The sequence below is a fragment of the Ixodes scapularis genome, unplaced genomic scaffold, assembly GCF_016920785.2.
Source record: "Ixodes scapularis isolate PalLabHiFi unplaced genomic scaffold, ASM1692078v2 PGA_scaffold12__126_contigs__length_90152505, whole genome shotgun sequence".
NCBI lineage: Eukaryota > Metazoa > Arthropoda > Arachnida > Ixodida > Ixodidae > Ixodes > Ixodes scapularis.
In genome coordinates this window covers 8,232,812-8,304,034 of record NW_024609838.1, presented here as the reverse complement: position 1 = coordinate 8,304,034, position 71,223 = coordinate 8,232,812, and the positions used below count along the sequence as shown (strand labels likewise).

Below are 71,223 nucleotides of genomic sequence, written 5' to 3'. Positions count from 1 at the left end.
GTTTTGCGGTGTTGGCGAAATGAAATGTGCGTACCATCTACAAGAAATCGTCAAAAGTTATTTAAAGAAAAATGATGGTCGAAAAAACAAGAAGAAAGTATGCGGAAATGAAGTGTTCCTCGACTGCCCGACAGATGGCGCCAGTGTGTTCTGTCGTCATAAGATGCTTTAAGCGGTTTTAAGGCAGCCGGTTGGTATGCAGTCACGAATGTGTTAACCAGCCTGTAGACGCCAACTCGTCCAAGGACAATGGCTAAAGCACCGAGTCAATCGGTCTGGTAGAAGCAGTCGACCACGCCCTGCTAGCCTGTACTCTTTTTGCCTATCCTTGACACAACACCCCGTCCACATCGATCAGCCAGGTTGGTGCGCCAGTTAATTTCTAAGCCGAGAGCTCTAGCAGACCTCCGCTCTCTGGGAATCTCGCCATAGATTACGTCGGGTTTGAAGATCTATCGCTATCAGGACGCGACAATCAAAAGACGACTCAAGTTTCGCAAGCACACGTATCTCGTCTCAAGGTCGCAGGAGTGCGTCAGCGGTTGCCCGGTATAGAGCCTATTCACATGACGTCAGACCGCCTTTTAATGTCGAGTCACTACACACAAGCATGGCCGCCGAAGGCCATAGCGGTTTGCCGATAGGCGAGTTTGCTTTGCCTTCTTTTATTTTTCACCAAGCTCACAAATAAAAGTTCCGCTTTATCGCTCGGCGGCCATGTTTGTGGGTGATGACTCAGCAAGTGAACAGACCCTATACTACGAGTGTGCACATCATGCGAAACGCCAGTTCGTCCGCTTCTTGCGCAGGTGTGGTGGTGACGTCAGAGCGCCGAGCTCCGATTGGCTCCGATTGGAAGCCCACCGACCGTCCTTCCAATCGGAGCCAATCAGAGCTCGGCGTTCTGCCGTCGCCGCAACCCGTACGCAAGAAGCAGACGAACTTGGGCTCCTATCTCACGAGCGTTTATACTCCGTTTCACTTCAAAGTCCGACCAGAACCGGTGTCGCGATCGAGTGGAGACAACCATTGCCGTGGTAGTCATTGTCGTCTTTGGACGTTTGCCGTCATCGATAAAAGCGATCGCCCACACCGAACGCTCCGTGATCGTGCACTTTTTTCTGTGCGCCATCGATTTAGCCGGCGATATCCAACGCGCAAAGGCGATGACGCGTTTGGCGTTTTTGAGGAGTTTTCGTAGACCGCGTTTCCACCTCATTGAAGCCCTCCGCAGAAAGAAGCCGCTGCTGCGCCTGCGCACCGATGGCCTTGGCTGTATAAAGTTACGGGTATCGTAGCGGGTTGCGGAGACGGCGGGTATCGTAGCGGGTGCGACGGCGGAAACGATCTTCGAAAACTCCCTATTGGCTCCGTCCGGTCTTGGAGTTAGCTGCGGTCGTACTCGAGGTTTGAAACCAAGTCTAGACAACGACTAACCGGTGTACTCTGGTTCTTTCGGCTATACTTCGTTCATTCTGGGTCAGTCAAGCCGCGAGACCCATGCTTTATCAGTTAGGGCCTCCTCCACCCTCCGGTTGTTGTTGAAAACTTTTACTGGAATCCCGCTAGACATACACTATATCTTGGCATGAACGCGTTCCAAGGTTTGAAAATACGTATATATAAGTGGTGAAGGCTTACAAAATATTTCCGTTAATATGCCGGGTGTTTTTTTGCTTTGTCTTTTTAATTCGAGCAGATTTATTACAAAAAATCGGTAAAAGATGGACTTATACGGTTTGTGCAGGTGAGTTATACGGCCAGGAAGACATTACGTGGGTGGAAAATTTTTGCGATAAGTCGGCTAATTAATCAAAATTCGTTAATTGACTTTTTAATTAGTGAACATAGACATATGGTTCCAATTAGAAACTTGGAGAGCGTTATCGAAAACCACTAAATCAACTATTTTTAGAACGACTTCACGTAGTTTCAAATATCTCCAATATATTTTGTTTTAATAACGTGAAGCGTTTTTTTGGCTGGTTGCTCCCGATTTTGTGAAGCCGCACTTCGGAACCTACGTACGAATTCAGTTCCTCCTCCAAATTTAGCGGGGAACTTGAATTGGTGTATAAGTCGCGTGACATCAGGTCACATGACGTCAATAACCCCTCCAAATTTAGCGGAAAAATTGACGCCACGTGACCTGTTGTCACGTGATGCTAGGACGTTTTACGTATGCAACACAATCGCCCAGTAATTTGCCATAGAACTTTTTTTTCTTCCCCTTTTTCCCGCTCTTACGACTCTGTCTCGTAATTCGATTCTCATCCCTTTACATATGTCGTCAGTGTCGTCTGGCGTAAAATGACCTATTCACTGCAAGAGGCCCCCCGGTTCCGTAGACTTGACTAAGTTTCACTTGTTTCTTTTTCTCTTCTTTTTTTTTTAATAAAACGATGTATTTGTAATGAAGTTATAACTAGTAGAACGGATATTTTGTACCGAAAGCAATTGCGAAACAAATTGCCTTGCTAGTTGAAACGGATGCCACGCTACTGCAAGTGTCTATTGTTTCAGCGTTAACACTTCCACTTGCAATGCGTATGTCTTAAGTATCCAGTGGTTTACACCTGAGGGGGGTCGTTTCGGCAAACATCGAGAAAAGACGGTTAAAGAGCGTTGTTCCGGTCTCGTGCCTAGGTTATCGCGGACAATGGGTTTCTGCTGTGCCTGCAAACCGGTAACGCTTCGAACTGTACGTCTATTTAAAGATGGGAAAGGGACGTAACAGATAACTGTTTACTTTGCTACGGAGAAGGGCGCAGCTTTGGACGGCAATGCTCGGCGTTAACTTGTTTTGTACAATGCTGTCAAAGATATACTTGCACGAGCGCTTGCCTGCGTTTACGCGCGCGGATGATCCCTACACTGAACTCATTTTTGGTAAACGTGCTTATGGATGGTTGAAAATTATGGCTGTACTGCACGCGTACAGAAAGCTTTCACCTTTACTATCCACCATTCTAATGTTTACAAGTCCCCAGCCCAGCGCGCAATCTCCTCAACCTACAGTAAAAAAAAAAATAAAAAAAAGGAGGAAAAAGGGAGGGACGGCGCCTTTTCCTCCCTCCTATTGACGCGCCCCCAAGCGGACTCGAGAAGAAGGGAGTAACGAGACGGTTTTCTCCTTCCCCAGGCAGACGGGAGAAAAGTTCCGCCCGCCGGCCTCATCTTCTTTCGGTTTCGTTTGTCGAGCACGTCGCGGGCGTTATTCAATAAATGCTGTTGAGTTGACTGAGTTTCGGCGGCAGCGAAGGCCGCCTGTAATTCCGTCTACCCAGCCCCAAACGTAGAGAACGTTTCGGTTGAATTGACGTTTTTATGACTAAAGGCCCGTTCACACATTTGCGTTCGGAGCGACCACTATGCTTACGAACGAATGCAACCGCTGCGACTTCAACGACAACTGTACTCAACGTGTACACACACATGCAACCACATGAATCAACAGCCAATGAGAAACGAGCTTCAGCTCTTGCTCCTAGCCAATAGTAAGCAACCCAGTTACGCTTACAAACATGGCGGACGGTTTCCTGCCCGACGCGAGGTCCTCACCGGAGCAGCCGGAGGTTTCGGCTACATCGTACAGTCACGAAGATCTGCTGTGCGCTTACAATAGCTGTGTAAAGGCTGGTTCAGACATCTGAAACGAACCCGTTATCCACGGCTGCGTCCGTTGTGACCGGAACGACCTCTCTGCGCCGCGCGTCGCGCACACTCCTACAACCACTGCAACAAGCGCAGTGCGTCGGCAGCACAGCGACCACCTCTCCGCCGCCGTCAGCTGTTTCTGCGGTGCCTCCAAAAAGAAGGGGACGCGCTGCCACTCACTTACGTAACGGAAAATAGACAGACCGTCTTGTATGACTACAAACTTTATTTCTTTATTTTTTAGGATACGCTTGCAGGGTAGTGCATTAAAAAAAAGAAAAAGAAGATGCAGTACGACGTCTTGCACGAGCGCGACTTTAATATACCACTTTGCCAACAGTACAAATCTCGCCACACGCCTTTTCTACGATTATAAAAGACGATGTAATCTTAGCAGCGATATAGCAACGTAGAAATATAATTTCGTGACCATACAGACGTTGCGAGCGAGATGTTTCGGACGTTTAAGATTGCTAACACTAATCATTTCTCGGAAGATGAAAACTCATGAAAATTCGCATCCTTTATGCGGTACGCACAAGTAATACCTTGAACTTGAGCGCACGCATGAAATGCGCCAAATAAGAAATCCGGGCGATGTTCGAGGACACAAATGCTAAGAAAGCACCATTGTAGTCGCAGTAAACAAACACGACGGCCCGGGCGTTTCTGCTGTCTTGAGAGTGCCGCCACGAGATCGCCGCACGAGTAGGTGGATCTTCCCTTCTAGTACGTGCTGGGTTATCATAACGACACACGACGAAAAGTCACAGTCCAGGATAGCGCTTTTACGCGGGACGATGAGCTTCCACCACGCCGTCCACATCGACGATCACCACCGACGCCATGTTTGCAGATAGGAGGCCGGCACGACCGGCATGCAACGCGCGCGACCGAGCCCTCCCCGACCTGTGATTGGTCTGTCGTTGCGGTCGTTCCCGAACGTAACGAAAAAGTTCAGCCCGGCTCATCTCGTTGCGTTGCGAACGAACACGAACGAAACGACCGTTTGGCGCTTCGTATCTATGGTAACTCGTCGTTCAAGCCGGTTGCATTCGTTCGTAAGCGTATAGGGGTCGCTCACGTGCAAACGAAGCCGTTAAAAACAGCGAAGTTCCGGAGCAGTGCCAGCAGCGCTACGCACAGCGGGCTAAGATGCATGCCTCCGGATTGCGGAGCGACGTGTCGACGTTGAAACGTTATGAAAATCGCAGGAACTGCGTCGAAGACAGGCAGGTTTTGCTGCCGGATGCCTGCGTGTCTTCTCTCTGAGCTCGGTTCTGTTTTCTGGTGCCGAGTGCCAACTGGCAATCAAAGGTGTTTCTGTATTTCTCCGTGTCGGCAACATAGCAGCAACATCGCGATGGCAGTGTTGTGCGTTGTGAACAGAAGACGAATTATAGCCGATGTGACCGTGTATTCGCGTATCACTGGTGTAACAACAAGATGAGATGACGTAAACTGACGGGCATTGATGCCGCTGGTCGGGCCGTGATCGGAGGAGGTCGGGTGTCGCAGGTTGACATTGCGCTTTACATTAAAGGGTTTAAGACTGCATGAGGGATTATGGTGCAATCGATCGACCTGCGGATAGTCATGTTGGAACGCTGGTCTACACCCTAGCTCCTATCGTACAGTGGCCAATGTGACTGTGCTCTTCGATGTCCTGTTGTCTCCACCCCGAGCGCGAGTGCGCTCTGGGGAAAGGACTGAACAGCATGGAAATATGATGGAAAGTACGTATATTTACAGTTTGCAATTTTAGCATTAAAGGGAAACTCCGCTTCATTTTTTTTGTTTTGGAAAAAAACAATGCAGTCCTCTTAGGTATCGCCTAGGAAGACCACACGACAATTATTACGACCTAGTTCTGTCTAAATGTTTCTTAAATGGTCCGGCAAACTTTGCATCGCGCCAAGTTGCCGAAATCGGCTGACTCGAGCGGGCGAATTGAGGCGCAACCAACAGCGCAGTCAAGCCTACGGCGTGGCCGTAGCCAACATTGAGCTAAACGTCATCACCATTGCCACTTTTTGTTTGTTTTTTCTGCGGATGTCGTGAACCTTTGTCGAACCTCGATTTTGATGTCGAACATTGAGGTTCGACTGGTTCGCCGAGTTTTCGACCTTTCACTAAAGTTCTAAGGTTTTCGACTTGTGTCCAGTGTTGACCGACTTCTACTCTACTACTTCAAATTTTTGAAAACAACGAATTTAGAAAGTAGCGTATTTTATATTTCATAAAATGGGGGGGGGGGGGGGGGGGGGGGGGGGGGCTACCAATGTGTACACCGTATAAAAGCCAAAATATGAGTTTTCAATGCTTTCGTTAGTTAGTAATGTGAACCAGTGATGTCAATACACCCAACAAACATTGCACGTTTCCTCCGCCAAGTAAAATCAACAAGTTTTTTTTTTTCTGTTTTTTGCGCATGCGGACAAACGTTTAACTTCAGTCGAACCTTCGTCGAACATTACCTTGAAAGGTCGAAAAAGTCGACCTTGGTCGAACTCGTACCTGAGCAAGTTCTCCGAGTGAGCGTGACCGGTAACGTCAGCAACGTTCCATCTTGCCGCTCAGTGGTGTCCACGGCCGGGGCGCTCCCCATGGGAGCACGGCCGGCCTTCCCCGCCATCTCCTGCGTCACAAGTCACAACCGCCGTCGTCGTCTCACCATTTGTAATTATTGTCCCTCAAAGGTTTGTTCACACTACGGACGCTACGTTCGCAGGCTACGTTCGCAGGCGAGGTAGGTTCGCACGGCACCGACTCTCTTTTTTTCCCTCTAACTTCTAGTTTCAGTCCACTGTGCTTGAATCGAATAACGGCGCGGCACTTGTTCGTGGCAAGTGTCTTGCGCCTTCCCAGAGCAATGATCGTCGGTTCTTGGAAGAAACGCGTAGGGTACCTTTTCGCAAGGGGCCTAGCTCTGATACTATACCGCACTCAACAGAACCGGAACACGGTGATAGGTACGGTTCAAGGTTCGATTCGAAGAGATCAGGACTACAAAGGGACATAAACGGCGTGGACGAGGATATGCCTGGTTCCAACCACCGTTTTTCTTGCTGCCGGTCGTCGCCTCCCGACATCCTCGTCTGTTCTTACCGTGCCCCAACCTTATCCTCGCAACCGCTTCTGTGATAGCGCTCCGGTTTATCGGCAATCCCTTCGTATCAGTCCCAAGTTATTGCATTCAGTTTAGGGGCGTCCAAACCGATTGTTTGCTCTTTCCTCGAATGTACCTGTGACGAGGAATAAAGATTACTCCCATATCGGTGTACAAATTTGCTTCCGGATAAAATGCGCCACTCCTTCAGAGTTGGCAGACTGTGAGTCAGTGAAGCGTAAGTCGCCGCTCTAACAAGACGGTTTCTGTTCAGAGGTTTCGCCGCCGTTCGCCGCTCCCACGTCCGCAAGTTAAAGGCAGGCCATTATTTTTCTTTCATCATCTAATTTCGTTCTTTTTTATCTTTTCACGATGAGTGCTTCAATTCCAGTACAAACCACTTAAAAATTGGGTCATTTCAAGGTCGTTCTGAAGTACTTCAGTGTGGCGTGCGCAAAGGACGCCATAAAAATGGCCAGTCTATCAATTGTGTAAAGTATCTATAGAATATCATATCAGTTATAGACTTGCCAGCTTGTAGTCAATTAAAACTTATTGTTGGCCTAGTTGGTTCATGATGCAGTACAGAGGTTTTTTGCGCGACACAGGGGACATTACAAGCGAGTAGACACGGACAAGCGCAAACTTTCAACTACTTTATTCGTGCGCAATCGACCACGAACATCCAGAAAGAGCATGCGCAGCACGCTACACAGACGAAAAAAAAAACGAAAATAGATAGTAAAGTCATCCACCAAGACACCAAGACAAGTCTTGGTGGATGACTTTACTATCTATTTTCGTTTTTTTTTTTCGTCTGTGTAGCGTGCTGCGCATGCTCTTTCTGGATGTTCGTGGTCGATTGCGCACGAATAAAGTAGTTGAAAGTTTGCGCTTGTCCGTGCCTACTCGCTTGTAATTGTCCCCTGTGACGCGCAAAAAACCTCTGTATTGCCAGCTTGTGTTTGGTTTTCTGCGCACGCTACTTTGAAGTATTTTTAGATGCGCCGTAGGAGGGCGTAATCTTTGAAGGGGTCTATCGGAACTACTTTACCAGCCAAATTTGCCGCACGTAGTTTACTACGGCAGAATGTTTTCTGCCTCAAGACGAGGCTGGACCCGTCGTTTTCGGTCCCCCGAGAAGTCAGGGGTTTCGTATAGAGAGGCATCTGTCTGCAGTTGCGCAGTGTAATGCCCCTATAGCTGCTTAAGGGTATTCAACGTTAAAGGGGCCCTGAAACGATTTTTAGAGCGCAGCTATTGGGGGCCCGTTCCAGGCTTGAGCGCCGTCGGCGTCGCCGTCGGCGTAACCAAGGTCACCCGAAGGTCACGTGACCCCCAAGGTCACGTGACACCCAAAGTCACGTGACCCCCCGAGGTCACGTGACTCCCGCCCCCCCCCCCCCCCGAAGTCGCCTGACACCCCCGAGGTCACGTGACCCCCCCCGCCGAGGTAATGTGACCTCCCCGATGACGTCATCCGCATCCGCATCGTCATCAGTGACGTCACGGGCATCTGCATCTTCATCGTCATCATCACGAATAACATCAGTGACGTCACTGATGACGTCACCGACATCCGCATCGTCATCGTCATCATCGCTGATGACGTCATCGGAGTCCGCATCGTCATCGTCACTGATGTCATCAGTGACGTCACTGATGACATCATCGGCATCGTCACGTGACCCCCAAGGTCACGTGACCCCCCAGTACCCTTCCCTCCTCTTCCTCAAGAGCTGCGTTCTAATTCGGTGTTACAGGGAGTTGTAAACGGCTTTCACTTTTTTTTACTTTCGCTACATACTACTCAGAATCACTCCCTAACGTTAATAACCGAATAAACTTGCCTTAGTTTTATCTTTCTAAGCAATGACAGTCGGAAAATAAATTCGAGAAATATAGGCACCGTTCATCCCCTCAACTCGGAGCCAGAACAAGCGGCCAAGGGGCCTGGTGCCCATCCCATGCTGCCATCGTTAATCATAGCGACGCGCTGGGGTTGGGAAAGTAGAAAACGTGTGCTGGGAGCTCCGCGTATTGTTAGAGTTCGAGGCTATTCTCAATGGTTGGACACGAGCCACTGCCCGAGTGTCCGCCGAGGCATCGATTGTTACGAGTCGAAGTCGAGTGCTCCGCAGATCTCGCGTTCAATTCATAAACCGAACTCGACTGTCGTCAGGCGGGTGGTTTCGATCCCCGTTACGTCATTGAGTTTTGCAAAGGCGAAGCTGAAAGATATCGTCCCCTTTTATCCTCGCAATTTCACCGCGACAAAGGAGCTTCTGAATCAGTGGTGGCCTCATGCGAGTATACTTGGGCCAGTCTAGGACCAGTACGCCTCTGCGAAGTCATGATCATTCCAACCCGATATGGTTTTATGACCCCTTTCATGTATGTATTTGTATATACAGTTTTTCTTTACTTTACAACTTTTTTTTTTTTTAAAGTTATGAAAGCTACATCTACGCGGTTTGTGCAGGTGAGTTTTAAGGCCAGAGGGACATAGTATGGGGGTTAATCCTCGCGATCAGTCGGCTAATAATTTGTCGAATAACTTTTTAATCAGTTAAATCAGACATATGGTTCTAATTAGGAACTCGCTAAGCATAATCGAAAACCACTATATTAACTTTTTTTTTGTATAAAGATATAAGATATGGCAGCATTTTACGGCGTTTTGAAAGACTGCCAATTTGGACGGGTTTCTGGGTTTCGGTCTTTTATCCGAAGGCATCTTTGCGCACGCGGTACTGCTTCCCGGGTGATAGCGGCGCGAAGACACCCCCTCTCTTCCCTCGTAGGATGGAGGGAAGCAGAGCGCACGTGTTTTGCGTGTCTCAGCCACGGTAAAGCAGAACCACGAGCGCAGAGATGCGCTCCGATAAGAAACCGAAACCCAGAAACTCGTCCAAATTTATGTTTGTTTTTTTCAGAACGCCGTAAAATGCTGCCCCTGTCTTATATCTTCCTAAAAAGAGTTGATTTAGTGGTTTTCGGTTATGCTTAGCAATTTATAATTGGAACCATACGTCTATTTTCACTAAATAAAAAGTTATTTAACAAAATTTGCTTAATTAGCGACTAATCGTTACGATTAGCCCCCTATACTATGTCCCCCTGGCCGTATAACTCACCGGCACAAACCACAGAAGTGTAGCTTTCACGCCTTTTTTTAAAACATATCTGTAAAGCTTAACAAAAAGACCCGTACATGTATGTATATAGACCGTTTTACTGAAAAAGGCAAGAGAGAGAAGGTGAAAGGGCTGCCGGCGCTTTCCTCCTGACTAGGTATAGTTAGGAACGAGCGAGAGACTCTGGGATGAACGCCTTGGACGCGTGTGTTTCACCAAGTTCTGTTGTTTCATTCGCGGTTTAGTCTGTTTGATCTTACTTCCAGATGTAATTAAAGCTAACGGAATAAATGACCACAATCCCCTGGTCATCGGTACATGATTGTTTTTAATAGGCTGGAGGAATAACAACCAAAAACGCTGAATATTATCGAAGGACATCTGCATAACTTACGGTATCTGACAAGGCAACTGCGGCTGATAAATTTTCCATCTCCATCGCTTTCCAAATGACCAACACCTCTGGCGGCAGTCTGGTTGCGTCCGTAAACAGAAGAGACTTACCCCGATGTTATCCTCTCGAGTGGGCTCGAAACATTTCGTGACTGGAGCGCGCACCGAACTTACCGTTACGAAAAGTTTGGAGCTGAAACAGCGATTCTCGCGAGAAAGCTTGCACCCACCTTGCGAGCGTCCATGCATACCCTCTCAAGGTGGGGGCAAGTTTTCTTGTGAGAATCGCTGTTTCAGCTCGCAGCTTTTCGTAACTTAATTTATCTTAATGCTGATATCAGGGTTGGACAGATATACTAAGAAAGGAATTTGGAAATACAAATATTGGGATACATGGACGAAGACAGCTAAAATGCTTATGCTGAAATACATCCGTACAAAAATATAGCGATGCGTATCAGAAGGGTGTTTGATACGTAGAAAAGTATTCGAAAATACAAATACAGGAATATATATTGCGGGGGCACTAATACTCGCATATATTTTTCTTTAAGAAAGCTTTGCGTGATGTGAACACATGTATTACCGGCAAAAATTACTTTTTTAAAAAAAGAGAAGTCAAAGAACTTCTTGTACATATTTTATGTTTTAATATAAAAGCAATACAATTAAAACAAAAGTAACCCGAAGGAAAAATCCATCAACGTAACCCTGTTTGGCAGTCAATGTTTTCTAGTGGACCGCTGACTGTGCCTGACTGTACGTCAAGCATGTCTGATTGGCCAACAAGTTACTCTGACCGACAGTCAAACTCCAGTCAGACCCCACTTGTCGGCTTTCTGATGGTTTCCTGGTGGCAGTCGGCCGCCGCGAAATGCCATCAGGATGTCTTGGTGGTGATTCTGACTGTACATCGATTGTCTCTGACTGTACGTCAGAAAGCTTTGACGTGCAGACAGACGTACGGTCAAAGGACGTAAAGTTCGTTCGGATACCACTATTTCGTCAAATCTATGAATACGGAAAGTAATGTATGCACGAGAAAACGATTTTGGGACGTGAGCCCATAAAACCGCTGACGTTAGAGATATGACACGCAACCGATCGACAACCTTGATCTGAAGCCCGCCGAAGCGCCGAACGCGCCGAACACGACACTTCGCACTTCGCTTCGCCCATAGAGGCTTCGCCGAGCTTTCATGAACGATCGCTCTCGACTCGTTTTGTTTGCCCGCTCGCTTTGCCCGCTCGCTCCAACCTGTCGATCCTGCCCGGGCTCTACAATGTATTATGTTTTAGTAGAATTTCTACTCGACAAGACCCAGCCTGTTGGGGTCAATATCACAAGAGCGAATGACATTTTAGCGAACGGCGACATTTGAGCGAATGGTCGTTTTAGCGAATACCGGGGGCGCGCGTTAACCCATCCGTCGCGCTGCGCTTTACGCCGCTTCGCGGCGACAGTCTGCGGCAACTCATTACAAAAATATGAACTCACTTGGCCCACCCGAAAACGCCGCTTCGCGGCGTCCGACTATTCGCTAAAGTGTCGTTCGATGAAACGTGGGCGTTCGCTAAAACGTCATTCGATCAAGTGAGTGCCTCCCTGGGCCGGTGATGCACGAACAAAAGGATCGTTCTACGACGCGAAAGTACTCTACATTGCAGGTGAGTAGAACTGTAGTACGGCGAGTGATGTACGAGTGCTTTGCATAACATGCTGACGGCTGAACTGCATTTGCAGCCAAAGCATTTCGTATAATACGAATGGTTAAATCGAGTTTCTGTAACGAAATCATCTGTAAATAATATGTAAATAAATGTGTTTTTAAGAAAAAAAAAAAAAAAAAAAGGCGGCGTAGCATAGCGGTTAGGGCGTCCGGTTTGTATGCTTGTGGTCGCGGGTTCGATGCGCGGTGGTGCTGCTTTTTTTTTTCTTTTTTTTTTCGAACATTCTGTTTTATCGTGGCATTTGGCGACATTTATGAGTGCGTATAGCTTTACTCTTATATAAATGCTGCCCTTGTTGATGAAATTCCCTTGGCAGTGGCAGTCAGACGTCATCTGATGGACCATCCGATGGCGTCTGATGGTCCATCACGTTCCACCAACGCTGCTGACTGGCAGTCAGTGTCCCAAATTACGTAGCTTGATGGAATTTTCAATAGGGAAAGGTACGGCTCGACTACATTTGATGAGAAGTAGTTTTGAAATATCTGGTTGGTCAGCCGCTGCCGATTTGGGCAAACAGTCATTTTAGGGAACGAGATTAAGCGTCCTACAGGTGTCAATTCTGGCTCATATTAAAGCCAACGAAGATCGCTTTTACAATGAGTCTTAAACCATGCAAATATTTTTTTCCGTTTTTTTATGTGCGTGAAGACCTCACTTGGAGGCGGTAATGGTAGACTTCGTTGACAGGTTGTGGACTTCTAAGGCGAAAAAGAGTCATCCAGTGAAAACAAAAACTCATGCTGACCGTGAGGAAAAGATAGGAACTGAATTGGACGTTCTCGAGCCCGAAATTATTTTCGCGTGGCATTGCCGTTTTCCTTTTAACGTGCTGTGCACTGAGCAAGTCTTGTAGAAGGATGATGTGCTGGGCTAATTGATAAGCATGATACATCGTTGAAGTCAACAAGCAACGTGAGGAAACTTTTCTTCTACACTTTCCTCATGTTGCTCGATGACTTATAACCAGACTTGTACACGTTACTGAAAAAAGTTAATCGATTACAATTACTTCATGATAAAAAGTAACCGATTACAATTACAGCCTCAAAAAAGTAATCGAAAAATTGGTCTAAAGTAATCGATTACTTCCCACGTTACTTTTTATTCAACTTTTTTTTTATTATTATGGTAGCATAATTTATGGGGTCTCGCGCTCAGTTGTTCCGAAGAAAAAAAAAGAAAGCCTTGACTGTTTTTGCTTAGAGCTGAGTGAGTAACGCCAACACTTCCCTCTTGAGAAAAAAAAATAAAATAAAAAGAGCGCTGTTTCAATACATTACCCACAGGAGGCTGGATGCGGTCATTTTTCATACCCAGGCTTAGTCTCCGGTGTACCAAAAAATAAATGTACCCAGGAAACGAAGCATAGTGAAGTGGCCTACTAATCCTCGAAATCCCGTGCTTATGGGTCTTGAGAAAAAAAAAAAAAAGACCGCTGCCCCGAGCTGAGTGCCTCCAGCACATCTAACCTCCCCCCCCCCCCCCCCCCCCCCACAAAAAAAAAAAAAAAAAAAAAAATGCAGTAAAGTTGTAATGGGTAATGTTGTGCTCGATTACACAAAAAAGTAATTCAGTTACGAGGATCGTTACTCATTAAAAGCAGTAATTGAAGCGTTACAAAATGACACTAAAATGTAATCGATTACAAGTAATCCATTACTGGTAACGCGTTACGTACAAGTATGCTTATAACTATGTATAGGCGAGTCTTCAAGTAGGTTGGAGACACTTTCCGTCCAGAATGCAGTGCAGTTATCCTTTAAATATATTACACGCCTTCGAAGCAATATCTCACGAACCCCTAAACGAAAACGAACCCAGCATCCTCTAGTCTTATGTTGGTACCTTTTCTGCTAATACTTCACAGCGCACAACAGACAACACATCATCAAAACAGGTCCACACAAAGAAACAACACTCACGCAGCGCTGTGGATCTGTTTTGATGGTATGTTGTCTGTTCTGTGCTGTGAAGTATTAGCATGATTAACCAACTCGCCCCAGCTGAAGTATTGACCTTTTCTGCAGCCACTTCAGACGTCGCCTTTAAACGAAAATATGATTTTTTATCTGATGTTCTGAAGAAACAAACTTCACGCTCGCCCTAGTAAATGGGGCTGGGAGTGTAGTGCACAGTTATAAAACCCGTACCCACAGTGCCTTCAACGTTTTGCTTCTACAAGGAATAGTTGCCCAACTCAAGTACCCCGGAAGACATGTTATGTTTGTAAAATAGGAAAAAGAGTCATCAATGTCGGGGCCATGATGTCCTAAACAAACCTTGGTCTGCGTGATAACAAAGTCTCAAGGTCCCGTTTACTGTACCTTCCACCCCTCTGAAGCACAAAAGAAAGGAAACAACTTCTTAAGCTTTGGCTTGGGGGTCTTTGATATCTCGAACATTGTATTGAGATACATTGGCCCGGGATTGTATCGCGACGCAAGGGATACACCAAAAATGCGTCCCGATACCTAATTACAGATACCATTGAAGCATTTTATAAAGTATTTCTGAAATACTATCGCGATGCTGCCTAACCCTTGCTGATATATTGCAGTGGTAACATTGACTCGATTTTCTCATCTACAACGCTGACTGGAATGCTCATTTCCGCCGCCGGGTGTGACTGGAAATTGTCGAGAAGTTGTTCTACCGCTCCCGCGGAATATCCGAGGGCAGTGGACTTACGTTGACCGTCATAACGCGTCTGGGTTCTTATTTAGCATATTAGTACACAACGTAACTGAAAAAAAATACCTGAAGGTCTTTTGCTGAAACATGCTCATATATCGATTTCGAATCGCTGAATCATAGAATAACTTGCTCCGGCAATGGGCCCATATCGACTTTGCGTTTTCAGACCTAGACAAAGGACTTGCTCGGCCGATACGGGATCCTCCATTAAAATTTTCATAAACATCTGCAAGCCGGAGGGAGCTTAATTCATGACGCCGGCGAAAAGCTTGCTCGAGCGTCTGCTTGTCTTGGTTTTTAATGGTTGCCATTCCAAACAAGCCAATACTGCTGACTGTAGCTTCATTTTGTCCCCGACTTCTACGGCGGAAGCAATTAATTACGGCACACAAAAAATAGCATAACAGCGACTAAAGCCTCCAACATGGGTTCTGGCGGGTTCCGGCGGCATGCGGCGGGTTCCGGCGGCATGCGGCGGGTTCCGGCGGCATGCGGCGGGTTCCGGCGGCATCCGGCGGCATCCGGCGGCATCCGGCGGCATCCGGCGGCATCCGGCGGGTTCCGGCGGGTTCCGGCGAGATTTCTGAACCGCGAGTATCGCTGCATCGTGATCTCGTGCAAGAACCGTATACACCAGTGTCCGAAATCCTAGCCCTAAGCGATGCAAATAGAGAACAATAATCTCGAACGTTCTTCTGAAGAGAGGGGCGGCCCATAAAACGAGATTTTTACTTTTTACAGCCCTCTTTGCGTTGGTGTTGTTCTTGGAGCTTCGTGCCTATGCCTTTCTGACGTTCTTAACTGCAATATGTGCGAAGTTTTCTAAAAACAAACAAACAAACAACCGAGTCTTGCAGAAAGTACAGCCTTCCTGCAGTGTCATGGCGTCAGCATAAATAAAAATGGCGGCGCCCATGGAACAGACCCGACACTGGTCTATAATAGGTTAGAGGGGAAACTTTGTTGCCTAAATCAGCTGCATGCCTGCTGCCCAGGATGAGTTGGTGCGTGTTGGTAGAGCAAACGCGCTCCATTGGTGCGCTGGGTGGCTTCTCGTAACATGGCCTCGTCAGCTTGGTGGTTCCGATAACATTCCCTCGGGACTTTTGAATTCTTTAGGGCATAAGCTGTCAGGGGCTCGCCATTACAGTCGTCCTCTGTCAAAGGAAAAAAAAAACGTTTATCATCACCTTCGTTATGACAGCTGCGGCTTCGCCATTTTGGGTTGTGGTGGATAGGTGAGATTCCACTTTTAGCATTCTTCCTTCGTTTTGAGATCATGTCGTACCCAACTCTCAATCATTTCGATCAGGCGAAAAATATGGCTCGCGTTTTGCATAGGTGAGATCAAGCGCGAAACCCAGCGACCTTCATTATGTGCAAATTATTGTGCATGTGAAAGCATTGTGCATTGTGCGAGGAACCTTTTAGATGTGCTACTGGATGGGGGCATGCCCCGAAACACTAAATTGGGCTACATGTTTCCATTTGCTTTGCCACCAATAACACAAACTTTACAAACGCCCCTTGTACTGATTACGCCCAACTATAATTAGTACATGCAAGTGGTGCATTAAAACAACTAAAAATAATTTTCCGTCTTTTTTATCTTTAAGGATGCGTGCTATTCAGCGTTCCGTAGGTTCAGACTTTCGGTTCGTTCATTTCCATCTCAAGACTGGAGACACTTTTAATATGCAAAAGGAAATTGTCAGCTAGAATGATAGGCACAAAACAGAGACATGGGGAAACAAACATTCTGACCGTTTCGTTTTGCATTATCCACCAACTAGCTTAACTGCAGCCTGTCACTTTAGGTATGTCGAAAGTCAAACGTTAACGGTAGCCTGCCAGATATTTGAGATAGTAAAAAAAAAAAAAAAATGATGCCGCAATCGCTGCCGTCGCTACGCTGCTTCTTGACGAAGATGCGTTGGAATTTACAGCAGTGGTTCGTTGTCTTCGGAGAGCCAGTTTGTTCTCCCGGACGTCGGCAGTTTCGGATGCAGCCTCCGCCGCTTTTAGGGATTGCGCGTCGTTGGAAGCGTGCGAGAAGGTTCTATCCCTCTTACGTAAGAGGAAAAGTGGAACTAACGAACAAACCAAGCGAAAGAAAACGGCGGGAGCTGAACCGCGGCATCACGAAACCGGTCTACGGTCCGGTCCAGTCCAAGCCAAGTCAAACCAAAGACGGACGCATGCACTAACGCAATAAATGGTAAAGCAGCTAACGGCACAAAGTGTCGTGCATCAGTGCTAACTGAAACTCGCACTTAGTTGCTAAATGTTAGGAAGATGCGGCTCGTCACAGAACATCTTCTGTGCGGCCGCATGTGGCTCTTGGCATGGCCTGAATTCGCCAGATCCAGCTCTAGAGTAGGTGTTACTCTAGAGCTTGTTGATAAGGGCATACCGAGCACAACAAAGTAAGCACGTACAAGCGAAAGTCCGTTTTTTTTTTAATTGACCGGTTTACCATTAAGACTATTTACTATATTGAGTTGTAGAAAGTGTTCGCCCGGTGAACCAACCTAACCTGCAACATGTGGTGTCAGTCATTAACCTGCTTAAGTAATATGCACAGACTTACCGACGCCGTGTTCCCTCCAACTGTATCGCGCAGTGGTTGCTCAGGAGGAAAATGCGCAAAGATGATGAACATGTCTACTGCGCAGACTCCACCTTATCGCTTTGTCTATAAATAAACCCCTATCATTTGGCGGCAGACAGCGACCCTCACGACCCGGGTCGTTGCTACGGTTGATCCACAGTGTTTTATCACATCGGTCACTTCCGAGTGGTGACTTTCGGGCGTTGAGAGAACACCGCGAAGAATCGGTGATTGCCGGTTGGTGCTGCTGCCCGCGCCGCGTACTAAATAACTGAGACGCGTGCCATTCGTCGTTCTGCCTTTACTTGTTTCCTTGTTTTAAGTTTTTCTCTCTCTCTCTGTGTGTGTGTGCGCGTGTGTGTGTGTGCGTGTGTTTTTTGGGGTGCGGGGGGTGGCTTTGTCGTACTTGTGATTGCCTCTCTGTACTGACATACATCTGTGTGCAAAAAATTTGGATATTCCACCGGCAGTTGTTGGCAGTGCGCATGTCCAGAAACCACATTGAGACGAACTGTTTGCGCATGCTCGGGAGCCGACATCCGCGCCACCACTGCAGCGGGAAGTCAGAACCATCGTCTGTCTACATGTACGCAGGCAGAACAGCCGCATGATGGGGCCGACGTGGCTGGTCCCCTTTCTGGGCCTCCTTCTCCTCCTGGCACCGAACGCGAACGGCTACGGCACGGGCGCTCCGGACAGCCGCTGCGACAGCATGCTTCCGGGACACGGGAGCTCCGCGCCGCAAGAGAGCGCTGCCCCTTTCAACGCCTCCAGGGAGCTCCAGCCGGACAATACCGTCAAAGGTACGGGAAGCTTCTTCAGCATGATGGAGAAAACAGCTCAGAAAAACTGACTACGAAGACGAACAATAGGATACATGGTTTTGCGCAAAAAAGACGGACACAAGAGAGAAACAAACACGAGTGCTCGTGTTTGTTTCTCTCTCTTGTGTCCGTCTTTTTTGCGCAAAACCATGTATCCAAACGTTCACCAACTCGCCCAACAACAAACTATTTTATTGAAGATGAACAAACACGACTGTACAATGCTGCATTGTCCTGCCGTGTTTGTTCTTCGTTGTCCGCGTTTTTCTGGGCTGTTTTCTCCATCGTGTATAACGTCAACAAACTGGTCGAGTTCACCACCTTATTACTCTCATAGAGTAATCTAGTGAACGTAAAGACTCAACACTCCCATAGTCCCCAGCGTTCCAGATAGTGAAAGGACACGGCAGTATATAGTTTCGGTTCCATATTTTCAGCTTGTGCTGGCTTCGGATGAGAGCTTTTCTTTAATGTTTGAAGATCCTCACCCGTTTACTTTTCAGTTATTTTGCAGTCACCCTTTGAGGCTAATGATGGCTTTTTAGCGCAGTCAAGTTTCTTTGTTAGAAAATAACGACGGCAACAAGTGATCCAAAAATGAAAGACCTTTACAAATCCCTGTAATGCGAAATTAGAACGCAGCTGTTAAGGACGGGAGGGTACAGAGGGGAGGGTATGCCCTTCCTCCTCCTCTCCTCCCCCTGCGTACCCTCCCACCCTCCTCTTTCGTACCCTTCCCTTCTCCTCCTCCATACCCAACGCTCCTACCACAGTTTCCCCGCTAAATCTCAACAAGAATTCAGTCTCCCCGCTAAATTTATCGGGGAAAGTGACTCCACATGACGTCGTCACGTCACCTAGGAACAGATTCAGTTTCTCCGCTAGATTCAGCGAGAAAATTGACATCATGTGACCTCAACAGCAATTCGATTCCCCCTAAATTTAACAGGAAATTCAGTTGGTGTTCAGGTCATGTGACATCCAGTTTCCCGCTAAATTTAGAGCGGTTACGCCGACCTCGTGAAACCCGCAAGTGGGCGCCTAAGAGCCGCGCTCTGAAGTAGTTTATCGTAGGCAAAGTCTTGTACAAGCAGACAAGCGGCATTTTGTGTAACTACAAATACCCGCATGCAGAAGCAGGAGAAAGCTTGCACATTTTTCACGTGATAATTTAAGGATGTGGTAATAATCGAATCTTATTTTTTTTTTCTTTTATCGGTATATGCATGAACGCGGAAAGCCAGTGTCCGGCGCTTGGCCCTCGCTTTCGACGAGAGCAGCGGAGGCAAAGGCAGCTAACTCTCGTCGTTTCATCTCCCCCAGTTTCTCTGCGCATAATAAAAAAAATTATGTCACCACGAGTGAACTCCGCTGCCGGCCAACGGTTCCACCGTGCTCGCCCAACGCGTCGGCCCTGCGCCATCTGCGTCTCCTTCTGCAAACGGTGCACCAAGCGCCCGTCGCACCGGTGCAAAACACGGCGAAACGCTGGGCAATCATGCATCGCGCAAGCGCGCTTATCATCGATAGGCCTGTTTCTCTTGGCCAGGGGGCGCTGCAGCGTTCACGAGACGTGACTACAAAAGAGGCGCCTTCGCTAGCGTCCGCGAGACGCGGCCACTTAATACTGACGAGAAGCGACGTCCTAGCGTCCCCTATGTACCTTCCACGGGCGTAAACTAGCGTTCGTCAGCTTTCCTCGGCGTCTGCTCATGGTTCACGCGCACTAACAGGGCGTTTGAAAGGACGCAACGCTACGCACAGTGGAAACGCGACCTAAAAATATCAGATGTTTGTCGCCAGGGGCGCTGCTCTAAACTAAGAGCTACGGGTCTATAGAGTAATGTAAATTTACTCTGTGCTACAGCTCCAATGCCCGTATCTTCACACCACCTCTTATTGCGTTGTAGTCATTTGGCAAGTGCGCGCACATTGTACGTGCAAATCCCGATATACGGGAGCAATATATCTCTCTCTTCACAGCAACTCGAGCAACCAGCAAGTGAAGCAACCTTACCGCTGTAAAAACAAAAACACCAATGTACATACTTACATTCCTGAGTCTTACATAGCAATTTACATATCAACAGCGACGTCAAAATGCCACATAACTCGAGACGCGCCCGAGTGCCCCAACGTGCACTGCCTGGAGCACGTCTTCGACTGGCGTGTTTAGCGTCCTATCCTGCCCTTACATCAAAAAGTGGTCTCGAAGTGGCAGCAAATGACGCCACAGAAGCCGGAGTGTCATGATGTCGCATGTCGCGATCCTGGCGGTTGGTGGTAGAAAGGCCAACGAAAAGGAGCGAAAGCGAGCGTCGCTGTCGTCACGGCGTCCCAACTTTCGGTTGCCGAAGCTTCCGGGGACTGCCGCACCGACCTGCTGCAGAACAGGCGTCTGCAAACCTCCACCACCGCTGCTGGGACGCCGCCAGGATCGCGACCGGCGACAGAGTGACACCTCAATGACGTCATCAGGCGGAAATCGAGGAACCATTTTTTTTGGACGAGGTAAACACAACCGGTCGGAGGCGCGTTCCAGGCACCAAAACGACCAAAACCTCCAGCGCTGAAGTTTTGAACGTATCGTGGCGCCCTCCGGTGGCGGGCGATAGAGTGTCTGAGTAGTGCAAGTTCCGCGGCCCCGTGCGATAACAAACCTGGTCGGGCGGCTGTTTCTCTCTGCACGCAGCTGTTATTTCTTCGTTCGCGTGGTCATGACGCAAAATATGTGACTCGTAGTCGTCACACCGCACAACGTTACCTCGGGGTACCTGAGCTCGCCGCAAGCTAGTACTTTTTCCTTCGTCCAAGCATGTCGAAACCGGGAGCAACAAGCGCGGCCTCCATGCGGTCAAAACGTCGCCATCGATGGTACTTTCGCGTCGTCAACTGTCAAGAACAGGAATAACCCCGGAGTAAACTTCTACAGATTCCTATAAAAACCGTACGAATTCGAGCGGAGGGAACGATACTATAGCCGCTCTGGGCATTGAGTAAGCGAGACATGTTTTTAGGCCCTCCGGATTCTGCTAAGCATGGCCACTCGATCAAGCGGCCACGGCACGTATCGAAACGAGTGTCATGCGAGTTTTACGAACAGGAACACGCTATGCTGCCCTACTAGTGGAGCTATCCGATTGACCATACAGATTTTGCAAAGCTGCAGCTTGGGCCAGTTGGTTAAACCTATTGCTGACTTCCCAGAGCGCAGATACACTCTAAAAAAAGGGTATATAATACACCGTTTGTCCCATATAAGACACCCCAAAACGTCAGTGCGACGTACAGCGCTCTAACGTCGATCTGACGGTACAAATTTTTGGGAGAGGCTTGATAGCCGTGTGGTACAACTTATTAAAATAGTTAATGTACGTGTTACTGAGTACAAAAAAAAAAAAAAAGGATAGTCGTTTTTTTTTTTTTTTGCCCTACTGCAAAATTTTAGTGTTTTCTTTCTGAGGTCTTTCATACGTACTATAGCTATTTAATCAGTTATATCGCACCGTTATGAAGCCACTCGTAAAACTTGGGATCGTCTGTTTGACTATAGTGCTCAATTTGTTGAACTGAAGTTTTGGGGTGTATTACATACAACAAAAAATTGTCACGTGATACCCTTTTTTTTAGAGAGTATAACACACACACTACAATTTGAACAAACACACAGCGCGGTGTGTGTGTTGGGTTTGTTCAAATTCTAGTGTACGAGATCAGCAGTAAAAGCGCCGTCTCCTGCGGCGAGAGCTTTCTTTAGAAAAGACGAGCGTGCACGCGCACGAACGCACTACAGAGGGCACGAATCGTGTGCTCAATGCGGATCTTATGTAGCGTCAAGCTTGCAGCGCAAATGCGCAAGAAAAACTCAAGAGCTCGAATAGCAGCGTGCAGTATAAGAAGGATCTGTTCGGCCGACATGCGGCCGGTCGCCGCTCGATCCCTTCCGTCTGCTTTCGCGAATTTCTAAGGTTGATCATCAGCTGGTCGCGTTGGCCGTACGGAGGGACGGAACGTCGGGAGTTTTTGGTTTCTAGGTGCGTTAACGTATATCGTAATGCTCCCCTCAAGCTCGTCATCATAAAAAAAAAAAAAAAAAACTCTCTTTTTGCGAGTGACAGCACGTCCACACCAAATTTCCGGCTTCTTGTAGACGTAGCTTGCATCGCCGAGTTTCTTCCCTTTGCGAAATGTCGAAAAACGAAAGAAGCTTTCCACGTTAAAAATTCACTCGATTCGGTGCCGTGAAAAAATCGCTAGGGGGGAATTCATGCCACCGGCTGACGTGTTCACGGGGAACAAATTCAAATGCGCAAGTTTATACTGCCCAATATTGATAAACAAATCGTAGGGGGGCGCTACAAGCCCGTTTTCCCGCAGCTCCTCCTGGGCAAAGCAGGAGGCCTTCACCCCGACCAAACGGTGGTTTCCATGGGGCTGGGGCTGTGACACTACGACATGACTAATGATGCAACGTGAAATAATTTAAATGGTTTCAATATTTCTACAAATAATATAACACTAAGTTTAATTTATTAACAAGAAAACTCGAAATGTAATTTTTTTTTTCACAGCACCGATGTCTAGCAGGATTATTTTAATTGAACTTCAAGACCCCCTCAGGGAGGGTATTACAGAAGGTTTAAACACTCGCGTTTGTACATAGTAAAGAAAACAAGAACAAAGGGGAATAAAATGACACTAGAAAGTATACATGTTTAAACTGAAATCAAAAGAGAGCAAAAGACTGTGAAGGCACTTTTGCTTTCTTTCCCTTCTTTCCTTTTTTTTTTTTTTTTTTTGACCATGAGGCAGCGGTGGGCATATCTTCGCTTCGTTTCTTTTTCAAATCAAGAGGATCAGATATGGAAACGATTCTGTGGGGAAGGATGAAAGGTCATTCCATTCCTTCGCTGCGCGTGAGAAAATAAAGCAGACGAGGTCACCGTTTTAGTTTTGATGCGCATCACGTGAAGTGGATGACCGGTACGATAAGGAGTTCATGCAGATGGCATGATGTACGGTTAACTTGGCTGCAAAGCGTAATAAAAATTGTGAAAGAGTGTGAGTGTGAAATATTTTTGGCAAAGTGTTAGGCAACCTAGTTGAGCACGTTCCTTTAACATGGTGACCTTATTTTATATGAATAGCTAGAAAAAAATGAACCTGACGGCATGATTTTGAATTGCTTCTAATTGATGACTGAGGTAATTTTTGAATGGGTTTTATTTTGGAATTTATAGCGGCAGCGTGCTCTAGCTTTGCGAAGATCAGCGTTTTATAGGCGGAAAAACTTAAGTTTAAGGGTGCAAGTTTGAGGTGGCGTTTTAGTTGTCCGAGTGATCGCGGTGGTTAAACTCTGAGATGACATGGTTAACATTTGGTGCCCAAGATAGGTTGCTAGAGAAGTGCACAGCTAGGTATTTATAAGGTTTGATTGAATTATGGTCGTATTGATAGTATAGTTGTGGGTTAGAGCACCGATGAAAAAAACGAAACTACTGTACACTTACATATGTTTAATGTCATTTGCCACAAACCGCACCAGGTTTGAACACTATACTAACATCACTTTGGAGTGACACCCGGTCACATAGATAAGTAATATACGATACACAACACAATCTTAGGCAAGTAAGCGCATGTTGCAGGAAGCAGGAGGGGGAAGGTCACACACTTCATGGACGACTTATCTCGGCCGCGAAGGGCCCCAAGTGTTCACTCCTTACGTTTACCATATTATTCTATGCCCACACTTCTCGTACACTATACGAAAGGCACGGTGTTCACACAGGAGGAAATAAGTATCTACGGACATTCCTTGGCCATGATCGGGTAATTTTTGCCTCATACGTGCACTCTTAGAAAAGTGGGTGTAGTCTTACACCTTTTGTCTGGTATCATACACCCCAAAACTTAAGTTCGACGCATAACTGACGTCTAACTGACGTCTAACTGACGTCTAACTGACGTCCCCAACTTTCACGAGGGGCTTGATAACGGTACGATAAAACTCAATAAACAGCTAAACTACGTATCAAAGACTATAGAAAGAAACACTGAAGTTTCGCAATAAACTCTCCTCCCCCTCCCTCCCTCCCCCCCCCCCCCCCCAAAAGAAAACAACAACAACAAAAAAACTTTTTTTTTGCGTACTTTTTTTTACTTATTTGAGCCTGTCTTGCGTCACTCTTTTTTTGCGCAGTGATACTAGCGGGGGCGAATCCGTTCAAGGGATTTTTCATCCAAGCTCGACGGGCGGACGACCAGGAAGCCCTCGTTCCTGGCAAGTTCACCGTCAGCGATGCATCTGTCATCCAGACCCGGGACTGCGAAGACAAGGAAAGCGTAAGTCCAAGCCAACAGGTACAACTGTGCACGTTATAGACCCTTTCTTCAAGGGCGCCGCCATCTTGAATTGTCGTCACTTCCAGTATGGGCGAAAACATTGTTTTGCCGTCGCCACGCCAATAGAACGCATTTAGGAGAAAAGCGTAACCGTCACTCATTCTCCTTTTATCTCCCTCTATTTTTTTACTACTTGAAGGTTGAAACGTATTAATATTTTTCCGTCGCCCATACTGGATATGCCTACTTGGCGGTCGGGGGCGAGAGTAAGCGGAAAAGGTGTATACAGAGCGATACCGCGTCTTGCCATGGATGACGTGGGTTGCAAGATGGCGAGAGAGCGATGCGTGGCGGCGGTGGGGCGCGTATGCCCGGAGGTTACGCGAGTTTTCACGCACGGATGTCGCTGGAATTGGAGGGTTAACAAAGCAGGACAGGACCCTCCTATCAAAGTCTACTACCTATGGTATACCTGGTTTTGTCCTGTCTACTCACCTTCTTTCCAGTGTTCGCTCTGTTAAAAGGGAAAGACATGGAGGTCTTTTTGGGAGGAGCCTGTGCGGCTTGTCTTAACCTGCCACAGTCAATAACATTTGGCGCAGTAAAAACAAACGTTATAATTGTGCTCTGGACACATGGGGGCATAAACGCCAACGCGCGCCGCAAGGGCGTTCTGGCGTTGCACACGAAATGAGCTCAACTGATGAGAGGTCGCTGTTGTTGCAGAGCGCAGTCACTCACCAGGATAAATCGGACAAGTCCGAAATCGTCGTCTTCTGGACACCGCCGTCGGACTGGGACGGGGAAGTCGTATTCCGGTAAGATAAAAACCCACCGAGCCTATTTGGTAAATGGCGTTACCGTTCAATCCACCTTATGACGCAGTTTTTCTTTTCTTTTATGGAGGCAGGAGCTGCAGTGCTCATTGAACTTGTACGGAGCACTTGCACTACGTGCCGTCTCGAGAAAGCGCTATCCTTGGGCGCAGTACTTTGTTTCACGTTACGTGGACCGCAGCCGACGCTAATGGAGCAAATCGAGCAAATCAAGCAGCAGCCAAGTGTATCGTCGCAGCACTCGTTGCCATTGTGCGATTGCTGTCACCAACCAAAACAATCGTGCGCAAAAAAGAAAAAAAAAAGACACGAAATAACGACGCATTCGCTGTATTCGGGGATATAGCAAACGCACAAAGACGATGAGCATCGTGACGACGCATTTCTGGATCCACTTGATTGTCCATCCATAGCCTCCTATATGTATAGACCAGTGTCTGCTCTGTTCCATGGGCGCCGCCATTTTCGTTTATGCTGACGTCATGACACAGAAGGGGGGGGCTGCGTTTTTTGAAAGGCTCAGTTTCTTTTAGAAACCTTTGCCCATATCGTATACTTCGTTTCAACCTAGGCCCGAGCGCGGCCGATGTTACGAGCCGAAGGGCCAATCAAACAGCGTAAAAGGCACAACGTCATGGTGTGCTCTCTGCAGTTGATAGGAATAGCCGGTATTCGCCGTCCATCTTTGCGTGCTCCTCTGCCGGCTAGTCCTATCAAGCGCAGGGAGCACGCCATGACGTTGCGCTTTTTGCGCTGTTTGATTGGCCCTTCGGCTCATAACATCGTCCGCGCTCGGACATAAGGTGAAACGAAGTATAGTGAAAGAAGGTAAGAAATGCACAGTCACGAAGCTCCAAGAACGGCACCGACGCCAAGAGCGTTGTAAGAAGCAAAAATATTGTTTTATGCGAGCCCCCCCTCTTTACAAGAGCCTGCGTTTGAGATTATTATCTCCCATTTTTATCGCTGGGGGCTAGGATATCGGACACTGGTCTATACTGACAAAGCCTGGCAGATCGTGACGAGAAGCGGCCGCTGAAATGGAAAAGGTGGAGCGGCAGAGAACGGATGAGAGGAGAGCCACGTGACTGGCGCCCCGCTGCGGCGAGGTGCCGAAACACACTTCTCCCGAGCGAACAAGTGTGTTTTGGGTCCTCGCCGCTGCAAAAGCTGTGCGCTGTCGTCCAGGTTCACCCAAGAAATGGCTCTTTAATGCTCTGTGCTACGAGACCCTCGGACTCCAAATCTGCGACCGGGGAAATTTATGGCTCAGTCGTCAAACTGTTAGGCTTTTTGAGTATAGAGGAGGCTATGGTCTATCTGATCGTGGCGTCGATTGCGGTCGGACTTGAATGAAACAGAATATGGACTCGTGAGACACAAAGCTGAGGCCCAAGTAAACGGAGCCGGCCGATTGGAATTTGGCGACATGATGCCGCGCTCCGATTGAGGCTCCAACTTTGTGTAGTATGACGAGTCTAGAACTGATCCATGACGTGGTGCTCAGTGGAACGGCCCGAACAGGGAAGGCCGCTCGATGGATGGATGGATGGATGAATCCGGCTGAGCCCTTTGGATCGGGCGGTAGCTTACGCCACCTAGCCATTTTGTTTTACCATTTAAGCTTAGAATATTTAAATGTGAAATAACTCACCCAAGCGCCTCGCTCAAGGTCGAAATCGCGGCTCGACCGCTGGCCACGCCTTTTCGTCAGTCACCGGTCGATGCGTCGCACTGCGAGGGGGCGGCGGCAAGCAAGGATGGTCCGGCAGGAAATATTGCTGCGTTGTGCCCGGTGCAGTTCGTGTGCTGAGACCTCTGGACAGGACTGTTTGGTGTCGTCCGATTCCTTCAAAGACGGTGTCGTTTTCTCGAATTAATTTGACTAAAGTTGGCGGAAAACTATACTTAATTTCACTTTGAGTCCAGACGCCAGCCGACGCTACGAGCTGAACCAATCAAAAACAGAAAAGGCCTTGTGACTTGCACTTTTACCGCTGCTTGATTGGCCCCACTAGCTCGTGGCGTCGGCTGCTTCTGGGCTTAAGCTGAAACGAAGCATAAGATAGAATATGTTCCCAACTCCCTGAAACGAATGTTTAATGTCTTCTGTAAAACAAATTTAAACGATCGCCTTTTAACTACTGCATTGCACGTGTTACAGAACTTTGAGATTAAGGTCTCTGGTGATTCTTTTTACCGCGTTCGAGTATTACGCCCTCAGTAGGGCATTCGGTAGAGAACAACTAGAGTAGTTTCGCGGCATTAATTAATTTATTATTGAGAAAAAAATGTTCGATATTAATGACTTCCCGTTGGACCTTTTCCGAGAGAGTTTGCACCCCAGTAGCTGCTGCTTCGATTATCCAAGGCGACTTATGAGCACACACTTAGGTCACGTACTCAACACGAGTCCTCCGTGAGCGTTGGGTACGAACTCAAGTTCGAATGTACTGGGCCCGGGAGCTACGTGAAGTCGAATATAATCGCACGCTCCGCGTAGGAAGGAATTCCCAAACATGGCGGCCGTCAGTGTTGGTCTATCGTGTCCCCTTAATGTCTACCGGTTTTCTTGTCGTTACAGGGCAACGGTAGTGCAGAGCTATACGACATACTGGGACCGCATATTCTCGTCTCCGCTGCACGTTTCCGGTGGCGGTCAAGGTCCCTCATCTCAAGAACCTGTAAGTGACCCTGTGTGTGCTAATGGCGATGCTGCGTTAGCTTAAATCTTGCCAACCGTAAAGGGAACTTAAAAGCCGGTTCACACAGTACCGTTTGCTTACGTTGCGTAAAAATTACGGAAGCTTGCGTCTGCTTGCGTCGCGAGTCACTTGGACATTCGTGCTCCGTATGAAGCGAGGGCAACCAGTTCAGGGAGTACCCTTGCCTGGGACACACGGAACACCAATGTTCCAGTGACATATGACATGGCGTAAGAAAACGTACCTGTGTGAGTGGACCGTTAGGCTTTCTTCCCCGAGACTGCGCCATTTTGGGGGAAAAAAAAAACATGTTTACTTTGTGTCTTCTATTACAAATGTTTGAGCCCTTCAAAGCCTGCGAGGTTAGTATGACGTGGCTCCTTAGCCGTGAGAAATAAAACTTAATTTTAAACGTGGTACTTGAGCCAAAAAGGACACTCGACTCCCGTAATTTAGTTTAACAGACAGGGAAATGTACCTCGTGAATATTATGAAAACAATACCAGACATGCTGCTATAGCGATATGTCGTTTAACAATATGCGCCACCAAACAAGAAATTACATTTGTTTGTTAATGCAGATTGTTCGAAATAAAATGCTTAAAAAAAGGTTCTCAGTTACGTATGCAATACTAAAGTAATAGTTAAAATATATTATATTTGATAAAACAGTAAGGGGCTCTTACTCCCAAATTGAATATCCCTGACAAAATCTCAGAGCGGTAAATTTTTACGCGCGTGAAAATTCACTTTATTCATGATATGTCCGATTTCAGTCAGGTAAGATCGAACAAGGTGTGACTTTTCGACATTCCTACCTGGCTCGATATTGGCGTAAACGAGCTTGGCTCTGGGCGCAGGAGACGGCGATGCCCTCCGGGAGCCGCTACTCCGGCTGCGGAAGCTCTTTCGGCTGCTACGGCATTCCTCAGGGCTGCCAGAAGAAGGGCTCTTGCTCCCTGCTGCTCACGCACAAGGCCGACAGGGACGGAGTCCTCTACGAGCTCGCTGCTCCTTCCACGGGCGCCGACATGTGGATCGCAGCCGGGCTGTCCGACTCCAAGGCTATGGTGAGCTGTTTGCGCTGATCTATCAAAGGACGGTGCTTTCATGGAGTCAGGAACGCGTCTCCGACATGCGTGTTTACCGATTTCAAAAAAGGTGTCCCTCGCTTTCGCCGAATGACGTCAAAGAGAGTGTCATGTTGTCGTCAGCCGTGACCCTGCCATTGTAATAGCGATGTCATGATTATGAGATGCTCTTCTAATTGTAAGAACTTGTGTAAACTTAGAATTTGTTGCATGCGTCTTAAACGGTAAATGTTTATTACGAAAATGGTTAGGTCCAAGGAAGAATTTTATTGTATGCTCTGTTTTTCTAAGAGTAAAAATGACACTCATACAAAAAAGTGAAAGCCGTTTACAACTCCATGTGACGCCGAATTGGAGCGCAGCTCTTGAGGAGGAGGAGGGAAGGGTACTGAGGAGGAGGAGGGAAGGGTACTCCTCCCCTCATTCTTTAATATGCTCCGGAGGGGGTCACTTGACCTCGGGGAAGGGGGGGGGGGGGGGAGGGGGCGTCACGTGACCTCGGGGAGGGGGGCCACGTGATCTCGGGGGCCACGTGATCTCGGGGGTCACGTGATCTCGGGGGTCACGTGACCTCGGGGGGTCACGAGACCTCGAGGGATCACGTGACCTTTGGGGTCACGAGACGTTGGGGGTCACGAGACCTGGGGGGTCACGTGACCTTGGGAGGGGTCACGTGACCTCCGAGATCACGTGACCTTGGGTGACCTTGAGACGGGTAACGTACTTTTGGGGGGGTCACGTGTCCTGGGGGTCACATGACCTTGGGGTGACCTTGGTTACGCCGACGGCGACGCCGACGGCGCTCAAGCCGGAAACGGGCGCCTAAGAGCTGCGCTCTAAAAAGCGTAGCACAATTTTATGGGTATCAACATGGAACTTTTTTTATGCATGGGCGATGAACATACCAGTCGAAGACGCGTTTTAAGCACCCTTTCTGACACGCGCTTTCGGCCCATCTTTTGAAGTTATGCAACTTCAAACAATCTTTATCTTTGAGTCATCTTTTGGGATTTATGTAATCTATTGTCACTCATTAATGATGCAGTTTTCTTGTTTGATTACAGGAACATGCTCACGTCGTAGAGTGCCTCCTGAAGGGTGGTCAGACCAGCATCCGAGAGTCCTGGAACGGAGACGGTTACAAGAACTCTCTCGTAAAAAGGGTGAGCAATCAATTCGGTCGTCATTGAAACAGCGATGGTTGAGTCGGACGACAAATCTTGTGTCATTTCTCTTGCCAGACTTCGGGCGTGGACTACAGAAAAAGGGAACATGCGGACGGAATGTTAACGTGCTCCTGGCATCGCAGTCACCTCACGAATATTGGGACACAGACATTTAACACCCTGAAAAACAAGTACCACCTCTTACTAGCCTCTGGTCCGCTTAAAGCTGGCACGGATGGTGAGTGAAGTTATAACTCGAGAAAGCTTTGGGTGACTGGAACACGTCTCCGATGACCCGAAGTGCCAACAAATGACGTCACAGAAGCCGGAACCTTCTGTTGTCTGTTGTCGGATCTCACGTCCACAGCGACCTGCCACATCCACTTCGAATGATGTGGCACCCCAAGGGTCGCGACAGGCAACAGCATGCACGACACTCTTATGACGTCATCAGGCTGAAATCGAGAGAGACCACATTTATGATGCTGCAGTAAACAAAGATGGCGGAGACGCGCTCCAGGAACCATACAGATGTGGCGTACTCCCGGGATGATTGCAGTTTTTTCTTTTCAATAAATCGTGTTTTGAAATTTGTTTTTAGAAAAGAGCCAACATAAACACCGAGGGGGCACAGACAGTCCCGTCAACCTGCAGCAAAGCGAGGTGTCTGTGAGCGCATCCGACTCCGATCTTTTCATCAAGCTTCATGGTGCGACACTTTGTTTTCTTTTCTTTTCTTGAGCTCTGCTAAAGTTCTAGCGTCAATTTTTGCATGTAACACTAGCATTGATTGCGCTCGACAGTCACTACAATGAGCAGATCTCATTCAGTGTGGTTGAACATCATTAGATTTGGGGCTCTGCAACGTATTTAACGACGGCTATTGTGTTAAATACTTTACCAGTCTATTTGCTGTATTGGAATCTCGATGTTACCATTTCAAAAGTTATTCTTGCAGTCTTTTTTTAACTTTTCTAGAACGTTCTGTTTTTCATACGCAGATAGAGCTGAAATGTAGGCAGGTGATTACCAGTTGGAGATAAAATTAAAGTTATGTCATTTCGTTTTCTTTATTAGGTTCATTGATGATAACTGCATGGATCCTGTTTGTCAGCGTTGGAATTCTGCTTGCCCGCCACTACAAAAATGTCTGGGAATCTACAATGATCTGTGGCGTTAAGCCCTGGTTTGCCGTAAGTAGAACTCTCAAGGCTGCATGAACCTTTCTCGTCTTGCTTTGTATATAGGGTGTTTTCACTGACGTAATTTTGTCCCCCATTTTGTTGTTGTGAGCTGTTTGGCGTCTGCCAAAGGCGAGCATTCTAAGTATCTACATGACTCCTTAAATGCGTAGAGCACAAGACCTTATAAGTCTTACCACGCTTAAATCTCCTCAACCGGTTGCGATCTAATCCTCCATATTAGTAAATTTGTTTGAAGAAACAAACTAACAAAACGGCGGATTAACGTCATGTGAAACACTCTATACCCGAGCGAGGATAGCTTAGCATACGCTAGACGTAGAGATTACGTCTAGCGTATGCTAGATGTTCGCAAATGCTGGGCAGGTTACATATATGTTGACCGTAACGTACTTGCTTTCCGCCGATTGCTTTCAGTTTCACAGAGGCCTGATGATGCTCTCTGTTGCTATGATGATTGCTGCGCTCGTACTCATTTTCTACAGACTCGGGGGATGGAGTCCGGTAAGTTTTCTTTCGATTTTTCTTTTTTTTGTTCTTATACACTGACCTCATTAATAATTCTAATTTGAGGCCTTATACTTGACAATAATGTATTAAAGCACTCAAATATGCTCTTCACCATATTCTTCTACATTCCAGAATGAAAACCCACACTCGATTCTCGGAATAGTCGCCTCTGTCTTAGGCTTGACACAGGTAAGCATGTCAGAGAACTATCGCGTGTATACATGGGCGTACCAGCCGGGGGAATCCGTTTGCCCCCCCCCCCCCCCCCCCCACACTTCCTGGAACAGCCGCCACTGCGCAGGGCAAACACTGGCCGGCGGCGCGCAAGGGATACCAAGGGCACCGCTCCCCTGCCCCAGGGGGGGGGGGGGGGGGGGGAGTTGGTGGGGAAGGGGGAGGGAGGTCGGGTTTGCCCCCCCCCCTACTCAAAAACAAGTTGGTACGCCACTGCGTGTATACACTGTACTGATCTTTTTGTGTTCAATTGTTTTTAACGAGAGCAAAAATTAAGTGTGTTTAAAGGTTCTGTAGGTACAAACTCTAGTGTGTAGCCTGTTTATAAGGTTTTCCACATCTAGCAGTACTTTGTTTCGATTCGTGTTTAACGTTGGTGGTTTTACACATTTTAACAGTTTTGTTCCCGAAGTCAGAATGCACTAAAGAAGCTTGCTTTTACTCAAATGTTCGCTGAACGAAACTTTAATTTAACGCGAAATACCTTAGATTAGTCTAGTTTCGGTGGTACACATGACTTTTTTTACCTTCAGCCCATCATGGCTCTCTTCCGCTGCCATCCCCATCAAGATCACCGATACATCTTCAACTGGCTGCACTGGTTCAATGGCAACGCCGGTCAAATTATAGCAGGTTAGTGTTAAAAGGATACTGAACCAAGGAATTTAGTGTCCATAATAAGTGGCGCACGTTCTTTCCACGAGCCAGCAGCCGCCGGTGTGCGCGAGCACACGCAACAAAAATGACGTCACAGACCTCCATTCGTGGTTGGGATGACAGTGAAATGTATGGGCTTCGGACCAAACGAGAATAAAGACAAGTTTTTCATCTACACAGTGCTGCCTGGTGTAAAAAGTAAGCGATGAATTGGTCTAACAAGCAAGATGAAAAGCCTATCTTTATTCTCCTTTAGTCCGAAGCCCATGCATTTCACTGTCATCTCAACCGCGAATGGAGGTCTGTGACGTCATTTTTGTTGAGTGTGCTCGCGCACACCGGCGGCTGCTGGCTGGTGGAAAGAACGTGCGCCACTTATTATGGGCACTAAATTCTTTGGTTCAGTATCCCTTTAAAAGCCTTTGTTCCCTCCACGATTCACAAATACACCAATACGCTGTTTAAAAACAAGTTCGCGTTTTCCTACACAAAGCCTGGGCTCTGCGCATGCGCAGAAACCATATTCGCATGGAGTGAAGCGTCTGCGTGTGTGCCATACCGACAGCAGCGCCACTGCAATAGTGTGTCGGTGGAGTCGCGAATATCGCGACTCCAGCGAACTATAGAGGGCGCGCTGCTCAGGCAAAATGGCGGACGAAAGGAGGTTGTTTTCGTCGTTCAGCACGTGGACCAGCACAAATTCCTGCACTGCAGCGTAAAATTAGTGCCACATGTGAAAGGAAAGCGATTTTTCGACGGTAGAAACCTTCTCCTAGTCAGTGCGTAGGAATGACACGGCGGAATCATAAAAATAATTACTGGAAACGATGTTTGTTGCTATGCTGCCTACCTTGCTGAACGAAACTAAGTAAATACCGCTATCCGTTACTGGCTCAAAAAGTAAGATGTACGTTACCCAGTAATCCGGTTCAAAAGGAGCATTACGTCAGCTAAAAATTGGCGAGTTATTTTATTGTTTCTCTTCAAGTAACGTTTTTCTGAAGCACTAGCAGCCTCGCAATATCTTGTCTTTTAGAATTCCTAGCTTTTTAACGCATTCGTGAACGTGTTTCTTAGTTTGCGCTTTTTTCTTTTGCCGTCAAAGCTAGGCGTGAACTGGGTGAAAACCAAATAGGGTAACTTGGGCTGTACGCGTTCCTATCTAGAAGTAACTAAATGCCGTTACTAGCTACTCTTTCAAAAAGTAACAGATACAGGTTACTCGTTTTTTTAGCTCGAAAAGCAATCAAGTTGTTATTGTGTTACCGAAAGAAGTAAGTAGACGGAAGTAACGCCGAACGCACAAGTCTGGCTCAGGGAGGTGCGGCGGGAGCCTGAGCGTGTTCTCCGTGCCGCAGTGACCGCCATCTTCTTTGCCACGAGCCTGGATAGGGCCCAGCTGAAGGACGCCGACTGGTTCGTGTACATCCTGGCCGCCTTCGTCGGCTTCCACGTCATGGTGCACGTGGTCATGCAAGTCCACTCCATGGTCATGGAACGCAAGACCAGTGCGTACCGGCTCTTTTGTCCGCTTCTTAGACTCTCACTTCTTCCTTGGTGAAAAGGTGACGAATGTGTTCTAGAAACGGATTAGATCATATGATGAAAATTATGTATGCTTTATAATGTACCCGACGCAATTTACGCAAGTTCTGATATCTTTATTAGATCTAAGAAAAAAAAAAGCTCAATAGCGTTCAGCGGGATTCTTCATCTGTTATGGATGGAGGACCGTTCGAAATCTACCGAGGGAACTATTACGAAACCGCTCGCGAACACTGCGTGCATTTCAGGTTTCAGTATGTGTATTGTGTGACAGCAAACTGTTGATTTGCCGTATAGTAAAGTAACATGCCAAGTATCATGATTAGATTCGGACCTTGGCACTTGGAGCATGTTTGACCAGATATTAAGCCGAAGTAAACTTCATGAATCGGATAATAAAAGTAATTGAATAGAAAGATCACCAAGTGGGCATTCCGATCATGATCTCGCTGCAAAGATTGAAACGAGATCATGTTATCTCAATACAGTCCTTGATCCGAAGAATCAAATAATTATGTTTTATGTTTAAAGTTTAAGCTTTCTAGTAATAGTCTTGTGAAAATTTTGTTATAAAGAAATTCAGTTATTTGAGGTTTTTTAGCCACGCAGACAGTCGCAGATAGACGCGACCATAACCTTTTGCTATGTGAGTGTTTCTCGACTTCTTACAATTGTTGTACGCAACTCTTGCAGAAACATCAGTCGACATCAAGATGCAGGAAATGTCTAGGAACGGAAACCACGTTGCACATGGTGACGACATCCAACCCCCATCAAAAGATGCGCCCGTAAGTAGCGTGTTTACTCTCCAGGAGAAAACAAATCGGCATAAAAATATATCTTCGAAGCTCATTTTGGTGCTTTACAAGTTAAAGATATTTATAAGGGAATAGTATAACTAGTTTGTAATGTGAAATGAAGATTACGATGTTTTAATAAAATTTAGACATGTTTCGTGCGACATTCATGTACTATATAAAACTGCTGCTCATGGGACATTACAATATGTTGAAGGATTCTTCAGGAAAACTTACAAATTGAAACGAAAGCAACAACAAGTAGGTAGGCTGGTGGATGCATTGCATGAGGATACTCAAACTTATAACATTTTTATAGTAAGGAACTTACTTTTTTTTCAGGGAACCATAAATAATTAAAACGAAAACAGAATTTGCACATAAATGTTTTACACCTGAGGAAAGTTGTTGCTAGCGTCGCCTTGGCCACTGTTGCTTTATTCTTTGGTAACGCTCTTGCAAACCAGCCCCTCACAGAGTCACTGATAGTTAAGGACAGGGTTCTCCCAACTTTCTTGGCTAAAAGGTGGATTCGGGATCTGTCACTGCCTCGAGGACAAGAAAATGAACCAGTAAATATAAATGAAGAAATAAATAAATAATCCTATAGATGACCGTTTTAATACAAAATTGAGTCAGCGTAAACATTATGAAAGCAGAATATAAGGGGAATTAATATATCTACGTTCACCCCGTTGGTCCGTGTTGCGGCGGCGTTTCTTTACGCGCGCTAGTTCTTCCGTCGGGCGGGCCTGCTGGATGCGGGCCTGGGGCCAAATTTCATTGGAAGAACCACGGCCAGCCGCGGGTCGGGGTTTGGAGACCCCCTGGTTTAGGATATACACACTCCGCTGTTTTCTTGAACGTGCCGCACCGTTCTGTGACTTCTGCATCGCAGACAGAGTGGCATATTAGGCTTCGTGTTTTATCCCTCACTTTGTCCCTGTCTTGCGGCGCATTTTGTCGAAAGAGACGTATTAGGAAGTCGTACAGAACTCAACATTATTCGGCACAGCATATTTGCTGGACACACTGGGTCAATAGCGAGGTTTAGGAAAGGGGGTCCCAACGCAAAACTGGGTGGCACAAGCAGCTCCAGGCGTCGCACTGCGCATGCGGACGTGTTCTGCGCATGCTCTGTCTGTCCGACGCCCCAAGCTGATTGGGCTACCCATAGCGTTGGGGCCCCCTATTCTAAAACGCGCCATGAAGGAGACTCGCCCCGATCTTCCAAACTTCGCAATAAACGTTATCCAAACTTAAAGGTTTGACCTTTCTTGATCCACAGGGTGGCGGATTCCGGAGGTTCATGCTCGGCATCTACATGGTGGTCGCTCTTTTCGTCGTGGCGGCCCTGGTTGCCACCATCTGGTTCGCGACGTCCTGAGGACTGGGAACGTCAGCGACGCTGCTCTCGCTTCCCACACTCCTCCAGCCAAACCAAGTGCTCCAGTTTGCCTTTACACGTACACCGTTTCCCTTCAAGTCCGACTTCAGACGATACCACGACCCCATTGAGCCAGTCGAGCGGCAACACCAAAGTGCGTCGTCGTGGCTCTCATCGCCTTTGTGCGTTTTGCTGCACACTGACTCAACCCATCACCCTCAGTGAGTGATGAGTCTAGCCGGTGATATCGAGCCCATAATGACAACGAGCGCCGTGACGGTGCACTCCTGGTTCTGCCTTGGCTGCGCTTAGACTTGGAGTGAAACGGTGTACAACGGGTTTCACACAAACCATGTCGAAATTCCCCATCCGGCCATGCCCTCGTAGACGTCTGAATATGTGCCACGCAATCTTGGATGCAATGGGACTTCAGCGTCGGTGGAGTGGGAGAGAGCTCGGGCGGGGGTACTTGCACCATTTTTGTTTTCAGGCCATTCACAATTGTGTCTTCTGGAAACCGGGACCAACCCGTGACGGCTTGGAGTGATCTGAAGGTTTTCGTCGTGTGGTGCCCAAGGTGCCTTATGATGCAATCTGTGTCCCCCTTCATCCTCATTGCATACCACCACTCACTCTTGTTACAAGGAGCTCCTGGTGCCATGACCTCGTGTTCTTGGGCGCTTCTAGAGAAATGTTTTGATGTTTTTGTTTGAACAGCCCATCCTTGGATACGCTTGAATCAGTGCTTCTGACCAGATACGTTACACTACGTATCCAGATGCGTCCGTTCGTTGCAATTTTTATGCATAACATAGTCTAAATCACGATTGCTTACGTTCATCGCTGCTAACTCCCTTCTTTTAAGTTTGCTTGATAGCGATTCTTGGAAGTATTCTAATGATTTTTTTCTACACGTTTCTACACGAATGCTCTAACTGAGAAAGCTACAGCGTCACACTGCGAAAAGAGATTATTTAGTTGCGTTAAAGTTACTACACGCAACCGTGACTAATCTGCCAAAGCTTAGGTGGTTCCTGCCAATGCAAATATGTTGTTAAATCTATATACAAGTTGCACACAAGAGCGCAGGAGAGATACGTGAAAGCGACCGTGTTTTGTTGTGTTTGTCCGTCCGTTTGACACCGGAACTGTTGTCGCAAGAGCGCAGTGTAACATTTTGTACATATTCGAGTAATATATTGTGTATAATAAAATGGTCTACTTCGTGTACAGCCTCAAATCAAATCTGCCTGCGTGTTTTAGATAGAAACATGAAGAGTGGGGGCTTCACCGGGTCAGTTAAAGGAGCTGTGCAACGATATTCCATTGGAATCTTTTTCTCTCTACACGAGCTTACTGGCACACCTGGGACTCAAGGATACTCACACGCAACGCCATTGGCCAAGAAACTCCTTTGTTGCGGTGTAATTTCAAGGACAAAAGCGATCATTTTCATTCAATCTCTTCTTTGCAAAATTTGATGACGTAACTCGGGGATCGCAGTGCACCCAAGTGACGATATTTGAATGCGGTTCATAGATTGGACCCGAGCAATGCATGGGCACTCGACTTGGGCTCGTGACAATTGCTAGCTCGAGAAGCATTCGGGTTGTGACCCGTGTCCAATCGCTGCAACGACGACAACAGCCGAGCCATAACAATGTCTGGAACTCAGCGCGTGTCCTGCGCTTTGCCAACCCCAGCGCGTGGCTATGATCAACACTGGCGGCATATAATCGGCTCCAGATCACGTGGTTGCTTGTTCTGGCTGCGAGTTGAGGGGGTGAACGCTGCTCGTTTTTTTTAAATTTTTTTCTGGGACTTCTACTGCGTGGGGTGAAAAACGAACGCGTGTTTCATAGGTCATTAACGTTAGGGATCCGTTTTAAGCGGTATTTGTGCACAGTACAAAAATTGTTGCATTGCTCCTTTAAGCTCTCTGGGTTCACCAAAGGAAAGTTTGGGGGGGGACTAAAACGACATCATCTACAGAAACATTGAAACCATGATGATTCCCCGTTTTCAGCGACCCCGGAATTGTATTTTACATAGGGGGGGGGGGGGGGGGGGAGGGGGTCGCCTAGTGGTCAAAATTTAAAAAAAAAGGGGGGGGGGGAGTGGAAAACTAATATGAAAAAAAAAATTATTACTAAGATTTTACTGTTTATAAAAGGCTTAGTATCACTACCTATACTGTGTGTTGTTCATACATAATACACAATTCCCCTCACGAACGAATGGGATGCTGACAATCTGATTCAATAGTAGTAGCTATACCGGTGGCATCGATCTACGATATCAATGTAAAATGAACTGAAAAATCGGGCGCCTCCACGTAGAAAGCTCGGATTTTCAACAAAGGTGTATTTTAATCGTGGACACATTTCTATGAAATTTATCGGCGCAGCTCCGTCCCTGTAAAAAGTTATGGCAATGCATTTTTGAAAATTTAAAGAAAGTTTATCACTGGTGGACGCGATCGTCCTTCGGTGGTAAACCTTCACTGACGATGCACTTTTTTTATTTCAGCATGTTCCCGGCTTATATGGTCGTCTTTGAAGAGAGGGTAAAACAGTCTGGGTGTTTGATAGCCTAGGGTGCCCACCTGGACATAGCAGGCTGGCTTGCCAACCAAGCACCAAATGGTGTTTCGAAAACCAGGCACAGAAATACAGCCGAGAATGCCGTGATTCTTTGATGTGTCCGACGACGTCTGGGTGTATAATAGCCTAGGGTGCCCACCTGAACATAGTAGGCTGGCTTGCCAAGCATCAAATGGTGTTTCGAAAACCAGACACAGAAATACAGGCGAGAACGCCGTGATTCTTTGATGTCTCCGACGACCTTCGTTATAGCGACACTTCAATATAGACTGCAATCTCATTATGTGTAGTTGGTTATAACTAAATAAGCTATAATATCGGTGTATTATTCATATTTAGTTTCACAGTTTCAGTCAGGGGAAAGGAGGTTCGCGGGAACTACTGGCACTAGCGGGAACAATGAAGAGGCAGGCGTTCAAAGGTGGCTGTTTGTGGAACCCGCGGGGCTTACTTTATGGCTTTTTCAGATATTACAAGCTCCTTGAACATGGGCATGAATAGTGTCATTAAATAAGCTACGCTTCAGAGTAACGACACTTGGCCCCATTGTGGCTTAATATCATGGTTGCAAGATATCTGAAGCTTTATCTAATATCACAGGAAACGCTTTTCCGCCCTCCACAAATGTTTAAACAGTCCGTGACAGAGCAAACCAATATTGCATCAGCTTCCTAACATCGCATCTAATGCTGAGGAAGTCGTACTTTTGGATCATGACGATCGGCAGTTTCGTTTGCTCTGCACAAGACCCAAAATGGCGGCGCCCACAACAATGTTGGGGAACAGAGTGCCGATACTCTAAGTGGAGCTCATTTAGTGGCTCTAGGCATGAAGTGAACTCGGGCGTATTCTTTTCTTTTTCGTCTTTATAGTTTATTGATTTCAATCATATCGAATAATGAACACAATATTGCCGCGCCCAGGGCTGAGAAAGCAACGCTCAGTCACGGACCTCCAGAAAGTTCTCGTTTATTCATGTACCGCATGTAACTTCTATCATTTATTCCTGCTTTTGTTTTCTAGAAAGTGCGTGTTCATTCTCGCCCGATCACGCGACGCTCGAGCCGCTTTCGCCGAATCTTCGAGATAGCGACGCACTCTAGATAAGAGGCCGCCCGCGACCTTGTCGAGTCAGTTTCGCCTCAGCGTTCGACCTTGCTGCTTCGCCGCCTTCGACGCCCGCGACGCTCTGTTGTTATTTTTCTATTTCCTTTTATTTTTGGCACAAGTTCGCCACATTAAACGTCTATTTCTTTCTGTGTATTTATTGTTTCTTTTGGTCACCACCCGTGACATTTTGGTGGAGGTGCGGGGTACCGCATGCCCCTGCCGCGTACCCCTCCGAGGGCCCGCAGTCCAAGTCCGACGCCTAGCCCACGAAGAACCAACGAAAGCACTTCCGAGATCCGGTTCAGTCGTCGCACCCAAGGCCTACACCCGGAATTCGGACCTCTGCCGCCCAAGACTAAGCAGCCAACGAGACCAACGATGGACAGCCAGTCGTCGCAGAACCCGTCCACCGCCAGCGTCGTCGTCCTGCCCGTCGCACCCCGGACTCCGACGCCTTTCCATGGGGAGATCCACGAAGACATCGAAGACTGGCTGCGACACTACGAACGTGTAGCCCGCCACAACGGATGGACGACTGAGCAGTGCCTCCACAACCTTTACTTCTCGCTTGAAGGCACTGCGAGGCACTGGTTTGAAAACCACGAAGCCTCCTTCCCCACATGGGAGTCCTGCGTCGCCGAACTCAAACGAACATTGATTAACCACCATCGTCGCCAGCGAGCAGAGGACCTGCTTCAAACAAGGGTGCAGGGCCCCAATGAAAGCCTGACCAGCTTTGTAGAGGATGTTCTGCGTCTAAGTGCCCGAGCAGACCCGGAGGCCGCTGAGGAAAAGAAACTTCGAATCCTCATGCGAGGCGTCAAGGCAGAAATTTTTGGAGGCCTGGTTCGCAATCCCCCGACGACCGTCGATGCATTTGTGAGTGAAGCCACGAACATCGAGCGCGCACTGACGGCCCGAGCAAGCCACTACCACCGACTCGCCGGCGCGCCTACTTCTCCAACCGTCGCAGCTACACTTCCGGACTTGAGCACCACCGGTGTCGACAGCCTTCGGGATATCGTCCGGGATATCGTCCGGGAAGAGCTCAGGAGGATTCTACCTGCTGCAGATCGCCCAGCCTCACTCTCACTCGCCGACGTCGTCCGAGAGGAAGTTCACCGAGCTTTCCATCCCGAGGTTGCCGTCACCGCAGCAGCACAGCAGGAGCCAGCCGTAAGCTACGCCGAAATGCTCCGCCGAGCACCATCAGCACCGCGTCCGTACATGGCGCCTCCCCGACGTGTGCTTCCAGAGCCGCAGCATTCCCGACGCCAGGAAGATCGGGCACACGTTCGTCCAGAACAAGTTGCGCCAAGGAAGACCAACGTGTGGAGGACGGCTGATCGACGCCCGTTGTGCTACCACTGCGGGGAAGCCGACCATATCTACCGACGATGCCCCTACCGCCAGCTCGGCCTACGAGGGTTCGCGCCCAACGACCCTCGACCACGTCTTGGAGAGCGACCTCGGGACATCGAGGACTACCTCCGCCGCTCTTCAACTCCTGAGTCGTCTCCCCGCCGAGTATTCCGTTCGCCATCTCCCCGACGCTCGCCATCGCCCTTCCGCCGGTCTCGCCGAGACAGCCTGTCACCCATTGCGTCCCGTCGGGAAAACTAGGCGCGGCAATGCCGGGAGGTGGTGTTGCCGAAGACGAACGATGCCAAGATCCTCCAAGATCGTCGGAGCTCTCCCACTCTAACGCCGCAACGCCCCGAAACGACGTTTCTGTAACAGTGTCGAATAACCTCAACGTTATCATCGACGGCCACGACGCGACAGCACTCGTCGACACCGGAGCGGATTACTCCGTTTTGAGTGGGAGACTCTCTCGTCGCCTTCGGAAAGTTACGACGTCGTGGGATGGACCACAGATACGAACCGCCGGCGGACACCTCATCACGCCTGTCGGCAGGTGCACTGCTCGCGTTGAGATCCACGGTGAAACCTGCCCTGTCAAGTTCGACGTTCTGCAAGACTGTTCGAGAGACGTCATTCTCGGAATGGACTTTTTGTGTGAATACGGCGCCATCATCGACCTTGGGGAGAACAAGCTGACGCTTCGGAAACCTGTTCCCTCGGCGGAAGATCCCAAAGCGACGTTAGCTGCAGTGCGAGTCCTTACCAGCCACGTAAACCTGCCGCCGCTGTCCAGTGTCTTTGTCCCCGTCGGGACCGACGAAGCCACCTGCGGGATAGCACTGTTGGAAGGAAGCGTCCAACTTCTCCTTGGACGAGGGATTGGTATTGCAAGAGGCGTAACCGAGCTCCAGGACGGGCGTACCGTAGCCCTTGTCACCAACTTCCGGCAAGAGTCGCAGCACCTTACAAAGGGTACAGCTGTGGGCTACGTCGAGGAAATTCAGGACTCGGCCGCCATCGCCGTGATCTCAGAAGACGCCTCTCCGACGCACCACAAGGGAACCACGCCGTCAAAGCTCGACATCGACCCGTCCCTCCCAGGCCCACAACGACGACAGCTGACTGACGTTCTCGCTGAGTTCAGTGAGTGCTTCGCCACATCGTCAAGGCTACGCCAAACAGCGGTTGCGAAGCATCGAATTGTTACTGACGATGACGTGCCCCCTATTCATCAGTCGCCGTACCGAGTTTCGGTGAAGGAGAGGGAAACCATCCAGAAACAAGTTCAAGAAATGCTTGACGACGATATTATTCAGCCTTCAAGCAGTCCGTGGGCCTCTCCAGTCGTGCTGGTGAAGAAGAAAGACGGAACCCTTAGGTTCTGCGTGGACTACAGGCGGCTGAACGCTGTTACAAAGAAAGATGTCTATCCGCTTCCCCGCATAGATGACACCCTCGACCGTTTACGCCACACCCGGTACTTTTCGTCGATGGACTTGAAGAGTGGCTACTGGCAGATTGAGGTCGATGAACGGGACCGCGAGAAGACTGCCTTTGTCACGCCCGATGGACTTTACGAGTTCAAGGTGATGCCCTTCGGACTCTGTACGGCGCCGGCGACTTTCCAGCGGGTCATGGATACTGTACTAACGGGACTGAAGTGGCAGAGCTGCCTCGTTTACCTGGATGACGTCGTCGTTTTTTCGCACGACTTCGACGAGCACTTGAAACGGCTTAGGGCCGTGCTCCAAGCCATCAAGACCGCAGGGCTCACACTCAAGCCAACGAAGTGCCGCTTCGCCTACGCCGAACTTAAGTTCCTTGGTCATGTCGTTAGTAGCGAAGGAGTACGCCCTGACCCCGCGAAGACATCCGCCGTAGCCGAATTCCCTCGACCATCGGACAAGAAGGCCATCCGCAGATTCCTGGGGCTGTGCGCGTACTACAGGCGCTTCGTTCAAGATTTCGCAAAAATTTCGGCGCCCCTCACACATCTTACGAAAGACGCCGTGAAGTTTCACTGGGCAGAAGAACAAGAACGGGCGTTCGACGAACTGAAACAAAGACTTCAGACACCTCCGATCCTCGGACATTTCGACCAGCACGCCGAAACCGAAATTCACACGGACGCAAGTAACTCCGGCCTTGGTGCGGTATTGGTACAGCTACAGGAAGGCACGGAGCGAGTTATTGCCTACGCAAGTCGGACACTGTCAAAAGCGGAGAAAAATTACTCCACGACGGAAAAAGAATGTCTCGCGGTTGTATGGGCGATCACAAAGTTTCGTCCGTACATATACGGGAACCCGTTCCGGGTGGTCACAGACCACCACTCGCTCTGTTGGCTTGCAAACCTCAAAGACCCTTCAGGACGCCTGGCTCGATGGAGTCTTCGTCTGCAAGAATTTGACATGACCGTAGTCTACAAGTCAGGACGGAAACATAGCGACGCCGACTGCTTGTCCAGAGCCCCCGTGGAAACGCCAGACTGTACCGACGTGGATGATGAGGAGTGTTTCCTAGGTGCCGTGGACACCAACGACATGGCAGGACTTCAACGAGACGATCCGGAGCTCCGCGCCCTGATTGAGCATCTAGAAGGACGAGGAAGTACCGTTTCTCGTGTCTTTTCACGAGTCCTGCCGACCTTCGCTATTCGAAGAGGTGTACTTTATAAGAAAAATTTTGGAACCAGTAATTCGTCGTGGCTTCTGGTAGTCCCCACCAGCCTTCGAGAAGAGATTCTTCAAGCCTGCCACGACGACCCAACTTCAGGACACCTCGGTTACAGCCGAACACTAGCCCGAATACGTGAAAAATACTACTGGCCCAAGGTGCCGAAAACCGTCCATCTCTACACGCGATCGTGCCATGAGTGCCAGCGACGCAAGAAACCGCCGTCAAAGCCAGCAGGTCGCCTTCAGCCGATTCCCCCTCCAACCAAACCGTTCCAGCAAATTGGAATGGATTTGCTGGGCCCTTTTCCACCGTCGACCCTCGGAAACCGCTGGATAATCGTCGCCACAGATTATCTTACGCGTTACGCCGAGGCGAAAGCCCTTCCTTCGGGGACTGCTGTCGAAGTCGCGAAGTTCTTCATCGAGTCCATCGTCCTCCGGCATAGCGCCCCCGAAGTCCTGATCACAGACCGAGGGTCATCGTTCATGGCGCAGTTAACCCAGGAGATCCTTCGTCTAAGCCAGACGGACCACCGTCGGACAACTGCATACCATCCGCAGACAAACGGTTTGACGGAGCGGCTCAACAAGACCATCGCCGACATGATCTCCATGTACGTCGACGTGGAGCACAAGACATGGGACGAGGTATTGCCATACGTCACATTTGCCTACAATACGGCCGTACAAGAGACCACAAGAGTGACGCCCTTCCAGCTGGTGTATGGCCGGAAGGTGACGACTATGCTAGACTCTATGTTGCCGCACGATCCAGTCGACGACGGAAGCGATGACGCCCAGGTGGTTGCTCAACGGGCAGAAGAGGTCCGCCAACTGGCAAGACTACGAATTCAAGACCAGCAACATGTCGACGCCGGCCGATACAATCTTCGCCGGCGTGACGCCCACTATCAACCCGGAGACCGGGTATGGGTGTGGACACCAATACGGCGCCGCGGTCTCAGCGAGAAGCTTCTCAAGCGCTACTTTAGACCCTACAAGGTGCTTCGCCGTCTCGGGGACTTAAACTACGAAGTCCTTCCCGACGGAACCCGCCCATCTGCAAGACGTCAGCCGCGACCCGAGGTAGTGCACGTCGTCCGGCTGAAGCCGTATTACGAACGATAGGACTCTCCACTCTCGTCGACGAGTGAACTGTGGACTGTGAACTCCGGCTAGCAATTCTGCTGTCCTTTTGTTTTTTTGTTTTCCGTTTTTGTGCTGCATCGGGACGATGCACTTTTAAAGGGGGGGATAATGCCGCGCCCAGGGCTGAGAAAGCAACGCTCAGTCACGGACCTCCAGAAAGTTCTCGTTTATTCCTGTGCCGCATGTAACTTCTATCATTTATTCCTGCTTTTGTTTTCTAGAAAGTGCGTGTTCATTCTCGCCCGATCACGCGACGCTCGAGCCGCTTTCGCCGAATCTTCGAGATAGCGACGCACTCTAGATAAGAGGCCGCCCGCGACCTTGCCGAGTCAGTTTCGCCTCAGCGTTCGACCTTGCTGCTTCGCCGCCTTCGACGCCCGCGACGCTCTGTTGTTATTTTTCTATTTCCTTTTATTTTTGGCACAAGTTCGCCACATTAAACGTCTATTTCTTTCTGTGTATTTATTGTTTCTTTTGGTCACCACCCGTGACAATATATCACACTGCACTTGTGTAATTATTTATTGAGATTTATTAACCTGACCCAGTACTTAAACCATTCATTTGTCGAAGTAAATCTTCCAATATATTTTCTAAATGTGAAGATAAAAAGACACGGATATTAATGATAATACAAACGCCAACGCCGCCCTCGAAAATTTCTTGAACATTGGAAATCAGCAGTTTTGTCTGCCACCCGACAGGCGGCGCAACAAACTTACCCAAACAGTTTTTAATTGTTTTTAAAATTATCTAAGCTCTGAGGATGAAGCCAGTAGCAACGGCGCCCTGCTTTTTCGATCAACCTAGAACTGTTTTCAGTCGAAAATTCTGATATTTTCTTCGTGATTTCTGTGTCCTTCGACGCCTAAAGTCGTCCAGACCACGCCGATACGAAATTTTCCACGGTGGGTGGATTTTTCGCCAGTTTTTCAAGATACTTTTTGCTCGACCACACCGCGGACGCATTAAGCCTCACACCATAGGCCTACCGTCCCGGTGGAGGCTCGGCGGGCTCGCTCCCGTGCGACCTCGTTTGCTTTGATTAAGATGGCCATGCAAGTTGCAGTGGAGGGGGAAGACATTTCTCCAGAAGAATTTCAGTGCGCCGGTCGGCAGTCGGCGTTTACCAAGCGCAAATCTTCCCAGAAGTGCCTGCCCGCCGATAGCGAGCAGCCCGCCAACACACCAAGTGGCAGTAGCAATGGCGGCTCACGCACTCTCGCCAGCGTGAAGAAACGCCTTGTAGCTGCCTCGAGAATGCCTCGCCTGCCGAAGGAGCACTTTAGAGTCATCGTCCGACCTCGGGGTGGCCTAAACGTTAAAAATGTTAGTCAAGTCAAGGTCGCCCAAGCTCTCGTGAATGCGGCGGGTCTCCCTTTCGCGAATACTGCGGAAGACATCATCTGCCCCAACACCATGCAGAACATTTTGGTGGTCAGCACACCTTCAGAACACAATGCCAAGACCTATGCGGGGATTGAAGCCATCTCCATTGGCTCAGCAATCTACGAGGTCAGTTCCTACCTCGCTGCGCCCGACAACACGTGCAAGGGGATCATAAGAAACATTGACCTGGAATTAGATCACGAGCAACTTAGAAGTCTCATCATACAGCCGAGGAACCCCAAGGCTCTCGAAGCTAGAAGAATCAAGAATTCCACCACAGTCGTCATTCTCTTTGACGGTCTCAAAGTGCCAAACCACGTCATGTGCGGCCTCAGTATGCTCAGATGCACGCTCTACCGAAGACAAACGGAGGTCTGCTACGCATGTGGCAGGCTCGGTCACCGAGCCGACGTATGCCCGACTCCCGAAAACGTGGTCTGCAGGAGCTGCGGAGTAAATTCCCCAAGCGACCAACATGTTTGTTCACCGAAGTGCGCCCTCTGCGGGGGGCCTCACCCCACGGCCGACAAGTCCTGTAAGCTGCAGAGATATCAAGTGCCTTACATCGTAAGGCAGAGAAGAAAAGAACGACGTGACTACAACCAGGATTTTCCGCCGATGGGCACGCTGTCTGGACCGGCCATTCCACCCCGGGCCGGGAGTGGATCCCGGGTGCCGGGCATAACCAGGTTGCCCTCGAGAGGGCGATCCAGGGTCCGACTGCCGCGGTCTACCTCCGGGGGCCGCTCTCGCTCCGGGGGCCACTCACACTCCGGGGGCTCGGCGGTTCGCATCCGGAAGCCTGCTGCCCAGGAGACCGGATGGGCCGATCGCGTCAAAGGATCCCCGACAAAAGTAACGGGGGCTACGCCGCCTGGGCAACACAACACCAGACTCGTACAGTTGGAAAAAGAAAACGCGGCGCTGAAGGGCGCTATTGAACAACTCAGGTCAGAGATGGCAGAATTAAGGTCGGCTCGCAAGTGCGAGGCTTCGCCGTCTCCGCAGGCTCCGAAACCCGCGAGGGAGGAAACACTGTAAAGACTCGGGGCTTGTCCATGTCGATCTCCGCTGGAGCCAAGCGTCGCCCAGGACATCGGGCAGAGTTGGTAGCGAGCCAGGGTGTCTCTTCTCAAACTGTTTATTTACATACTATGTACAGTCTGCCGTTCGGCATGAGAACAACGTGAGAACACGAAGAGGGAGCGTAAAACCGCTCTTTTTATAATGTCCCCCTTCCCTACGTCCCTAGGCCAGGACGCCGTTCCCCAACTGGTCAGGCACCGCCCACTCGCACGCACACGCACACACAGAGGATAAGTGCTCTTCCGGTTCCTCCAGGCTTGTATAGTGGCAGCCGTTTCTTCAGTGACGCTTGAGATTTGGCCTTGCTCCTGGAATCTAGGTCGAGGTGACACCTAGAAGCTCATTCCCAAACGTCCGGGCACCGCCTATGAGCACGCCCAAACGGACACACCGGTTAATCCTTTTGTTGGCTCTAAGAGAGCACGAACGCCCGGAGGATACCGTCCCACTCCCTGGTCGGGACGGAGAAGACCTTGGACGCCGATATCCGGGCAGTTCCCGTTCACGGCTTATCTCCTTCTTTCGGCTTAGCAGGGATCACCGTGGCCGTTGGTTCCTGCTTGGACGCCTCAAAGAGAACGCATTTCCGTTTCAGCACCCAACTTGAGCCGGTATCGACGACGGCTTGTCTTGCTCTTTTGTCGACGGTACCAGGGCAGCGGGGAAAATAATCCCAGCTTGAGATTGTCAGCGAAAGGCGCGTCCTCGGGAATGTTACAAAAGGGGTGGCGATCCGCGTCCAGGTCCGGCCGCGAAGGTCGTTCGTTACAGCTCCTCCACGCAAAGGCAGATCTCGGAAGGGGAGGAGTATCAGCTGCTTTCCTGGAGAGATCAGCTTCGAAATCGTCGTCAGTAGCCAACACATCAACAGAGACACGAACCGTTACAACCAAATCCAGCGAGCGGCAGCACCCTCTCCCCAACCGCCAGGCCTTTTTTCTGCGGCAATAAACCTATCACTTTTTCTGCCATTGACACCACCAAGAAAAGCCCGCCATAGGGCAACATTGCACAAAGCGAAATCGCTGACATGTGTGAAGATTACAAAAAGTAAAAGAAAACGCAATGAAACTTTTCAAAATTTGGCCCAACTTGCAAGGCAACATCCAGAACAAATAATCTCAAAACGACCTGCTAAGTCCGTCTACGTTGGAGTTAGCTGCCCCCCTCTTGTACTTAACCGTGAAGGTTAATTCTTGTAAAGCCAAACTCCACCGCAGAAGTCGGGCATTTTTTTGTCGACATTTGAGTTAGCCATGTCAAAGGACAGTGGTCGGTGACGAAAACGAACGGAGCTCCGTAAAGGTAACAGGAGAGCTTTTGAGTTGCCCAAATTAAACCGGCGCATTCCTTTTCCGACGCACTGTAAGCCTCCTCTCGGCTGCTGAGTTTCCGGCTTGCGTACAGCACGGGGTGCTCCTCTCCCGCATCATCCTCCTGACATAAAATCACCCCCAAGCCGCGATTACTGGCATCGCACTGTACTATAAACGAGCGACTATAATCCGGGGCCCGAAGTATGGGGGAACAGCAGAGGGAATTTTTCAAGCTCTGGAAGGCCTGTTCTTTTGTGTCGTCCCACCGAATCTTATCGGGTTCGGTCTTCCGCAGCGCATCGGTTAGGGGGCTAGCCTTTTGTGAGTACTGCGGGATATAGCGTTGGTAATACCCCGTCAGCCCCAAAAAAGCCCTTATGCCAGTTTTTTTCTCAGGTCGCGGGAAGTCTCTTACAGCCTCAACCTTGAGTTCGTCGGGCCTTCTTAGCCCCTGACCCACGATATGGCCGAGGTATCTAACCTCGCCTCTCGCCAGCTGACACTTACTTGGTTTCGCGGTTAGACCCGCGCTCCTCAACCTTTCAAATATGTCAGAAAGGTGGTTCATGTGATCTGCCCAAGTTGTCGAAAAAATGGCGATGTCGTCTAGATACGGTAGCGCGTAGCTTTCCGCCCCACGCAAAATTCTGTCCATCATTCGCGAGAAACAGAACGGAGCGTTTTTAAGGCCGAAGCTCAAAACCAACGGGCGGAATGTGCCCGTTGGGGTCACGAAGGCTGCGTAATGGCTAGCTCTTTCCGTCATCGGGACCTGCCAGTATCCGCGCACTAGGTCTAAAGTCGAGACGTATCTAGCCCCACTAACCGTCTCAACTCTTTCCTCCACGTTGGGAATCGGGTAAGCCTGGTCTCTGGTGATTGCATTGAGTTTGCGATAGTCAATGCATGGTCGGGGATCCCTTCCCGCAGCCTCTACGATGATCATAGGGGAAGAGTAATCACTTTCACACGGAACGATTACCCCTAAGTGCAGCATGCGCTCCACCTCGTCTTTTAAGATAGCCTGCTGCCTTGGTGACATGCGATAGGGACGGGATCGTACCGCGACGTTTGATGTTAGCTCAATGTCATGCGTGGCAAGAGAGGTTCGTCCGGGAGACATTGAGAACAAGTTCTCGTACTTTTCCAGAAGATCTCTCAATTCTGCCCGCTGTGAGACCGAAAGATCCTCCGAACGAACCGCCTGAGCCATGACTTCATTTACTCCGACCGGCGCTCCAGCCTCCCAAAGTAGCGGAACATCAGTCTGAACTTCCTCTGGGGCGTTTAGTGTCAAGTTCACCACTTCCGTTTCGCTCACGTAACGCTTCATCAGATTGCAGTGATAGATTCTGATTTCCTTTCTCTTGCCTCTGGTTTCGATTGCATAGTTAGTATCCGACAGCTTTTGAGTGACTTTGAATGGTCCCTCCCACTGCACCTGCAGCTTATTTTGGCGTGAGGGACGGAGCAAGAGGACTTGATCGCCCGCACGGTACTCCCTGACACGGGCGTTTCGGTCGTAATACCGTTTCGCTCTGCTCTGGGCCTCGCGCATATTAATCTCCGCCACCTCTCTCGTGCTTCGGAATCGCTCTAGCAGATCAAGGATGTACTGCACCACGCTCGGATCGGATCCCTTGGTCTCCCAAGTTTCGCGGAGCAGCCGCAGTGGAGTCCGCAAACACCGTCCATACACTAGTTCGGCCGGGCTGAAGCCGGTTGCCTCGTGAGTCACGGAGCGCAGCGCGAACAACATTGCCGGCAGGCAGGCGTCCCATTCGTTCCCGCTTTCATAAGTTAGCGCCCTCAGGACCCGCTTCATAACTGAGTGACACCTCTCGACACTGTTTGACTGCGGGTGATATACGGAACTGTGTATAACCTTTATACCGCACCTCTCGAGGAAACCAGTAGTCAAAGCGCTTGTGAAAACGCTCCCTTGGTCGCTCTGGACCTCTTGGGGGAAGCCTACCCTCGCAAAAATTGACAGAAGTGCGTTCACCACCTCCGACCGCTTCGGGGAACTTGGTAGCCGCGCACATGACCGTTAGAGCATAGCGGTACCCCGCCTTAGTAGCCGGAAGAGGACCCACCACATCAATGACCACCCGCCTGAATGGCTCCGAGATTATCGGCACAAGTCTCAGGGGCGCTTTGCATTTTTCATTGGGTTTTCCCACTCTCTGACAGACATCGCACGCCCGCACCTGAGACTCGGCATCTCGGAAGCATCCCGGCCAGTAGAATTCCGTGAGGAGCCGATCTTTCGTCTTTTTGTTGCCCAAGTGACCGGACCATCCCGCTCCGTGGCACAGGCGCAACACATCCGCTCGATATTTCTCCGGCACTACCAGCTGATCGAACGTGCGACCCGACCGATCTCGGTAGTGTCGGTACAGCACACCATCACGGACAGGAAATGAAACGTTTTTCCTGGCCACGCCCTCCTTGGAGGTTTCCCACACCTTATCTAGACTAGGATCAGCCTTTTGCTCCTTGATCAGAACTTCCTTCGTTACGGACACGAGTTTCTCAAAGTTTCCCGACGTCGGGGGCAATATTAACTCGTCCAGTTCGGTTAGCTGCTCTTGGCGAGTTTCTGTTTCGACCGCGACGTTTTCCTCACTCCCCCGGTCTTTCTCTGCTTCCCCGGAACTGGTTTGCTCCGAGACCCCCGTCGGCGGATCTTTCGGTTTCCCTGGGCTAGCCTCGTCATAACTGAGCCGCGTTGAAATCTCGCGAGCTTTAGCCCTCGTGAGCGCTTGAACGAGTCCCTCCCCGAGGCTCTTGCCCTGTTCTTTCAAAATCCTGTCTGTTCGGTTCGAAAATAGGTAGGGGTACTGTGGCGGCAGTTTGTCTGAAACAGCCGCCTCAGTACGCACCTCTCCGAATGGTCCAGAAATCAGAACATCGGCCACTGGGAGACACACGCTCCCCTCGTCCAGCACCGACTTGATCCAGCTACATTTCCCATTGTAATGGGTCTCGGTAACGTACGACGGGTGAATTAGGTCAATGGTAGCCCCACTGTCGCGCAACACGCGGCACGACTTTCCGTTCACTGTCATGTCGAAAAGATACGGACTCAGGAGCTCCTCATTCTCCTCGCACTTACTCGCTAAGGCGAAAACCACCTTTGGTTTTTGACATCCCGCGGCAATGTGCCCAGTTTCATGGCAATTGAAGCACCTTATCGGCCTCCTGGCCTCAAAGGGTTTCTTCGTTTGCCGACTGTCTGGCCCGTTGCCCCGGGAGGTCGTGGAGATATTCTCCTCCTTATCTTCCTCCTTCCGCGACTCTGTTCTTTTCCCGCCCCCTTTCTTTCGCTCATCTCCGCTCTCCTTCTCAAAGGTTCTCCTCATTCCCTCTTTTCCTCCTCTACGGGAACTGTACTCATCCGCAAGGTCTGCGGCTCGATAAACGGAGTCTACTCCTGACTTATCTTGAATCCAGGTTCGCATGCTTTCAGGGAGAGTCTTATAGAACTGTTCGAGCGCGACCGTCTCCAGCATTTTCTCTTTGTCGTCATACGACTCGGCGACCTTCATCCATTCGACAAGGTACGACCGAAGTTCGTATGCGAACTCCGCATAACTGGCTTCCGACTTTTTGGTCACGCCCCTGAACTTCTGTCTGAACGCTTCTGCCGACAACCGATACTTCTTGAGCAGGCAGCTCTTCACGCGATCGTAGTCGTCCGAGTCGTCCGCGGATAACCTCGCGATTACCCCGGCTGCCTCGCATGGCAGAACACTCAGCAACCTTCTGGCCCAAGATACCCGATTAAAACGGGCCCTCTCGCAAGCTCTCTCGAAGTTTACCAGGTAGAGGCCCATGTCCTGTCCCACCTTGAAAGCCTGAATAAGCTTCGTCATGTCATAGAGACTTCGGGTGCTCTCCACCTCCGTTTCCCGTCCTCCGCTCGTTTTCCTTAGCTCCACCTCGAGACGAAGTTTTTCTAGTTCTAATTCCTTGAATTTTGCTTCGTCTCCTTTTTTTGTTTTGATTTTTTCCCACATCTCTTCGATTTCCTCGTTGTCAAGTTTTTCGTCCTGGATAGCCTTAACAAGCTCCGGTTTTTTCATCGATGTGTTCGCGTCTACCCCGAGCTCCTCACACAAGTCGAGCAACTGACACTTTAGCAAACGCTGCAGATCCATGTCTGTGACCTATCTGGGTGGCAAAACTCTGCACTACCGACACACAACAACCTTAAAATTGCCTTTTCGGTAGTTACTTACGCCCCTGCAAAATACACCTCGATCTTACAGGCCTGGCGACAGAGAAAAGATGCCGTCACTCACCAGACTCGGCTCACAGCCCATGAGATCCGTTGTTGCTGCCGCTCAATGGTCGTAGCTGTCGATCCCACCGCTGCCACCAGTTGTAAAGACTCGGGGCTTGTCCATGTCGATCTCCGCTGGAGCCAAGCGTCGCCCAGGACATCGGGCAGAGTTGGTAGCGAGCCAGGGTGTCTCTTCTCAAACTGTTTATTTACATACTATGTACAGTCTGCCGTTCGGCATGAGAACAACGTGAGAACACGAAGAGGGAGCGTAAAACCGCTCTTTTTATAATGTCCCCCTTCCCTACGTCCCTAGGCCAGGACGCCGTTCCCCAACTGGTCAGGCACCGCCCACTCGCACGCACACACACACACAGAGGATAAGTGCTCTTCCGGTTCCTCCAGGCTTGTATAGTGGCAGCCGTTTCTTCAGTGACGCTTGAGATTTGGCCTTGCTCCTGGAATCTAGGTCGAGGTGACACCTAGAAGCTCATTCCCAAACGTCCGGGCACCGCCTATGAGCACGCCCAAACGGACACACCGGTTAATCCTTTTGTTGGCTCTAAGAGAGCACGAACGCCCGGAGGATACCGTCCCACTCCCTGGTCGGGACGGAGAAGACCTTGGACGCCGATATCCGGGCAGTTCCCGTTCACGGCTTATCTCCTTCTTTCGGCTTAGCAGGGATCACCGTGGCCGTTGGTTCCTGCTTGGACGCCTCAAAGAGAACGCATTTCCGTTTCAGCACCCAACTTGAGCCGGTATCGACGACGGCTTGTCTTGCTCTTTTGTCGACGGTACCAGGGCAGCGGGGAAAATGATCCCAGCTTGAGATTGTCAGCGAAAGGCGCGTCCTCGGGAATGTTACAAAAGGGGTGGCGATCCGCGTCCAGGTCCGGCCGCGAAGGTCGTTCGTTACAACACCCATGGACGTTCCCGTCGAGGCGCCCTCCGAGGCGCGTACGGCCAAAAAAAGGGCCCTAACGAAGCCCGTTTGCGATGAGGGACGAGAGGAATTTCAGACTGAAATGAGGGTTATGCTCAAATCACTCAGCGAAGCGGTTGCGATGCTTAACGCTAAAGTTGATGTCCTTGACGGCAAGTTCAACGCGCTGGAGGCCAGGGTGGACACTTTGGAGGCGAGGAGAGGCACGATGGAGTTTTGTGCTCTTGCGAACAATGAGCCTTCTCCGACCGGAAACCCGGCATCTTTTGGTGCCCAACACCTCCAAGCGGCTACACCTTGTAACATTGTACAGGATAGGCTAACTGGCATATCCAGTCATGGAGGCTCATTTTAAAGCAGTTGGAATCTGGCAGTGGAATTGCTGGGGTTTTCAGCGCAAGAGGGCTGTCCTCCAGCAGTTCATTAGATCTCATCCGGAAAAGCCACACGTCATTCTACTTCAGGAAACACTTTCCGACGCGGTCACGTTACCGGGTTACAAATCGCACGTCGTTTACAGTGAAGGAAAGAGGGGCATCTGTACGCTCGTCTCCAAAAAATGCACTTTCATTACGCATGATCTTTTTTCAGACTCCAGCAAGGTTGAGCACTCCTTTGTTGAAATAATTCCGAGTGGTCGGCTTAAATGTAGCATCTTTATACTCCACATCTACAGCTCACCTAAGGATCTAAAACAGAGGTTCGCACCGCTTTTTAGCAGGGCAGCTGGTAAACCCGGTGGTTCCCCTCTCATCGTTGCCGGCGACTTCAACGCCCCGCACCGAGCGTGGGGTTACTCGCGAGCAACGCGCAAGGGAGACGACCTGTGGGAGGCGGCGGCAAATCACGACCTCGCGCTCGTCACGGACCCCGCGTTCCCTACCAGGATCGGCAACTCATGTTCGAGGGACACCACGCCGGATTTGAGCTTTGTCAAGAACGTCGGGGCTGTGTCTTGGCACAATCTAAACGAAGCTTTAGGCAGCGATCACAACATACTTGCCACTTGCATAAACGTGAAGAGCAAACCGCTTAAAGAGTTTACCATCACGGACTGGGATCAGTTTCGCAAGAGCAGAGAGGAGCGAGCAGTGATCCAGGACTCGTCTATCGACCTGGAGCTCTGGGCGACACAGCTCAAAGGAGACGTCAAATCGGCGACAAAGACGGTCCAGACGGACCTAGAGATCGATAGAATGGACAACCGCCTCGCAAACCTTCTGGAGGCAAAAAAGGCGCTTCTCGACAGGTGGAAGGGGCGACGACTCAACCGCAGGCTCCGCAAGAAGATTGCAGAGCTCAACCGAACCATCGAAGACCACTGCCAATCCCTCACCAGACAGCAATGGGACGAGGTGTGCAACTCGGTCGATGGTCAAATGCGAGTCGGCGGTAAGTGGAATCTACTCAAGCACCTGCTGAACGAGTCCAACTCCAACTCAAATCAGAATCGGGTCATTAGCAGAGTCCTCCACGAGGCCAGGCAGTCCGAGACGGAAGACGCCATCTTGGACGTGCTGACAAACAAATACCTACTTATCGGCACCTCGAGCCCGGCGGATTACCCGTCCTATAAGGGCCCCCCCTGCCTGGAGCTCAACGAGCCTTTCACCGTCAACGAGGTCAGGGAAGTTCTCCAGAACCTCAATGGTAGATCGGCCCCGGGCCCCGATGGCATCTCCAACAGGGCGCTCCGAAACTTGGAAGACAGCTCCATTGAATTTCTCACTGATGAAATCAACCGTATTTGGGAGCAGGGATCCGTCCCGGAGTCCTGGAAGACGGCGACGGTCGTCCTGATCCCCAAGCCCGGTCGGCCTCCGGGGCTGGCTAACCTCAGACCCATTTCCCTTACGTCCTGTGTGGGCAAGGTGGCAGAGCACGTTATACACAACCGCATATCAAGGCACATCGAGGGGAAAAATCTCTTTCCGTACAACATGATTGGTTTCCGCCCGTCCCTGTCTACGCAGGACGCAATGAAGCTACTCAAACACCAAATCTTTAACAGGAAGACGAGGGATGTCAGGGCTATCCTAGGCCTCGATTTAGAAAAAGCCTTCGACAACATCACCCACGCGCACATCCTGGACTCCATTTCGGAGCTCGGACTGGGCGACACGTTTCACAAGTTTGTTAGTTCGTTTCTACAATCCAGGAAAGCCACGCTCAAGATTGGCGATCTTAGGTCCGACCCCGTGGAGCTGGGCCCAAAAGGTACGCCACAGGGTGCGGTAATCTCCCCGCTCTTATTCAATATTGCCATGTGCAAGCTATCTAAACAACTCTCCACAGTTGAAGGCATCAATCGCACTCTCTACGCCGACGACATCACCATCTGGTGTGTCGGCGGTAGCGAGGGCGAGGTCGAAACTGCCCTTCAGGAAGCCCTTGACCAAACAGAACACTGTCTCACCAACACGGGCCTTAAGTGCTCCTCGAACAAGTCGGAGCTCCTTCTATACAGGCCTGTAAGGAGGGGTCCCAAACCAAAAGGCTGGATGCCACTGTCCGAAGTAGACATAACGATCCACACGAGTACCGGTAATCCCATTCCCAGGGTGGACGTCCTTAGAGTGCTTGGCATGCTGGTAGAGTCGAATGGCAGTAACAGTCAAACGATTAACAAAATCACCACGAAGACGGAGAACATGATCAGGTTAATCAACAGAGTCTCCAACAGACGGGGAGGTCTCAGAGAAGACAACCTCCTGAGGCTTTTTCACGCCTTCCTCATGAGCCACATCACGTACGTGGCGGCCATGCACTGCTGGCACGGTCACGAGAAAAAGAAGTTGGACACGCTAATTCGAAAGAGCATAAAGAGGGTGCTGGGCATTCCCATGCAGGCCAGCACCGAGCGACTCATACAGCTAGGGGCTCACAACACCCTGGAAGAAATCATCGAGGCACAGGAAACTGCCCAGGTAGCTCGGCTGTCGTCTTCGCCGGCCGGAAGGAAGATTTTGGCCATACTCGGCCTCAACCCCACGCTCGTTGCGGAGCGGCGACATCAGCTTTCTGACGCCCAAAAGGCCAGCATTCAGACCTCTCCTTTTTCTCGTAACGTTCATCCACAGCACAATGTCGGCCGACGCAGAGCCAGGGCCGTCGCGCTTCTCAGACAGGTTAGGGACGAACCTCGCTCGGCTTGCTTCGTGGATGCCGCACAGTATGGCCGCTCGGCCAGGTTCGCTGCCGTTGCCATCGATCACCAGGGTTCGATCCTCAATTCCGCATCCTTCAAAGATTCTACTCCTTCGAGGGCCGAACAGGCGGCCATAGCTCTCGCCCTCCTGGACAATAGTAGATCGCACATCTACACAGACTCTAGATCGGCGGTTCGGGCTTTTGCTTCTAACTCCATTTCTGACGAAGCCTCTAAAATTCTTGGCAATAAGATTATCTCCCCGCACACCATTACTTGGTTTCCGGCACATCTCGATTCTCAGCTAGATTCCCTTACCAACCTCAACGATACTGCTAACTCTCGGGCGCGCGCTCTAACCCTCCGCGCCGGGAAGGACGCCGATCTGCAGGGTAGCTACGTGGAATTTAAAGACATCTTATTCACCTTTAACGAAGTCACCACGCACTATCGAATGGGCAGGCGTACTTTTCCGCCCCCGCACGGTAAACTCTCCAGGTCTCAGGCAATCACACTAAGAATGTTGCAGACTAAATCATATCCCAGTTTAGCTTTCTTCAGCATTATTGATCCGGATACCTTCAAGTCTACCTGCCCGGACTGCGGGTCGGTCAGCAGCTTGGATCACATGCTCTGGCGGTGCCCCTCGTTACGGGGGCCCAATCAAGTCACCGAGGAGGAGTGGAGCTCTGCCATCACGAGTTCCGAGCTACTCCCACAACTCCGGGCTGTCCAGAGAGCCCACGATGCGGCGGTGAGGCTAGGCCTCCCCGTCCCCACGTGGGAGCGGCCCGCGGTGCTGCCCTAAGGGCAGCGCTTCTCAGGACCTCAATAATGTTCTTTGTCTGTCTATCTAAGCTCTACATCTATCAAGAAACCAAAGCAAGATCATTGTGAAAATCTAATATATCGCAATGCATATCTATTCCCATACAATGAATGTTATTAGATGCCAATAAATCTGATGTCCATAAAAGATATGCGTCAAAAACAGGTAAGTTTGAGGGCTCCTTGAGCGTTATGACTTTGAAAATGAAAAAAAAAAAAGCCATCGTCCACTTCTTGGGCAACAATTGTAGTTCTAAATGTTATAAAAAATTTCATCATAGTTTAATTATTTCTTCAGCGGCATTTGAAGCACCGTCACTCGAAGCACAAAAAAAAAAATGCTACGTTTGATATAGAATATATAAACAAAAATATTTACGCAACATTAATTTTTTTTTGCATATTACGAATTAAAAGGTGTATTATTACACCCCTTGTCCCATATAATACACCCCAAAACTTCAATTCGACGTACAGCGCCCCATAATCGAACAGGCGGCCCCAAAGTTTACGGGGGGCTTGATAGCCGTGTGGTACAATTTAATAAGATAGCTTATGTACGTATTATTGACTACAAAAAAGATTATCGGAGTTTTCTTGGCCATACTGCAAAAGCTCCGTGTTTTCTTTCTTTGGTCTTTGATACGTACTTTAGCAATTTAATAAGTTATATCGCAGCGTTATCAAGCCCCTGGTAAAATTTCTGACGTCTGTTCGACTATAGGGCGCTGTACGTCGAAATTAAGTTTTGGGGTGTATTATATGGGACAAAGGGGTGTAAGGTGATACCTTTTTTTTTTAGAGTGTGTAGCTACTCTTATTGCCCTAGCGTATGTCATTAGAAACATATTTGTGCTAAAAAATTACAATTTTAGGGCGATGTTTGGAGAGATAAACAAAACATAGTAGTGCAAATACCAAAAAAAGTATATCGTTACATTCTGCTCAGACATCATCATAACAAAACTGCTCTATTGGAACCGTGTTATCTTTAATATATCGTTCATGAAATATTGTCACGAAGGAACAAACGAGGAAACAAAGAATAACTGGGGAAACTTAAACGTTTAATGGGGCGAACTTGTGCCCAAAAATAAAAGAGTACAAAAGATAATAATAGATAACAGCAGAGCGTCGCGGGCGTCGAAGTCGGCGAAAGAGCAGAGTCCAGCGCTGGGGCGAAACTGACTCCGGTTCGCCATGCGGAGCGTTTTATGTACATGCGTAAGCTTCTGGACTAATCGGCGTAGAATGTTCGACGACTGGAACTTTCGGAGCTCGACAAGACGAGAATGTTCTCGAACTCACGAGAACCAAATGTTGAAAGAATAAATAAAAGAACATTCCACTGACTGGGATCGAACCTAGACATTCCGCGCGACAGTCAAGCGCGATAACCACTCGGCCACACACGCTTTTTTTTTTCTTTATTGCCACATATTTACACACATTTACAAACGTGTCAGGTAAAAGAATAACGCCGGCCAGTCCCCGGCAGGCGTACGTGATTTAAAATTCTTTCATAACAACCAGCCTTTCCAGAACAGGCAGCCATTCAGGCTGTTCACTGAGCATTCCAAACAACTCTTTTATATGAATGACACTTTCTATAAAATAGTCCCTGGCTTGACGAGGTTTCACTTCAGCATTTCGTACATCCATTCTACTCCGCCATAGACTGTGGAGGCCCAACAGCATCAACATGTCGTAAGGCATTCCCCCCACATTGTCTATTGGAAGGAAGCGAATACCGTACGCAGTTAATGGCAGGCTCTTTTTTAAAGTACGTTGTAGAATATCCCATAAAAAAAATAGCATCCCAACAGTCTAAGAAGATATGTTCGACAGTTTCTGGTTGTCTGCACAATAGGCAGTCAACAGACCAGGGAACGAAAATGCCTTTCTCCTGAAGCCAGGGCTTTACTGGAAGCGTTCCGCTGTGTAGTTGGAAAAAAAAAAGTTTTTACGGATGGCCGTACCGGCATTCTTTTAAGTCTTTTAAGGACATCCTTACCTGGACCCTCACTATATAAGGAACGGTACAATGGCGTTGGCAACACCGTATCAACCAAATCTTTATACAGACGCTTCCCCGCGACAACGCTTAAATATTCCATAGAAAAACGCACTTTTAAAAAATCAAATGCCTTAGCCACTTCAAACAAAAACCCGCGTACTCTCCCACACTGCATGTTTCTAGTGGTAATGATAAATTCGGGTAAGGCATCACTCAGTCTGACTTGCAACACAGTCCGTAGGAAAACATTCTTCTGATCTCTAAGAAAAATAAATCGAGTAACAACCTGCCGAAGAAACAGATGAACCAGACCCAAACCACCACTTTGCACCGAACGAAATAAATTTGTGCGACTGGTGCGCTCCCATCCCGAACCCTACACAAAAACGGCAAAAACCCCATGCAACTTCTGAACATTTGCTCGCGACATCCACAGCACTTGAAGTAGGTACCAAATTTTTGCCACCAAGAACAAGTTACAAATTGTTGAACGTGCAAACATTGAAAATTCTCGGCCTCCCCAGTTGGTAGTTTTAGCTCGCAATTGCTCTATCTCCCCCCTCCAATACTCGGTAGTGTCTCGGTATTGTTCAAGGGGCACGCCTAGATACTTGGGCGGCGAAACATTAAACTGGATGTTTTGATAAAAGTTTGGTGTGGCTTCCCAATTGCCGTGCCACAAGCCTACACATTTGCTCCAATTTATGGCACTTCCCGCTAACTTGCAAAACAAAGATGCATCACGGACAACCTCGCTAACACTTTCAGCGTCGTCGCAAAAAACAGCGATATCGTCTGCGTACGAGAGAATCTTGACCTCACTTGCGGCCAGCCTAAAACCACGTATTCTCTGATTATAAATAAGCTTTAAACAAAAGGGTTCGAGATAAATTGCAAATAACAAAGGGGATAATGGGCACCCTTGCCTGACCGAGGATTTGACTTCAAAACTTTCACTCACTTTCTTATTGATGATAAGGCTCGTGCAACACTTTGCGTACGACATTTTTACCCCTTCTAAAATGACTGCACCAACATTCACGTGTTCCAAGGTAGAGAAAAGGATGTCATGAGCTACCCGATCAAATGCCTTTTCCAAATCGAGCTGTAGCATAGCCACATGACTTCCGAAAGCATCGCAGCACTCTAAAATATTTCTGGCGACGTGAATGTTGGTGAAGATCGTGCGCCCTTTGATGCCGCATGTCTGATGAGGCCCAACAATAGTTGTTATGACACTTTGCATTCTTCTTGCCAAAACTTTCATAAAAATCTTGTAATCGACATTGGCCAAACTTATTGGGCGGTAAGACTTTACCGACAAAAGTTGTGCGGGATCGTCACTTTTAGGGATCAAAACGGTATGGGTTCTCCGAAAAGATAGCGGGGTTTCTTTTACCTCGTACGCGGCCAATATCACTCGGTGCAGAGCTTCCGCCATACCGTCTTTAAAGGCCTTATAAAAAGCTGCTCCCAACCCGTCGGGTCCAGGAGACTTTCCTGAACTTAGGTCATCAATAGCTCTTTTAATTTCCTGCAGACTAATCGGTACTTCAAGGCTTGCCTTAACCTCGTCATCTAATTTAGGCATTAGTGTTAAAAACTCTGCTTTAAAACCCTCCTCTACGCTTATCTTGCGTCCTAGAAGACCACGGTAATATTCAGTGAAGGCGCGTTCAATTATTTTTTCCTCTCGAGTAACTTCCTTGCCGTACTGGATGGCAGTTATTTCATTTCGTGCGGCGTATCTTTTTTCATCTCTCAGAGAACGCTTAGTCGGTGTTTCTCCCGCCCACAGTTTGTTAGCCCGCGCCCTTATCACCGCTCCACGGTAGTTATCTATGTCGATAAGTTCAAGTTGGCTCTTTACTTCGCGAATTTCTTTGGTATACTTTCCAGGCTGAGCGCTCTCTATAGCCAACAAAAAATGAAGCTGACATTGTAAATCTTTTTCTTTTTGCCTTTCACGACTTTTCAAAATGCACGATCTTTCAATCGCACTGCTTTTAACTTCTTCCTTAAAACGGTCCCACCGTGAACCAATACTTCCGGATTCAGTCTCAATCAGCCTACCTATTCTTTCTTTAACCCCATTCACGAATTCCTCATCCTGTAGAAGCTTGTCATTAAATTTCCAAGTATCCCAGTTAAAGCGCGTTTTATTCTGTTTTCTTCCTAGTGTAAAAAATACCAAGCTGTGGTCGCTAAAAGATACATGCTGAACTTCAAAATTCTGACACAGTGGGACAAGCTCCCCTGAAACATAAATCCTATCCAACCTCGCGTGACTTCCTCGTTGGAAATGCGTAAACTGGGGCGCATTAGCGGTAGGCAAAAACCACCCTACATCCTCTCAATTACATTCTTGAACTAAATTATTCAAAAACAGCGCACTCTGGTAACGCACCGGCAACTGGCTAACCCTGTCCTCTGCCGCGCACACACAATTGAAATCGCCCAACAATATTGCCGCGCGCAGGGCTGAGAAAGCAACGCTCGGTCACGGACCCCCAGAAAGTTCTCGTCTATTCATGTACCGCACGTAACTTCTACCATTTATTCCTGCTTTTGTTTTCTAGAAAGTGCGTGTTCATTCTCGCCCGATCACGCGACGCTCGAGCCGCTTTCGCCGAATCTTCGAGATAGTGACACACTCTAGATAAGAGGCCGCCCGCTACCTTGTCGAGTCAGTTTCGCCCCAGCGTTCGACTCTGCTGCTACGCCGACTTCGACGCCCGCGACGCTCTGTTATTATCTTTTATACCCTTTTATTTTTGGCACAAGTTCGCCACATTAAACGTTTATTTATCCCTGTTTATTTCTTGTTTATTGGTCACCACTCGTGACATTTTGGTGGAGGTGCGGGGTACCGCATGCCCGTGCAGCGTTCCCCTCCCAGGGACCGCAGTGCAAGTCCGATTTCCGGCTCAGTGAGAAGACCACTCAGCGCGAAACCTGAAACTCGGGCCAGCCGCCGCACCAAGGGAGAAGATCCGGAGTACGGTTTGCTGCTGGACAAGCCCAAGCCGAAGAAGACGCCGATGGCCAACCAGTCGCAGAGCCCCGCCGCTCCTGCCGTCGTCTACCTACCCGTCGCTCCTCGGACACCGGCCCCCTTCCACGGAGAAAGCCACGAAGACATCGACGACTGGGTGCAACAGTACGAACGAGTGGCTCGCCATAATGGGTGGACACCGGAACAGTGCCTCCAGAATGTTTACTTTGCCTTGGAAGCAACCGCGCGGAACTGGTTCGAGAACCATGAAGCATCAATCACCACCTGGGAGCGATGCAAGGCTGAGTTGGGAAGAACATTTACCAACCAACACCGAAGAGAACGCGCCGAAGACCTCCTTCAAGCGAGGGTTCAGGGCCCTAATGAGAGCGTCGTTAGCTTTGTCGAAGATGTTCTTCGACTGAGCAGCCGCGCGGATCCTGACGCCCCAGAAGAAAAGAAGCTGAAGATCCTAATGCGGGGCGTGAAAGAAAACATCTTCGGGGGCCTCGTGCGGAGCCCGCCTACCACTGTCCAAGGTTTCATCACTGAAGCCACCAACATCGAACGTGCCCTTCACGCACGGGCCTCGCACTACCAGAGACTTCCCGGCTTCGCTGCCCTCTCGACGTCCAGCTGCAGCATCCCGGACATCCGCGACATCATCCGGGACGTCGTGCGGGAGGAAATCAGGAAGCTGCTACCCGCTGCCACAAGCCCGGCTACGGCCTCAGTCGCCGAGATTGTCCGGGACGAAATTCATCAGGCGCTGCAGTCAGAAGTTCTCGTCGGCGCCACTCCCGAACCGCCCACGCTGAGTTACGCCGCAGTTACCCGACGACCATCGCCCCCAGCTCACCAGTATACGGCGCCACCCCGACGTGAGCCTCCAGCGCCGGAGTATTCCCGACGCCAACAAGATCGGGCGCACGTCCACCCAGAACAAGCTGCGCCGCGAAAGACCGACGTGTGGAGGACGGCTGATCGACGCCCGCTCTGCTACCACTGCGGGGAAGCCGACCACATCTACCGCAGCTGCCCCTACCGTCGACTTGGGCTGCGCGGTTTCCACCCGAACGACCCACGCCCGAGGTACGCCGAACGCCCTCGCGACATTGAGGAGTACCTCCGACGCTCGCCCTCCCCAGTGTCGTCTCTCCGCCGTGGAGCCCGCTCCCCATCGCCACGACGTTCAGCATCCCCAGTGTCACGACCCCGCCGAGAAAGCGTGTCTCCCCTGCGTCGCCGGGAAAACTAAGTGCGGCAACGCCTGGAGGTGGCGTTGCCGAAGACGAACGTAGTAAAGAGCCTCCAAGAACGACGGAGCGCTCCCACTCTCTCGGCGCTACGGATCACAACGACGTCCCTGCATCGGTGTCGAACAACCTAAACGTTATAATCGACGGCCACGACGCATCGGCACTTGTGGACACCGGGGCAGACTACTCAGTCTTGAGTGGGAGGCTCTCCCGCCGCCTTCGAAAAGTCATGACGCCGTGGGAAGGACCCCAAATACGAACCGCCGGAGGACATCTCATCACACCAGTCGGGAGATGCACTGCTCGCGTCGAGATCCACGGTGAAACGTGCCCTGTCAAGTTCGTCGTTCTGCAAGACTGTTCGAGGGACGTTATCCTCGGAATGGACTTCCTCTGCGAGTATGGCGCCGTCATCGACCTCGGAACAAACCGGCTGACGCTACGAAAACCTGCTCCACCAGCGGAGGAACCCCAAGCGACGTCACCCACGGTCCGAGTCCTCGCAAACCACGTAAACCTACCACCGCGGTCGAGTGTTTTCGTACTTGTCGGGATCGATGAAGCTTCCTCTGGCGAAGTTCTTCTCGAGGGAAGCCTCCAATTGCTCCTGGGAAGAGGCATAGGCGTCGCAAGGGGAGTAGCTGAACTTCAGGATGGGCGGACTGTGGCCCTCGTGACGAACTTCCGATACGAAACGCAACACCTCACGAAAGGTGCAGCCGTGGGCCACGTCGAGAAACTACGAAACCCCGCCGAAATCACCGCGATTGCTGACGAATCCTCGCCGCCCCAGCAAGACAGTACGTCGCCAGCGCAGCTCGACATTGACCCTAAGCTTCCGGACCCTAAACGGTGTCAGCTAGTTAACCTCCTCGCCGAATACCGCGACTGCTTTGCGACGTCGTCGAAGGTGCGCCAGACCGCGGTTGCCAAGCACCGCATCGTTACTGAGGACGACGCTCGCCCTGTGCATCGATCGCCGTACAGAGTCTCCGCTAAGGAAAGGGAGGTGATCCATCAGCAAGTTCAAGAGATGCTGAATGACGACATAATTCAACCGTCAAGCAGTCCATGGGCCTCTCCAGTCGTGCTGGTTAAGAAAAAGGACGGAACTCTTCGGTTCTGCGTGGACTACCGGCAGCTCAACACGGTTACGAAGAAAGACGTCTACCCACTCCCCCGCATCGACGACACTCTAGACCGGCTGCGCCACTCTCGATACTTTTCATCGATGGACCTGAAGAGCGGCTACTGGCAAATCGAGGTCGACGAACGGGACCGAGAGAAGACAGCCTTCGTCACGCCGGATGGACTGTACGAGTTCAAGGTGATGCCCTTCGGACTATGCACGGCGCCAGCCACTTTCCAGCGTGTCATGGACACCGTACTGGCAGGGCTGAAGTGGCAGAGTTGTCTCGTCTACCTTGACGACGTCGTAGTATTTTCAGCTGACTTCGACGAGCACTTGAGACGACTCCGAGCTGTTCTTCAAGCCATTCAGACCGCCGGACTCACACTCAAGCCGTCAAAATGCCGGTTCGCCTATGACGAACTGAAGTTCCTTGGCCACGTCGTTAGTAACGAAGGCGTCCGCCCAGACCCCGAAAAGACTCGCGCCGTCGCGGCATTTCCAGTGCCGACAGATAAGAAGGCCGTGCGAAGATTCCTTGGACTTTGTGCCTATTATCGACGCTTCGTTCGGGATTTCGCAAGGATTTCCGCACCACTTACGAATCTCACGAAAGACGCCGAGAAGTTCGAATGGGCCGAGGAGCAGCAGCAGGCATTCGACGAACTGAAACGACGACTCCAGACTCCTCCTGTACTTGGACATTTCGACCAGGATGCGGAAACAGAAATTCACACGGACGCAAGTAACGTGGGACTGGGCGCAGTACTAGTCCAAGTGCAAGAAGGCATCGAGCGAGTCATCGCCTACGCAAGTCGGACATTGTCCAAGGCGGAGAAAAATTACTCCACGACTGAGAAAGAATGCCTTGCGGTCGTCTGGGCAATAACGAAGTTTCGTCCGTACTTGTACGGGAGCCCGTTCCGTGTAGTCACGGACCACCACTCGCTCTGCTGGCTTGCGAACCTGAAGGACCCGTCAGGACGCCTCGCTCGATGGAGTCTTCGACTACAGGAGTTCAACATGACAGTGGTCTATAAGTCAGGCCGCAAGCACAGCGACGCCGACTGCCTGTCCAGAGCCCCCGTCGAAACACCTTCCGGCTGCAGCGACGACAATGACGACGAGTGCTTCCTAGGAGCAGTGAACACCGACGATATGGCACGACGTCAACGGGACGATCCTGAGCTGCGCGCATTAATCGAGCACCTGGAAGGGGGCAGGAGCACCGTGCCACGTGTCTTCTCACGAGTACTGCCGACCTTCGTCATCCGACAAGGTGTACTCTACAAAGAGAACTTCGGCGACAACAACACACCGTGGTTGCTGGTAATCCCGAATGACCTTCGAGAGGAGATCTTCCAAGCCTGCCACGACGACCCGACATCCGGACACCTTGGTTACAGCCGGACACTGGCCCGTATTCGTGAAAAGTATTACTGGCCGAAGCTCCCCAAGACCGTCCACCTATACACACGATCATGCCACGAGTGCCAGCGACGCAAGAAACCGCCGACGAGGCCGGCCGGACTCCTGCAGCCTATTTCTCCTCCAACTGCACCCTTCCAGCAGATCGGAATGGATCTACTTGGTCCTTTTCCGCCTTCGACGTCGGGGAACCGCTGGATCATCGTCGCCACAGATTATCTCACACGGTACGCCGAAACGAAAGCTCTTCCTTCGGGGACTGCTGTGGAAGTTGCCAAGTTTTTCATTGAGTCCATCGTCCTCCGGCATGGCGCTCCAGAAGTTGTGATTACAGATCGCGGATCATCGTTCATGGCACAACTGACCCAAGAAATCCTCCGACTCAGTCATACCAGCCATCGTCGTACAACTGCGTACCACCCGCAGACCAACGGGCTGACGGAGCGACTCAACAAGACAATCGCCGATATGATCTCTATGTACGTCGACGTAGAGCACAAGACGTGGGACGAGGTGCTGCCCTACGTCACGTTCGCCTACAATACGGCGGTTCAAGAGACCACTGGATTCACCCCTTTTCAGCTGGTACATGGTCGGAAGGTAACGACCATGCTGGACGCCATGCTGCCCCATGAGCCATCTGACAACGAGAGCGACGACGCCCAGGCGGTTGCTCAACGCGCCGAAGAAGTTCGCCAGCTCGCCCGACTCCTGATTCAAGACCAGCAACGCGTCGACGCCGGCCGCTACAACCTTCGTCGCAGGGACGTCCACTTCCAGCCCGGAGATAGGGTGTGGGTATGGACGCCCATCCGTCGCCGCGGCCTCAGTGAGAAATTGCTGAAGCGCTACTTTGGGCCCTACAAGATCATCCGACGCCTCGGCGATCTGAACTACGAAGTTCTACCCGACGGAACGCGCCCATCTGCAAGACGTCAGCCGCGACCCGAGGTGGTGCATGTCGTCCGGCTGAAGCCGTATTACGAACGATAGGACTCTCCACTCTCGTCGACGAGTGAACTGTGGACTGTGAACTCCGGCTAGCAATTCCGCTGTCCTTTTGTTTTTTTGTTTTCCGTTTTTGTGCTGCATCGGGACGATGCACTTTTAAAGGGGGGGATAATGCCGCGCGCAGGGCTGAGAAAGCAACGCTCGGTCACGGACCCCCAGAAAGTTCTCGTCTATTCATGTACCGCACGTAACTTCTACCATTTATTCCTGCTTTTGTTTTCTAGAAAGTGCGTGTTCATTCTCGCCCGATCACGCGACGCTCGAGCCGCTTTCGCCGAATCTTCGAGATAGTGACACACTCTAGATAAGAGGCCGCCCGCTACCTTGTCGAGTCAGTTTCGCCCCAGCGTTCGACTCTGCTGCTACGCCGACTTCGACGCCCGCGACGCTCTGTTATTATCTTTTATACCCTTTTATTTTTGGCACAAGTTCGCCACATTAAACGTTTATTTATCCCTGTTTATTTCTTGTTTATTGGTCACCACTCGTGACAATATCACTAATTTCATTGAATTTAAATAGGACGCAACGCGCTCAAAGAACAGACGACGTTCGTTTTCCTTGTTTGGCGCGTAGACACAGATTACCCTCCATTCCCTTCCCGAAAAAGAAAAATCACACACAATCAACCGGCCGGTGGTGCACACAACTACTGATTCTACTATAATTCCTAAAGAATTTCTCAAAAGTAATACGCAGCCTCCGGATCTACCCGCAGAGCGGCATACGCAGACGTGATACCGGGCTCTGAAGGGCTGCACCATTCGGCCAGTTTGCTCTTCGCTTTCAACTTTTGTTTCTTGCACAGCCACTACGTCTAGGTCGTTCTCCAGAAAAAGGCGGCTAACCTGATACTGCCTGCGTCTGGCCGCCAGGCCCCGAACGTTCAGCGTAGCTACGCGTAGGGCTGTGTCAAGATTTACGACCCTCTCAGAGCGAGAGCAAGGGGGCCACACGGTGCTCACCTGGGATCGTCGAGAGACGCTACACGACCCACTGTCTCGAAACAACGGCCGGACGGATTGACTGGCCGAGGTGTCCATATCGCCAGAGGTTGACGCCATCTCGGCGGGGTCAGGTCGTAGTCCCTCTAAAACCCGCATGCCCTACAGAGCGCGGGCCTTCCCTACTGCGATGACGGCGTCGCCGGCGACCTCCGGTCTGGCGGAATGTTGGGCTTGGGTCTTACGCCACCCCTGCGCGAAAGAGTCGCCTTTGGGGGCGGCTCGTCTGGAGGGGCAGCTCCAGAGTCCTGGCCGTCGTTGTCGCTCGGTTGTCGGACTCGCTTGGGCACTAGAGGGGTGGTGCCTGTTATTTCCACGGCCTTGGTGGTCGCCCCTCCAGCAGTCAGCGTCTCAAAAGACACTGCCTGGTCGACGTTCTTAGAGTCCGGCTCGTCACCAGTTGGAGGCTCCTCAGGCAACGTGGCCTTGACACCTTCGCCGTGACCGCCGTCGCAGGCCCCCAATGGCTTGGGGATTGTTGCCTGAGTTGGCGGCTGGCTTTCTTCCCCGCTTGCGGCTTCCTCGGCGTCGACCACGTCCATGAGGTGCTCCGAGGTATCGTCGCCCCCCACGGGCCCTGCGACACTGGCATACGTCCGGACACACTGACTCTCTCCATGGCCGAACCGCTTGCAGAGCGTGCAGCGTGGCACTCTGCACTCTCTTCGGATGTGGCCTTTGCCCTTACACCGGAGGCACAGCGGCGCCCTGCCGGGAACCACCGCTAGCACCAATTCGCCGGCGATGCGCAGCTGGTGAGGGAGGTCCTCCACTGTGACGCCGGGTCCGAGCTTAATGGAGACCGAACGCGTCGTCGAGCCCATGTCGGTGCAGCCCGGGACGCGCCACTTATCCCTGGTGACCCCTGTGACCTTCCCGTAGGGCGCCAAGGCCGCACGCACCTCGTCGTCTTGGACGTGATGCAGCAGCCAGTGGAGCTTGAGCCGGGTCTCCTGGTTGCTGGGGTCCACCACAACGCAACGGCCGTCCTTGACTTTGAAGCCCTCAGCTGCCTGCAATTTCCTCTTCCCCTCGGCGCTCTTGAAGGTCACGGCCCAGACGTGGTTATACTGGTATGCCCCTAAGGCGAGCACCTCGGGAAGAAGTGCCGCGAGGGCCAGGGCATCACGGAAGTGCTCCAGACGGTAGGGCCGGGCGCGCACGTCGGCGTGCAAAAAAAGCGTATTTTGGACAGACGGGCCAGTAGGCAGCGTAGGCAAGATAACTTCGTACTCCTGCGATGCTGCGTCAGCAATCCTGTTCCCGCGGCCCTGCTGGGCCGCTGATACCGCTCCACCGGAGCTCATGATAGTACGTCCGTACGCTTCGGCGGCCGGAAGTAGAATCCTACTCGGCCACGCACGCGGTCGCTCGCCGACGAGCGTGGCAATATGAACCAGCGGAGCAAGTGAGGGTCCGCGCCATCATATCCGCAACGCTACAAATGCGTATGAACAGTATAAACCAATACCCACATAAGATCAAATGAAAGAGGAGTGCATTGCCTTTCGAACGACATCAATCTCACAAAACAGTATTCAAAAGAAGATGAGTATTGGCCGGTCAAAAAGTATTTCAACTGCCACATTCAGTGGAACCGTGGCCTTAAGCGAATGAATAAAAGACTTATTAAGCGCATTGGTGAGACATAGCTGAACAATGCCTCGCTTAGCAAGCTTGGGATCTGCTGACTGAAAATCAAGAAAAGGTTTCTTCCCTCTCGCTTTGTATGACCAGCATACGTGATGCTGGTCATACGAAGGGGTCCACAAAAATTAATCTAAGGTCCAAAAACCTCAAGGGGAGGGTACGGAGGAGGAGAGGAGGATATGAAGGAGGA

The 71,223-nt window shown here is 49.9% G+C and overlaps 3 protein-coding genes across 3 annotated transcripts; 2 read left to right on the top strand and 1 right to left on the bottom strand.

The window, feature by feature from the left end:
* The first annotated feature begins 17,932 nt into the window (after window positions 1-17,932).
* Window positions 17,933-37,874, top strand: LOC8036984 (putative ferric-chelate reductase 1 homolog). Its single transcript, XM_040219205.3, has 15 exons — window positions 17,933-18,138; window positions 24,362-24,504; window positions 25,231-25,322; window positions 27,925-28,024; window positions 28,906-29,115; window positions 30,201-30,299; window positions 30,378-30,540; window positions 30,904-31,011; window positions 31,380-31,495; window positions 31,922-32,008; window positions 32,147-32,203; window positions 32,782-32,881; window positions 34,264-34,413; window positions 35,144-35,238; window positions 36,536-37,874. Exons 1-15 carry the CDS (start codon window positions 17,943-17,945, stop codon window positions 36,632-36,634), a joined length of 1,815 nt encoding a protein of 604 aa, XP_040075139.1. The 5' UTR covers window positions 17,933-17,942; the 3' UTR covers window positions 36,635-37,874.
* An 8,715-nt stretch (window positions 37,875-46,589) lies between these two features.
* Window positions 46,590-54,882, top strand: LOC8051676. The gene is made up of 3 exons (XM_040219220.3): window positions 46,590-47,965; window positions 54,526-54,767; window positions 54,878-54,882. The coding sequence occupies exons 1-3, from the start codon at window positions 46,590-46,592 to the stop codon at window positions 54,880-54,882; spliced, it is 1,623 nt and encodes a 540-aa protein (XP_040075154.1).
* A 14,623-nt stretch (window positions 54,883-69,505) lies between these two features.
* On the bottom strand, window positions 69,506-70,690 carry LOC121835261. The gene has a single exon (XM_042289259.1). It carries the CDS (start codon window positions 70,688-70,690, stop codon window positions 69,506-69,508), a length of 1,185 nt encoding a protein of 394 aa, XP_042145193.1.
* Between the last annotated feature and the right edge of the window lie 533 nt (window positions 70,691-71,223).

What these genes read in the sequence shown, in the direction of transcription:
- LOC121835261 (XM_042289259.1), bottom strand. Translation starts at nt 70,690, where the DNA reads ATGAGCTCCGGTGGAGCGGTATCAGCGGCCCAGCAGGGCCGCGGGAAC.
- LOC8051676 (XM_040219220.3), top strand. Translation starts at nt 46,590, where the DNA reads ATGGCCATGCAAGTTGCAGTGGAGGGGGAAGACATTTCTCCAGAAGAA. An exon ending in CCCGCGAGGGAGGAAACACT is followed by an intron (nt 47,966 to 54,525) that starts GTAAAGACTCGG and finishes CCGGCCGCGAAG; the next exon opens with GTCGTTCGTTACAACACCCA.
- LOC8036984 (XM_040219205.3), top strand. Translation starts at nt 17,943, where the DNA reads ATGATGGGGCCGACGTGGCTGGTCCCCTTTCTGGGCCTCCTTCTCCTC. An exon ending in TGTCCGACTCCAAGGCTATG is followed by an intron (nt 29,116 to 30,200) that starts GTGAGCTGTTTG and finishes GTTTGATTACAG; the next exon opens with GAACATGCTCACGTCGTAGA. An exon ending in CGCCGGTCAAATTATAGCAG is followed by an intron (nt 32,882 to 34,263) that starts GTTAGTGTTAAA and finishes TCCGTGCCGCAG; the next exon opens with TGACCGCCATCTTCTTTGCC.